The sequence below is a fragment of the Haemaphysalis longicornis genome, unplaced genomic scaffold (genome assembly GCF_048455015.1).
Source record: "Haemaphysalis longicornis isolate Haplotype H1 unplaced genomic scaffold, Haemaphysalis longicornis Haplotype H1 scaffold_7, whole genome shotgun sequence".
In the NCBI taxonomy this organism is placed as follows: domain Eukaryota; kingdom Metazoa; phylum Arthropoda; class Arachnida; order Ixodida; family Ixodidae; genus Haemaphysalis; species Haemaphysalis longicornis.
Genome location: NW_027526422.1, coordinates 39,756,148 through 39,828,236, shown reverse-complemented (window position 1 = coordinate 39,828,236; position 72,089 = coordinate 39,756,148).

Sequence of the window (72,089 nt, the reverse complement as noted above, 5' to 3'; positions counted from 1 at the left end):
CTCGCTTCGCAAAACATTCACAAATGGCCCAATAAGCGTTACCATATCGCGTCAGAAAAAATTTAGCGTTCTACGCTGTTACAAGTTGAAGTAACAGATGGTACCACGATGTTAAGCCAAGTGCATGGAAGCAAATAAACCCGACTATTCATAATGTGGTGTGGGTCATACTCCGACGATCCTGCGCACGCGGCTGCCGTGTAGACGGCGCGGGTGTGAGAGGCAGGCAAGAGACAAAGGCAACCGACGCCAACCTCGAAGGGGGGTTTATTCCCAAAACCTCCCTTAGCTGGCCCCGTCTTCTCGGTCATCGACGAGTCCCGCGTTGCTCGAGCGGCTGGAGTCGTTCGACTCCGCCGCTACCGGTGGACGATGGTCGGTCCAGGCTAGAAGGGGAAGGCGCGGGTCGCTCCACCGCCGCAGCACGCCGTCTCGTCCTCGCTCGGAGCGGCCGCCCGCCGCCGCCGGGCGCCACAGCCGAAGTCCTTCGCCCTCCGCAGCCGCCTCCCCGCCGAAGCGACTCCGAGCTCCCCGCTCCCACGCGCGCCGGTGGCGCCATCTCGCGACGCGCAAGCGAACCCCACTCTTCTTGCCGTCTTGTTGCGCAATCCCACGCAAGCCGCGCGGCCCCTTCGAGCACTGCCGCGTACAGGTCGAGAACGCGGAGAGCCACAATTCCCACAATAACGAGAATACAAATCAAAAGAGCGCCAATGTCGTCGTTCTTGACGGTTTGTACGTAAAGTAAAAGGCCGCGCGGCACATTCATATTACTTAACTGCCACCTCACGTCCCGCGCGGAACCACGGTTGACGCACGGAGGGTGTGAAGTAACGGAAATGTGAGGCGGGCAAATTGTTTTGTCGTATGCGCCGAGTGCGTGACCAGTGGCTCCTGCGGCCTCGATGGTTCGCGCGGTAAGTTTTAGGTTTCCTGCTAGACGACACCGCTGTCTCACTCGCTTCCGGCCACCGTTGACGTGACGCGAAACGTCATGAAACGGCGCGAGAAATGAAATGCGATTTTCAATTGCTCGTTCCTCGGAAATTAAAGCCACTTTCTTCACCGAATAAACGCTGAGAAGTCTTCGGGTCAGTTGAACTTTCGTTTAAGGCCAACTTGCTGTTTGGCTTCAGTGTCCCTTTAACTTTGTGGACGACGGGGCCCTTTCATCACTCGGTGGCCTACGTCAAACAGCAGGAGGAGACCCAGACGAGGAAGCCCTCTTCTCTGCTCGGAATCTCAAATAGGCCACGGAAGAGAGACGACGCCTAATCTAACTATAGACAACCAACAGTCTTATAGGGAAGATCCCGCTGCCCAATGCATGCTTCTGGGTTTCGTGGCACCCACCTATCTTTGTTTTGGCGGTTGTGACGAGAGCACTGAACGTTCATAAAAACTGACACTCGCGTAGACAGATGCAGACGTTTATCGTAAGCTCTATGGGAGAATACGGACTGAGGGAGAAGAATATGTTTAAGATTTTAACTTTTTCTGTGCACGAAGGGCAGAGGCGGATGAAACAGGTTTCATTGGGAATCACCGAAAGGCGAAAACCCAACTGAACTGTTACTCCGAGCAGTATGAAACCAGAATGCATACAGCCGTCTCCACAATATGGCAGTAACTCGGAACTCGGAATCGGCCCCCACACAGCCGGAGGAGTTGACCTACCGCACCATTAAAAAATTGTTAATTGTCACAGCTTAATTGATATGCCTGTCCCTCCACGGAAGTTGACTTGAGTAAGATACAGAAGGTTCTTGTCCAGTGTTCCTTGACGAAGTTCCTGCTTCCTGTTTTCCACTCAAAGCCAAAAGCAGCAGGTCTTTTCCCACAGTTGGTCGTTCTTGGTTTGATGACAAAAAAACGTAATATGCGCTCCTTCCACATTCGCTTCGTGTGTCGTCCCCGCCTTTCATCCGCTTCCACCAACGTTTTCCCCAAGTGCATGTTAAGATAATAATTCGTTTGCAGTGCGATTTGCACAAATGACAGAAAAGAGAAACAGCTCTCCCGTATTATCAGCAGCCTGTCTCGTGCTGTTGGGGTATTCTACAATAAGAATGAGAGAGCGTTCTCCGAAGAAACGCTCTTGCTCGTCTTTGTTGCACTCTTTCATCCTTTTTTGTTTTATTTTTTCGGCTCAAGCGGACCGCGTAGGAAGTGGTGCTTTAGGATCGGGAGGCCTGAAGCAGCCTTTCTTCCTTGCTTTGTGTGACTCTTTCCTACGCACCTATGACGCCCTTGATTAGCATTACGAGCTTATCGATCCCGAAATGGAATGGAATACGCATTAGGCTGGGGGAAGCATCAATGCGTGGTTTCTTCCCCGGTTATTAGTGAGTCCTGGAGGAGAACAGGACCACCGCGTGCGTCGTGGCATAGCATACCGTGGGTGAATCTTTTTGATTCGTTTGTTAGCGTAGGCCTACGTTTTTGTGCCGTTACCCCCTGAACAGTTTGGTAATTCTTCGTGTTCTAGTTTTGTCTCTAATCTGAAAAGCAAATTGCCGGTGTGTATTTGTACGCAGAAGCGTAGCTTGGCCACTTAAGAGAGAGGTCACCCTGTGAATCGTGGTTCAGCTAGTGAGTGAATCGACTGTTATTCAAGCATAACGAGAGGCATGTTGTGACATTCATTCGTTACTCTTTGATAGCAGAAATCCGCCGTTTTTCTTTTTGCTCTGGTATGACGATTTCGGAACGAAATCAGGCGAAAGAGCAACTACATGAGCAAAAAATGTGCGATAATGAAATAAACAAAGAGCTGGCGGCTGAAGCATACAGTTGTAACGAGAACCATAGCTTTTTGTAGTGCAATAGTCACTGGAGTAAGTCATGATAGCTTTGGTGAATACGAAGACCCAAATATATTTAGCTCTTTCACCTACTGCTAAAGCAAGAAGACAAAACCATGAAAGCAGAGTCATCCACTACTGTACACACGTAAAGGCTAAAAGCGGCGCTGAAACAAATTTCATTACGTACCCGGCAGTCCTCCTCCCTTTGCGTTACAAAACTAAAAATGAACGAGCAGCGGATGTTTTGTTTACGGCAGCAGTATAGTAAGGGCAGCAGCGCACGTGCTCCCCTCCTGAACTCATCATGTGCGCGAAGCGGCTCGCATAATGTGTGCAGTATACTGGTGAAAAGCAGGTACTCCGTGCGACGCCTTTCCTTCTTCCATTTCTTCTGCAAGCAGCCTACCCGGGGGATTTCATCGGAGGCTGTGGACGGATCGCCCATCCTGTAATTCCGAATAGACGCGGCACTGAAAGGAAGCTACAGCAGGCCGGGAAAGGCAGCCCATGTTTGTTTTGCTCGTACTACCTCGGCTATCACCATCGAAACTTCGAGCTCACCTTATTAGAGTCAGACTCTCGTGCGCCGTACAGTCGGCACTTTCCTTTTTTGTGATGTTCCCCGTGCACTTTTTTCCAGTTCCTTTTTCGCCCTAGCTTGCATTATGCGCAAAAGATCTTTTCGCGTCGGTGCTCGTCGTTGCACCTGCATTACTGAAACAAGCTTAAAGCAACGAGATTAGAAGAAGAAAGGAATAAAAAAACAAGTAATAACAGATTTGTTTGCCGTGTGCCTAATGGGATTCAGGATTTCCTTTGTGCTAGCGATGCATTTTTGTATGTTTGTTTATTATTTATCAGACAGATTTTCGATCGTAGCTTCGGTAATGTCTGCGTGCCTTTCGTCTATCAGTGCCTTCATGCACATATTCTTTTAGTCGATTGCGACTGCAGTTCTCTTTTGAAAATGTAAGGCATAAGGTAAAGTCGACTGCTCGTTTCACCCTGCTGAGCTGATAACACCAGGATTTCCTCTTGGTCTGTTATAAACACGTCTCTGCGTTTCCGAATTAAACTTAAAAAAAAACATCAATGAAACAATTCCGAATTTAATATGACCCTACTCCTTACCCCAAAACGAAATAAAATCAGCCTTTTCAACTTCCACAAGCCAGGAAAGAAAAAGAGGGGGTGCAGGGGGGTCAACACTAAGCAATTATATAGGCTTATTGTCCACATTCTCTCCAAAGTTGTTCCCAGGTTTTGTTTTTACGCAGTGAAATATTTTTATGTTCTACGAGACTGCTGGCCATTATTGTTCCGTTTGCGTTGAGGTCTTATCTCTTCTCTCTGTGGTGGGCTGTGGGGTGGTTTTCAAGTTCTGGAGTTTGAATGCGCTATTTTTACTGGCTTAGCACAAACTGTACACTGCAACCTTTAATGTGTTTCAATAGCATATTACAAGCTTTCCTCTAGTCAGGGAGAATGGGCACGGAACTAGTTAAGGGGATGTCTTGAATCCTCTGTGCCGAAGGCAGTTGTGAGTGGAGGGGGAAATTTAGAGTTGTTTTCCGCGGTTAATTCTATAGCGCGAGATCAAGGTTGCGTTGAATCTCGTTTTTATAAAGACGGCTGTACATATACCAATTAGGTGGGACATTTACGAAGTGCACAATATTGTCTGTGTTCAGATACACAGTTTTATTACTACAAATTCCCCAAAGACAAAATTAGGAGATGTATATTTTCTCTGCCTCTCTCCCTAAGGGTATACTGTTAGAAGTTAAAAGATGCTATAAAGACTCGTAATTAAATGAAACGAAATTTTAGTTACAAATTATGGGGTATAGATTAAATGGCGTGAGATTAAGGTGAAGTTTTATGCTTGGTTTTTATTTCGCACCGAATTTCGCTGCACGGTCGACTGATGGTCCTACTTCTTCATGCCAATCGTCACACCATTACATGCATGCATGCAATACACATACATTAGCGAGAAGGCAGAACCAGCGTGGAGACGCAGGGCAGCTCTGGAATATTTCTGCCAGCAAGAAAAGCGAAAGGCGATCCCTCCTCAGTCTTGCTGTCTCAGCATTCTTTCGCGCAGGTTTTCTACCCGCCTAGGACGGTTTCTTTGCGAGTGGTACAGACAGCCCTCTCGCGCTTCGGAATACACGCTTCCCATGTAAAACTTGGGCCAAATTGCGCTATGTACAATAACACGTTTGTTTGTGCCTCTGTTAATGACTGCTTAAAGGAAAAAATAAACCCGTTCCACTCAATGTGAAAGCTGTCGGAAGTGCAGAGCAGTGATTCGCCATAATGGGCTGTAGCGCCGTTATCCGCTCACTGTTACCACCCAAGCAATTCAAATTTACCGCCTTGGCACTGCTCGCGCGCCCCCTGCCTGAAACTGCGCCCACGGGAGTTCTTTCTTTTTGTGCTTCTTTTCCTCCCGCACGTGCGGGTGCTGCACTGCCACTTTTTTCACTTACTTTCGTAAAAACCAACCCAACGAGCGTTCCTAACTAAATGAACGCGGGCGCTGCCTGTTAATTATGTATATTTTGACTGAAATGTACCTGCAGTTTTTTTTCCCTGAACTACGGGGAGACATATTACAAGCGCCAGCGGTTCATGAGTTTCGAACGCTTATGACTATATAAAGCGCTTGGCATTCGAAGCCTCTGGGTTACGCCGCGACGACCGCCTCTACAACGGAACGCCGCGGAGCTCTACTTGGGTACAGCGAGCGGCCTACGACAACAAGGCGAGCCCCTAAAGTGTTCGGCACTCAAAAGCTCTATTTAAAAGAACCCAGCTTACCAACAGTGATGTAAGGCGTCTAGCGTTCGAGAAATGTGTAGAAAGGAGTAGTTTGTTTCTCCCCCATTGCAGCGCAGTCTTGCAGGCAAAGCACGCTTTACAGAACGCCGCACAGGTCATTTGGAATATAGCCTGTCGCGCTCAACGGCGGACATCAGAAAGAACAAATTTGCTTTTGCGCACTTAGGAACTGCCTGACAGGGAGCAATTTATGGGCTGTGAAGTTCAACGCAAAACAAATGCGTTTTTACCGTGTTGCATAGCCGGATAAAATGAGTAGCATGATTTACTGGTTACAGTTTCCCGCATCCGACTAACAGATAAAGCACGCTTTTCAAAGCGCAGGACACGACTCCAAAGTGCTTGCAGGATTAGCCTCTGCTCATTAAAAAAAATTAAATTTGACATGGAAACAGCTGTCTTAAGGCCACCTCTCAATAGTGTTGAGAATATTGAGAAATAGCCCATCCTGGAGATATCAAGAAGTGCCTCATGTATCTAACGAACTAAGCCATTAAATACAGCCTGCATTTGTTTACCTTTCTTGTCCCTCTCTCCATCTCTTTTTTCCTAGCGCGGGCAGTGGTCTTTTCCAGGAAAAGACCACTGGGGCAAAGACATATGGGGCAAAGAAATGTTACTGCTGCCCCATGATAGAAATACTTTTTTATATTGATTTTCTTTTTGAATCTTTAAAGGATTCTTTAAACGGACTTTAATGTTCAGAAATGGATAAATTTGCTTTTTACTCCTTTACTAATATCTACGAAACAGTTTTTGGTACCATATAATGCTTTGCAATTTACTCGGGACTTCTCACGAGGTGCGCAACGAGCTGAGATTTGAACATTTGAACATTTATTTATTATTTATCTTTTTCCTTTCGCGATCTAAACAATACTGTCTTTGGTTTCTTAGCACCTATTTTTAAACCGTTGTTAACGGTTAAATTATACTGTACGTTTTTGGAGTGTTATTCCTAAAAAGCAAGTACCAAAACTGCCTGTACTTGAGGTAGCAGCCACAAAAGGAATAGTAACTACACAGACTAGGCACCTTCGGGATGGTACGGACAGTTGAAAGTTTTGATCAAACACTGTGAAAGATACTCGGACGTTTCAGCATGTAATAACCCTATGCAATCAAATGGCGGAGCAATACACTCAGTTCTTTTGGGTCGATAGAAGAAAGTAGAATTGAATGACGAGTTCACATGAACCCTTCCTGTCAAGTGAGAAAAGGACGGGCGTAATTTGTAGATAACTATTCCCACTTGCACTGCTATCACATTGCTGCGACAGCAACTCAAAAGATGGCGCACTATTACTCCAGATTGCAAAGCTACCCTTATCTTTTGCATCCAAGTTACGTTGATTTTCTTGATGTTATTTTACGACAGGCGTCATCGATGCCTGGCCGTTCACAAAAAAACACCCTATTTTTATTTGTCTTTTATTTTGGTATTGCGTTTTATTGCTCGTGCTTCTGAATGTATCGAAACTTGTGGTTACTGGCCGTAAGCTTCTGCTCTAATTTCACCAAACTTTCAATTGTCACGTGTTTTGGTCTCCTTGCATTAGACAATCGTTGAAGTTGTATGTATAGCGTCCCCGTTAGTCCACCAGGCGAGGCACCACTTATTTTTTCCATTTTCCTCTGTTCATGAATTGTTATATTGATTCTGGAGTTGAATTTGGAATGAGTGCTATTCCGACTGAATATTTTTTATGCGGAGGAAAGGTTGTGTTGCATCATCGGCTCCTCTTTTTGCCCCCAGCTATTTATTTTTAAGGTGAATTCTACGGACCAGTTTCATTCCACCTAAGACGCAGATTTGGTTTCACGGCTGAGTACTAGAGATTAGCGGTAATTGTACTGTTTTCTTATCAGTGAGAAAAGGAGGATAGTCTTTATCATTTGATAGCTCCTAAAATTATCGCAGTCCTTTTTCGATTCCTTACGTGGTTTACATCAGAGGGTTTAGTACTGGGCGAAATTAGTCAGCTGTTAGTAGCTCTGTCCCTCCAATTGGGTCAGACGTTTGACCGAAAACGAGTTTGACCAGGAATTTGTATAGATGCTGCATTGCGTGCGCTAAAAATATTGCTCGCTTGCTCTTCTGTCGCCTGCTTTTACCAAAAGTAGGACGTTACATTAACTTGTGCACAATGGCATTGCCGGTGCCCCTATAAGTTCGTACCCGAGATTTCTAATCTACATTAAGTTCCTCTTGATTGTTGCTTCTATTAAAAAGCGGTTTCATTTTATGCCTGTTTGGCACGACTGAATTGTTTCTCATTATTATTTCGTTTCCCCATGCAAGGCCACCTGGCACAGATAATAAGTTGCTTCTTGTATACTGATAGGCACTTTCTCGTTTTCTTCTCCATGCATGATTGTTGTCCACGTGCTGTCTTCGCATGTTTCTCCCTTGGAGTCCTGTGTCACATCCTCCAGCTCTAGTTTCCCAAGCCACCGCCATTTGTATTAAGTTGAAGGCTTCTTATCGGTTTACCGACCCGTTTAGCATCATTATTACCATTTGTGTAAACCTGTGACATCGCTTCATTCATGAAAGCGTGGGGTGTGTGTACGATGTGTAGTGAATAGCATGTTAGCGGATAAGAACTGGCCTCGGTGCCACGGTGTAATACAATTGCAGCTGGCGGCTTGTACACCTTTTTCCGCGATTGAAGTTTCTGTTCTTGCATTTTTTCTTGATCTTGCGCTGCATGCACCAAAAATTGCTACTGAGGAAAAGGTTTGGGAGCTGCTGATAGAAAACTCATGGGCGCTAAAGAAACGAACATCCACGGAACGCACGTTACGCGCTCACAGATTACTGCGCTCACGGGTTATGCGTTCATGGTTCGACCTGAGCGAACCAAACCTGGGGGTTCTTACGCTAGAAAGTGGGGAGGTGGAGCTGTACGACGGCGACGTCCTGAAAGCGCGAGATAACATCAGCCGGAAGAGGGCCTGGAGGCGCAAGGTTGCTGGGGTCTACTTTTTCTTGTCCGGAGTCCCCACTCTAAAGAACCGCGGGGTCGTACCGCAGCGCCAGAGAGAGAATAGCAGCGTGGGCAGGCTTCCAGTCCTGAATTGCCTGTGCTGTGCTGACGTACCAAGTCCCCACAGCTCGTTTCTTTATTAAATACGATAGTCTTTCTTGGGCTACTTAAACCCAGAAATTTTGGTCTGTCTGTCTGTCTGTCTGTCTGTCTGTCTGTCTGTCTGTCTGTCTGTCTGTCTGTCTGTCTGTCTGTCTGTCTGTCTGTCTGTCTGTCTGTCTGTCTGTCTGTCTGTCTGTCTGTCTGTCTGTCTGTCTGTCTGTCTGTCTGTCTGTCTGTCTGTCTGTCTGTCTGTCTGTCTGTCTGTCTGTCTGTCTGTCTGTCTGTCTGTCTGTCTGTCTGTCTGTCTGTCTGTCTGTCTGTCTGTCTGTCTGTCTGTCTGTCTGTCTGTCTGTCTGTCTGTCTGTCTGTGACTCGATTCAGCAACCCGGGCAAAGTAAAACAAGGCCTGCGCAATAGTCTTATATATACACAGCTAAATCTAGCCGTCTACGTCCGGTGTAATGTTTATACTTGTGAACATTGTTGACGAAGAACAAGACATTACGCAAATATAAGACAACAAATAGTACAGAAGTGATATTTGCAGTGTTCCTTTATAAAAAATCATACATGCTTGATTTTTGCGGAAAAAATACTTCATCAACTGCAGAAAAAAAATTCCCTCCGCCGTCGCCTTCAGTAGCCCACGCCACCATAGCTTCTGGCGCCATTTTAAGAAATCAACCGGCAACAGTTACGAAAGGTTTCACTAGGGAGGTTTCCCGTTCCGCTTGGAACGCACATGGAGTAAGGCAAGGAGGTTCTATAAACCTTGAAGTAGGGCGCATCGATTCACGCGCGTCTCGGCCGTACGGCTGCGTTGGCATCGATAAACCCGGCCTGGAGTAGTGGAACGCGTAAATTTAAAATGATTTAAGCAAACCTTTGGCGTCTTTACCTAGGGAGAGGCGCGACGCAATAGGAACAACATGAGAGGTGAGCGGGAAAACGAAGGGAGGCATTTACTTGGCAAATGTCGACAAAGACTATCGTCTTTTGTCGACATTTGCAAAGAAAGTAGCAGATACGCGGCGACTTTTTTCTGCTCTTTCGTAGCCACCGCCAAGGCGCCAGATGAAAGCGCCGACGAATGAGCGCTAGAGCATGCAAATGTGTTTGCTTTAGACCAGCGCCATAAAATTCGGCTAAGACTATTCAGCAAATTTCTACTTGCGAACAATGGGCCGAAACTTTTAACAACGCAACAGGTGATAGGCGTATTCGTGTAAATGTAATCGCGTACCCGCGTGATCCCAGAAGCCAATGTTCCGGTTGGCTTACGGGGTCACTGGCCAACTTGCTGTTTTAGTTAGTGGGGAGGCTATTTTCACCCTTTTGAGGGGAGGAGGAATTCTATTATGTCGATCACTTTTCTTGTGGTGATGTGTCATTGAGCTAAACGAGGACCAAGGTGATCGGCTGCCACTGCCTCTTATGAGGGCAGGGTCATGATACCACTCACCTATCAACTCCTGACGTCATTAAGAGCCCGGTCATAATGACGGCGATTACAACGCGTCGTAACCTACCCGTGTACAGACAATTTTTTGTTAGATCCGACCATGTCTGTTACTTTAAAGAATGGGAAACATGTTATCTACTCGAAATCTTTTTCAGAGAAGGTTTAAAACTTGGCCTCTGAAAGCGCTCTTAACAAGCAACAACGGTAAGTGCGTTAAAGCGTTATCATTCATAAAGAATGTTTTCAAAAAGTTCTTTACTTAGGCAGAATGTTAAAAGATGAGAGGTGATTGGTGGACATTGTGTTTATTGACATGCTTTTATTGTGTAGTTTATTACGTTTCTTGCAGAAACACGGTGCCACAGAAGGAGTTCCAACGGGAAAGTCTGACAGGGGGACCTCCTGTTCACCAATTCATACAAATATTTCAGTTTCAATAAGAGCACGTACTTAGTATAACGAGTGAAGATAGAACACGGAGGAACACTTTTACTTTAAACGCAAACATTGAAATAAATTACGAAAGAAACGGGAGCATGTACGGAAACGGCAGGCCTTGCGCTCGGGTCGTCAAACGGGTTTCCTGTCTTCTTCGCGCAATGTTTTTCCTCGCGTTCACGAAGTTCTGTTTGAAGCCAAGCTGTGTGGGTTCAGTGCGAGAACCTTCTCTGCGCAAGAGGTGACGTCAATGCCCAAAACAGTGCCGCCACTCCCCAAGCACATTGCGGAACCTTATTGCACTCACAGAAGTGCCGCACGAAAGAGAAGACTAGGTAATATCAATGCTTAGTGGAGCTCGAAAGACAGCGAGGGAGAAAAAAAGCAAGAAAGTTTAAGAGCGAGAGAGAGACAGAAAGGAGGTGGCGGAGTAAGCAAACAAAAAACAGAGATAGGCGGACTGAACACAAAGGCAGCATTCATAAGAAAAAGACAGACAGCACCCTATAGACAATTTTTTAAGCTTTTCCGACTCTCAAGTCACTACAACAGCATCGACAAGCCTTTCACTTCGAAGATCCCCACTGAGGCACGGAGCAACTAGAGTAGTGCTGAGCCCCTGATAATTGTTAAGGCGCTCAAACGAATTCAGTTCTACTTCAAAACTGTTAATGTCACGTGATTGGAGCCCCACAAATAGAAAGCACAGTGCGGCAGGAACATAGACGTCACCTTCATTTACGCACTAAACAAAAACCATCGTTGTTTTTAACATCTTTACAAGCGCGTAGTTTTGCGGTGCTGAGCCAACTTTCACAGAAAAAAAGAAACAGAGCTTCTGACAGAGAGTGCGGGGGAAAAATGGGGTCGTCCTTCAAAGGCTGCCGACACTCGACCGGCACAACTGCGCGCGCGACAGTGGTAGACCGATGAATCGATGCACGCAAAGCTGTGTGACCTGTATCGGGAATCGGGCGGGGAGTGATCTAGTGCAAGACAGTGTTTGTCATTGCAACAAACGGTAGGAGGTCGACAGCACTGCGCAAGACAGACGCTGTAATGCGCTCCATCGATTGGGACGCGCGCGTTCAGGCAGCACGGTGCCCCCTCCGAGCTCTCGGATGCTTTGAGCCCTGCCAACTCTCTCCTCACACCAGGTCCCTGTCCCTGGGGTAGCGCAGTTCAGCCCTGGGGACCGGTCAACCTCGCTCCGGCACTTCCGAGCAACGAGCTGTCACTGCTCGACGCGACAGTTTGCCTCTTGCACTGCCCTGATAAGCGAGCAGAATGACCCCACCGCAGCCGTGTGCAAAAGGAATAGAAAAAAAAAATGCCTGCGAACATTTCTCAAGCTCGATCGCTGTGACATACTGTAAGCTATTCACAAGAGTCCGTTAGCATTGCGCAGACAAATTATGACCGTATACCGCCAAGGAAAGAAAGCACCGCTCGGCTGGTGGGATTATCATAGGTAATCTGTCTTGTCGCAGGGCTAAGAAGCCGAAGTAAGCTGTCTTTATGTGGGTAACCCATCCTCGCGTTTTCCTATAATAATCTACGAAGAGCTTGCGTGCTGCGGCACTGCTGCATTTACGAACTGTAACCTTTTTTTGTTTTGCCTAGGCAAAAACAAAGGTTTCTGCGGAAACCCAGGGAGTGAGACTTGTTCATTACGACCTGCTGCCGTATAACAAGCTCTAGATGGCTGGCTGCCATAACCTTCTTGTTGGGGAATCCGCATTATAAGGAGGATTGCGTTGGGGAACACTGCGTTTCGGTACAGGGGTTCGATACTCGGCGAACGGATGTAATGTACCATAAATTGTTTGGCCTCCCCTTTGAGTGTTTGTAAATATTGAAGTTCATTCACCACGAGAAGTAACGAATATATATATATATATATATATATATATATATATATATATATGGAGAGAGAGGAGAGAAAGAGAGAACTATATGGGACGAGAGATTCCGTAACAACACATATCAAAGATGCAGTCCTTATTACCGGTGCTTTTCGGCTATTTGAATGTGCTTTATAGCGCCAAATAAGGTAATAGTTTAACTTTTTGATACAGGAATAAAAAAAATCGAAGTAAAAAATTCCTCTGTCATCTGAAGCGGGAATCGAAACCCATGACCTCCACGTTACGGCCAGAATACATGGAGCGAACTTCCACGACGAAGTTCGCGCGGCGGAAAATCCACCGTGGCATGACGTCGTATGCTCGTCGGGCTGAACTACAGGGAGCAAAGACACGACGTCCGCCTCTGCACCGCCGCTGGGTTGCTCTCAGTGTGGTTAACTGACTCTGCATTCCCAGAACCAATGGCAGTGTTCAGTAAACAGACCCAGTGGAGAAGCTTCCCGCTTGGGTTGTACGTCGTTTGATGATTCTGCGTGATTCGGGGGCGTTTATTCTGCTGAAATATGCGTTTTAAGTTCTCAAAGCATTAAAGGCAGTTAAAAATGGCAGCATCTCCACTCCGTGGATGATTGCGAGGGTGCGGAGTACGGGTACTCGAAATGACATCGAAGTTGCACGCCGACTGACATCCGGAGTGACATTGGGAGGTCCTAATGTAGTCCGCACCGTTCCAGGCGAGGGAGTAAGCCGTTTGACTCCTGGGTATTACCTCACGGTCGTAGCCCAGTGGGTACGGCGACTGACACTAACTTTGGTTGGTCTACGAGACACAGGCTCGTATCCTGCCGGTGCCTGTGTAATTTTTTGCTATTGTAAATGCTATGCGCATGGACGCGGACGAACATTGTGAGGTCCTAGGGTGCTCCGCACCTTTAAAAAAAAAAAAAAAAAGAACGTCCCCGGAAAGATTCAAACCAGCCACTCCCAGAACGCCGAACCAGCGTCTACCTCCACTCTATCTCAACAGATGGCTCTATGGGGCGACATATATCTAGGCAAGCCCAGCTAGCCCGGTTTTGAATACGTACGGCTGGATGCTTCTAGTATTTTGCTGTATTTGAGAGGCCCTCGCAATGACATCGCCTGTTCCTCACACGCCGATTTTACAGATGGGCAGTTATGTAGTCGGATCGCCTTTATTTAACCTAATAAAAGCTGTCGTACAAGCCTATCTTGGCGACACAAGCCACGGTAGTTGGGTCGGGACCGTGTTGCGTTTCCGGCTTGAGCTATCAGAAAAGCTGGAGTAGGCGCGGGACAAGCGTACGTCTCTCAAACTCTTCCAAAGCGGCCGTCTGCAGCTGCCTGTACACGCCATGTGCCATGGAGGGGAAATCAGAAGACCTGATTGGTCCCTTCGGTTTGCCGCTCAACGCCGCTGCGCCGTCAACGAACTTTTTTGACCCTGTTAGATGGGCGGCAGACGACGTTTTTCTTGCCGCCGAGAGTCGCGCGCGTGCCGCCGGGCGTTCTTCATCGTCTTTTCGTCGCATAATCACTTCATATATTCTGGCCTAAAGGCGTGCGGTGCGCTCCCAACTCCGCTATCCCGGCGACGGATTCCCTTACAACTTCAGTGGGGGTTTATATTTAGAGAGGTTCAGAGACCGGTCAACTAGCGCCGCCCTTGTACCACCGCGGGAGTGCCCACCGTCTTTCATGTTCGCAGCGGCCGCCACGCGAAACCTGGTCGCAAGTCGGGATAGCGCAATGGCATTTCCGGACTGCTGAAACCAGAACCCTCATAATGCATTTCTTGCAGAAGAGAAATATATGGGACGAGGTATTTTGAAAGAACACACATCGAAGATGCAGCTCTTGTTCCCAAGGCTCGTCGGCTATTTGAATGTGCTTCGTAGCGCCTAATAAGGTAATCGTCATATTTTTGTGATACAGGAATAAAACAAATCAAAGTCGCGAAAAACTACAGAGTGAAAATTTGCTTTCGTGCCTACGTCTCCCGAATACTACTATCGCACGTCGCTTTTACGAGATACGAAGTATGAATTCCTTTCCGAAATCATTTCGTGTCTCACCTCTAACTTTGTCCGTTGTTGCGCTTTTTGTTCAATCTTATCTTCCACTTCCAAAGATAATGCCGGAAAAATGTATTCTATATGTTGCCTTGGGAAACATGACCCCTCTTTTTTGAGAATGCAAGACGCTCTAAATGCATGCTGCACCAAGGCGCGCCTCCTGCGTTAAACATCCATGCGACTCTACTGCGTGAGCGGAATGTCATTGCTTTACCTTACTTCCTGTATCGCAAACGGAAATCATTTTCTGCACCAGCGCACTCTTGTGCCACATAAAAAGCCCGAGTCGAGGTGAAACCTCGCGAAGGAGTGCAAACCAAGTTTGTTCCACTGCAAGGCTGTGTTTTTTTTTTTGTTTTTTTTTGCAATGATCTATCTCCCCCGTCACGCCAGTCCACACGCCATTTATACGCCTATTATCCCCTCTCCTTAACGCCCCGACTGCGCAGCCCCTAAAACAGTCACTCATATGATCTGGCAATTCCCCCATAATTCATTCTCTCATATTTTTGAGAAACTCTGAGAGACGGTGCAGGGCGGTGTTAGGCAGCTCGGTTCCTCAAGTGCACCGAGGAGTTGCTGAACGAGCACCTGCGGTCACCCGCAACCTCCAGGTACTGGTCACCACTCGTCGTTAGCCCAACAGTACTTCGATGACGTTTATCGTTTGTCTGTCTGTCTGTCTGTCTGTCTGTCTGTCTGTCTGTCTGTCTGTCTGTCTGTCTGTCTGTCTGTCTCCATCGTTTCCACGCGTGGGTAAAAACTGCAAGCAATGATTTGCGCCACAACGGACTTCATCTTTCTTGAAAGTGTCGAAATTGTGTACGATCTTGGCTGTATTAGCGGTCAGTGGTGTAGCCAAGGGGGGGTTCAACCCCCCCCCCCCCCCCAAATTTTCACGGCACCCCCCGCCCTCCTCACTCCGTAGTTTTTAAGAACCATATTTTGCCCACAGCGCCGCGCATAGTGCCTCCTTTTCACCAAATTGGCGAACTTCCCAGGCTCGTAGCAAGAGAAAATTATGAATGACGGCGATTTTATTGCAACTTTCGGTAAGATCTCGATCAAGGTTTGGGTTTTAGTCGCGGTTGTGATCTCGCGGTTCGTCTAGTTTATATCCTTCGGACGTGCCAATGCCTATCCTGACGCTTACACAAAATTGGTGCTTACACAAAACGAAGCGCTCGGGTCCGGATAATTGGGTTGGAGGGGTGCAGCTCCAAAAGCGATGGCAGCCCTCAGCGCTCAGCGCACGTGACGCCAAAGGCATGCGTTGTGTCCCTTTGTGTGTGGCATGTCGCCACACAGAGAATAATTGGCCGGCTGAGTCGTTCTCAGCAGAGGAGATTGACTCGTCACGGTATGGCCGAGGAAGCAACGAGTGGTCCGCGTTAACGTGCGGTGGGAAAAAAAGGGGGAACACCGGAAGACGGTACGATGAAGGGCCGAAACGGAAAAGACGATCTTTGTATGTGTAAGCAGAACCCCGTGCAAGCAGAATATTCCTGCAAGTTAACTGAAGAAAGCGATGGGTCTGCGTATTGGGAGAAATGTGTGCTTTAGCTGGATGAATGTCGTGGTTGGGCAGAGCAACGTTTCTAGAAACGTTGGGGCAGAGGGCCTTTGTCGATGAGGCGCATAGCAAGGTATGCCCCTCTTCTGCGCGTCACTCCTTCATTCTTTTTCACGTTTCTGTGGAGCCCGGGAGGGTGTTGGCGTGGGATAACTGAATGGGCTCAGCTTGCGCGCACTGCGTGTTCCCTTCAGAAAGCGGTGTTGCAGACAGTCATTTTCTCCTCCGCGATTAGGCAGATTCGTTCGGCGGTATTTTTCGCTAACCTAGGAAACTGGGGAACAGTGAGTTGACGAAAAGGTAAAAGGGCACGCTGCGGCTTGCCGAGGGAGTTCCAGACTTTATCCTACACGTGAAGGCATGATGGTCACCAGCCCTGCCATAGGCAGACGGCGCTCGCGACAGTAACAAATACCCGATGGCCATCTTCGACCTCGGTCACAACTAAAGCCCCTCCATTGCATCCACGGCCGCTTTTTCCCTGGGCGGCGGCTTCCCAGCGCAGTGTATATACAGGGGGCTGAGTCACAACAACGCCGACATGACAGAATGGTGCAAGGGCCGAAGCGCCTTGGCTTTGGGAAGCATACACTTGAAGTGCCATGCAACACACAAAAGAGTCCGCAATTGTAAGTCATTTTCTTCCCATGACCCCTGATTTATCCTTGCGTGATCACTGTGTCTTTTAATTATTAAAAAATCGCTTCTACTATTTACACGATGTCACAGTATATATAGCTTTATGTCTGCGGGTAAAAAAAAAATGTATATCTCGTTTTATTTCTTATGCAATATTTGCGTATGAATTGGTTGTTGAAAGGAGCGCCAGCTATGAAGCGGGCAGGTAACTTTGAAAGAGGGAAAACGTAAATTCTACTCATATAAACGCCTAAATATCCTATGACGCACAAAGTTGACTAGGGTTACTCAAAGCGTATCGGGACAGCGTTCAGTACGTCAAGAGTTACCGCTGTCCGTGAATTACATGAACAGTTTAAGCACATGAAAAGTTAATATATTTGTTCTCGCTGCAGTTTTAGTAGTTTGCTTCATCTACAGGCGCGCAACTCCAAGTGAGGTAGCCGCCGTCGTATGGTGCGCCCGTTATCGTGACTTTTGTTACCCCATTTCATAGCGACGCCTGCATCCACTGCTACACCCGATTTTAAAATCATCATAGCAGTGTGCGCAAGTGAAGGACCTTCGTACTGGTGGCGAATAAACGAACATGCCTTTCTAGTAAAATTTTCGTTTATCTCTTTCTGGTCTTTCTTTTTTTTTTGAAGTTTTGTGGGCGCGAGAGTACCGTTCCTTCAATGCTCAATTGATTTGGCATGATGAACGAATCTCGTATCGTAATTAAAAAAAAAAAAACAGGCTACAGACCACAGGCCCTCTCAAGAATGCTTATCAGCAAAAAAAATTTCTTCTGAATTTTGGACAACAGCAACTAAATAAAAAATCTTATTCCTACAGCCTACGCCAATTTATTGCGGATGTCAGGCTCTTCATACCACACACGTTGAAATAAAGCAAGTAATCACATGAAACTATGCTCATTTAATGCAATGCTTGCACAAGGTGGCGCAGATTTGAACCACGCGATCTGTGGATTTTTTCCCAGTTTACAACTTAATCTGGCACTAAATACCATCATAGTCAACACCAATATCATGAGAGTCCTTACGCCCATTTGAAGACAAAATACAACCTTGTTGAATTTGAAAGAACTAGCATTTGGTAACACTGACTGAGCTACATTCCAAACCACAGAAGACGTTTTTCAACCGGAGTAATGCAACAAACAAAAAAAATTCAAATTTCGCGCTGAAGTGACGTAATTGGGCCGGAGTGATTTAGCACAGGCCACCACTAAAACGTAGTTATGAGTGTGTTAACTGCTCAATCGCAATGATAGCATCAATGGAACTAGATGCTCTCTACAATCGCGCAGCCATGTTCCTTGGCTGTGTCTTAGGTCGTTTGACACCAATCGTAAAAAGATCCTGTGATGTCATAGAGAGAAATCGCCTGAAAGTGGGTGGGGAGTGGCCGCTGCTTCATATGTTTTATTTCATATCTCGATTATTCTTTTGAAGTTTGCGATAAGATCGGTATCATTGTTATTGGGGAAATGCAGTCTGTTTAATGAAGCAAACATGTATTTTGTCTTCATAGCCTTTAAGGGCCCCTGTCACCTCGCTTTTTCTCTGTCGCGAAGGGGGGGGGGGGAATTGAAAACAACTTTAACCCCCCCCCCCCCCCCCTTCCCCAGAAAAAAAATCCTGGCTACGTGCCTGTTAGAGGCAGCTTCTGTTTCACTTCTTCATGCTGTGGCATAGCCCCCAGACGACAGCAACAGCCCCCCTACCCCGAGATTTTCTTGTCCTTGGGCCTAACGTTGCGCTTTGGTGTCTGATGGCGCTGACATGTGCCCGCAATACTTCTGTGTTACTTGGCTAGGCCCAACGTTAGGGCTACTTACAGCTGAGGTTAAGAAGGCCCAATGTAAATAAACGCCGAGGTTTTGCCCTCTGGTTGTCTAGTTTTGTGCGAGTGTTTATACTCCCACATGGCACATACGCTCGGATCAGCAAATACCCCCACTAAAGTGTTGGTCAATGTATTTCTCCTGATTTTCTGTTCGTGCAAGTTTTGATTTTGTTTAGGCTACAAAACGATCGCCATTACTGCTACTCTAAAGCAATACAGAATCGCATACTGCCTACAAAAGGTGTTGTGAGTTTGCAACTGTTCACCGGACATCCACACTCTCAAGGTCGGGGTGGCGGATAATTTGTTTTTTGACTCAGTATAGAGCTGCCGCTCCGCTTGCGACATGGCTGAGAAGGGTTTGCAAAGAGAATCAATATATACGAGCGCAACACAGACAGTAACACAGCGGTTGTTTCGGAAGCACTAGATCATCCTTCCCCCTGTCAGGCAGCTATTCAGATTCCGCCAGTGCGCATATCAGAGTCAATTGACGGTTCCCGCAATTTCTCATGATGTTCCCTTTAGTGCATTCCCAAATACGGGATTCCATTTCAGTTGCATTTCCTCCCTAGATACAATTATTCATTGGTCCGTAATGATACCCGGACTGTTGTTAAGTATAATTCGACAGCGTGCCGCATTTGTCAGCGCCCCGCACCGCAACTGAGGGGCAAACTAAGCCCCGCAGAGTACGTGGTGGCGCGCGAATCGCCAAGGCCGCAACGGGGTCCTTAATCATCGCGCAATCATATCGACGCCTTCCGAGGCGCGCTGCCCTCTTCTCCGGCGTCGCCCCTTCAGCGGCAATGCTGCAGGTTAATTGGAGACCGCATCCCCGGTGGCTCGAACATGCATGGCGGTGCCTGGAGGGCTTTCGCCTCTCCCGCTCCTCATTATGCGCGCGCGCCCGGCACGATTCGAATGACTTATTAAGGCGCCTTCTCAGCTTCTGTTGTCCCGCTGATGAATAATCAAGTGGGATAGAGATTACTGTCCTCACCTCTCAGGCCAACGAGCGCAAAACCCCGCAGAGAAAGCAGAAGCTGCGGTCCTACGGTTGCTTCGCGCTGCTTGTCTTCTTATGCTACTTACTTGGTTAGATGTCTTGGCTTGGTTTGCTGCGCTTTGTACCGCGCTTCAGCCAGTCGTAAGCACAGTTTGGGTGATCGAATTGCTGTCATGGCTTAGCGCACGGCACAGAACTTGCCGTCTAGTGGACTTGAGTGCAGATTAGGTCCGCATTTATGGACGCGGTAGCGGCAAGTATTGAAGTGAGCGTTGTACCATGCCAAGCAGAGCTCAGAAGGAAACCGGTAAGGGGATGCTAAGAAGGCTCCGTGAACAGTCCACCCGTTGGGGCTAAAAAGGGGTGTAACAAGGAGATGCCTTTGCAGTACGTGCGTGTGTGTGTTGGGGGGGGGGGGGGAGTGGAGGGGAGCCAGAAGGGGGGGAGAGTTAAAATTGAGAATCCCGAACAGTTGAAGCACCTTCAGATTGAAGTGGCGAAAGTTTTCAAATTAAACCACACTGGTTTCATGGCTAGGAGATTAATTCATTTATTATATTCCGGTCCGGCTTTCCCTTTCAACGGTTTCATGTAGTTTGTCTTGCAAGGTAGGAAATCTTGTATAGACTTAATCCTAAATTTCGCATCCGAACATGCGGGTCAGAGCGAACAACATGTGCAGCCATAACTAAATCATGTTACCAAAAAAAAAAGCAAGAATTAATGTAAAACCATTTTCCAGACTTTAGAAATACACAATCGGTACAACCATTGTCACCACTTTGTGTCTAAAACCCCCTGTCTCTAAGTGACCTAAACATCGCCAAGTTAACAAAGAAATTCACTTTTTTCATGCCCAGTTCCTGAGCAATTCTCCTTATTACTTCTACACGAACCCTATTGAGACCGGATTTATGTAGCTCCGGATAGCTCGGTAACCATCGCCTGTTCTTCCAGTGCGGTAATCATATGAGCGAGACATATTGACGCAAATTTCAAAGCGTACAACTGTACTACGGTCCCCTCGTTTGGATGTGAAGGGGTCTACCACGAAATTACCAACCTGTTGTGATGCCACTACTACGGTATACCTTCGCCATGTATAATTTATTTATTTATTTATTTTTACTTGCTGCAACCCAATAGGGCTATCGCAGGAGTGGGTATGTAGATAGAGTGAAATAACACTATTCTGCACAGATTAATTCAGGCAAAATTGACAACTCAATAGAACTCGCACATATTTCCTTCCCGAAGTTGAGACACAGCACGTAACAACAAGTACAGGAAGGATTGAATTATATCATTTTAAATTACACAAAAATTTTTGGCGGTTGCCCTGGGACTAAGAACACTCGAAGAAAACATCTGATCGTGGCAGGCCTAAATTTGTGGCAAGGCACTCATTACCGCCGGTGGATCCACGGTCCATCCTACCGCGCCTTGCTAGACTATATCAAGGATACCACCCTAGATTCCTGGATAGAGCCTGAACTCACTTCCTGTTCACTAAGCCTCGATTATGAAATAAACGAAAACACAACCTAATGCGTCAGCCACTTCTGAACTACCAGCTATTCGCAAAGGTTTTCGATGCATAAATCCAGTGTCACTGTGAATATGGGAGGCGTTCTGCGCATCGCTCTTCAGCGCCTTCAGTGCGCCCTTCGCAGCGGTCTATGTGAAAAAGCATTTTGTCACTCTTTCTGCGCCGTTCGGGAGTCGTTGTTTAATGTTCGCCCATACGAACAACTTGGAGCTGAAATCCAGCACGTTTACGGCCTCATAGTGCGATGTAAGCAGGACGACGGCAGCCTCCATTTGCGAGCTGTTACGTAACTTTTACGCAGGCAGAAGTTGCCACTGTGTGACGAAAAAGTTCCCGCCAACTGCTTATATGTCGACAATCACAGAGATGGCGCCGCCTACAAGCCATTAATGTTGAATAGCAATGACGGGCCTAAGTCGTCATGTCTGTTGCATTTCGTCTAGTTTTTCATTTCCGTCAAAGAATTAAGGCCTTTCAGTAGAGAGAAGTAAGGGTAACTTTAAAACTGTGGCTACTAAACGTCATGAAACGACAAAATGAAGAAAGCACACACAGCTGCACACACAAAGCACACACAAAGCACACACACAAAGCAACACGCGACCAATACTGAAAGCCAATCAGACTAGGCTTCCGACGATTTCACAGTTCACGGTGAATTCACGGAATCAAGAACGGGGCCCCAGGACGCCTTACCGCAGACTGCTTGCCAGAAAAGCGCCACTTCGCGCAGTAATGCCGTTCCTTTTCAATTCCCGGTGCCTTTTAGTGTTAAAGACTATCGTGCGCTGTCGAAAAGCACTCTTGCTCGCGGCCCGGCCTAATTGATTGCGTAAGCCAGGCATGAAGGAAAAAGGGAAGGCGGGATGGGAAGTTTAGAAAGGAATGAGAGAGGGGGGCTTCTGGGCTCTGATACGGAGACACAACTCCGAGGACCATCAGTGGCACGCAGCAGCGGAGTGCGTGATTCTCCCCGCGTGCATTACCAGCACGTAGGCGGCTTGAAAAGCAGAAAGACTGAAGCGGCAATGGGCTGAATATCTCAGCGCAACGGAGGCCGGCGAGCTTGCATGGACGCGTCCTGGGCCTCATCAACTTTCGCGGCGCCGCCGACCATGGTCGTAGCGCCATGTGGGCCACTAAGTTTCGAACACAAACGCACGACCACTTCCGTATACATGCGCAGACCGGCACGCAAGAGCGCGCGCATTTGCGTTGCAAATCAGTACGAACGCTGCTGCGAGTCCAGGCTGGAATCCGCTTTGAAGCGGGGGCAACACACTCAGCCACCACGTATACCTTGGTGTGTTAATAGTTCTTATGAAAAATGCGCACTCACCCGGGGGAGAAATGCGCGTTCAGCATTTTCACGAAAGGCGTCGGCGTTTCTGTTGTTCATTGCTAATGGGGAACGCACAGGAATATGATTTAGTTAACTATAGCCTAAATAAAGATAACCGTGATTAACACGCTAACTCGTGAGGACCTCGCTCTCATTAAAGCGTGGAACGCCAGAATTTGTATTTCTCAGGGCATGAGTGAGTGAGTGAGTGAGTGAGTGAGTGAGTGAGTGAGTGAGTGAGTGAGTGAGTGAGTGAGTGAGTGAGTGAGTGAGTGAGTGAGTGAAAGGGAGGGAGGGAGGGAGGGAGGGAGGAAGGGAGGGAGGGAGGGAGGGAAGGAGGGGGTGGATGGAAATGCTTGAAATTTAATGCGGTGATGAACCGTAATTCTGAAGATTGACCACTAGTCCTTTTTACATAACGAAACCCGGGTGTTTATGAAAAGCTTTATCCTAAGTTCAACGATGGTGGCAACGAGGTAAGCTGGGTTGATTAACAAGGCTATTCTAAGACATCCTGAGCGTATGTACGCAGGGGAGGGGGCGGGTATTGGCATGTTGAAAACTACTGTAAACTTGAGTGCACTGTCTTGAAACAATATGAGCAACTGACAGCGAGAAGTGGCTGTAACGCATGCAAATCACTTACTCTGTACCGTTATGATTAAAATCCTTCTTCCTCCACTTCTTTCTTGTTTTTTTTCTCTCCTACCACCCAGCAGTGCTCATAAGGCGAGTAACAGAGAGATACCATCTGCAATTCCAAACAGCAGTCCACTCATTACCGGAGAGCCGCTCGGACACCGCGCGGGCGAGAGTGGGGAGCCCCGAACACGGGGAAGCAGCAGCACACAAGTCGTGTGGTTTGACTCAAGGGGCTCCTCGATTACTGACCGTGTGCTGCATACCGAATGAGCTCTTAGCACCTACGGCGAGCACAGGAGTACGCGAGGAGACAATGCCGTCGCCAACCACCATGTCGATTGACCGCTACAAGGAGTTACTATGTGGCAAAACTTGAACGATATCAATATCTGGGAGGGGAACGCGAACTTCTGAGCGTAGTTAATGCCGGTTACGTATGACGGGCGATCCCGAACATTTTTCCAAATGGCTTTTTGCCTATCGCGTTCCCCGGTCGCGTTTTCTTCTCCAGCGACCGCTACGAACGTCGAGGCCGCGAAATTGGGCGGATCAGGACTGGTGTTCTTCGACTATTTTTGAACGGTCCACACTTGTCTTCTGGTCCGCGGCGACTACTAAATGTAAACGAACGCTAAAACAAAGAAGGCCACTGGGTAAGAAAACTATGTAAGGCACAATATGCGCTGACATCAGTGACCCCTTGCCTATATTTCTAATGATAGAGCGCAATAAATCTCTCAAGGCAACTTATAAGAAACATTGACCGCGGAATATCGCCGATTACTCTGCAAAATTTCCGTGACGCCCTTACTCAGGTCGACTGGCAAGACGTAGCAGCCGTAAGTGATGTAAACGAGGCGCACGAAAAAAATCGTTGAAATATTTAAAACCCGATATTTTGCTTCTTTTCCTAAAAAGCTCCAACCCAAGAGTTCTCGTAAACCCTGGGTACGCAGAAACACATCCGGTTAATAAGGGAGTAATTAGGATTTTATCGGTCTTTTTTCAATCACGTGATCTGTCATCATTGATAGTTTAAGACGTTTCGTATTAAGTTAACGAAAATTTCAAAACAAACTAAAACTGTGTATCCCAACCACTTTTTCGATAGCAAATTCTTACAGAATTCGGAAGTGGTATGAAATACACTAAGCGACATTATAAACCGAAACAAAGGCAATGATGCGATCGTTAGTCTTATTATTGGCGAAGAAGAGATATGCGGCAAAGCACTGGCCAACAGTTTAAATGACTTTTCGTCGAAATAAGAAAAGGCGTACACACTCCTGAAACTTCGGCTGCCAGCCGAGGCTTAAGCCGAATCCTGTTTTTTTTTTTTTTTGCCCAACCCACTTCGCTGAAATAATAACCTTGTTTGAAAAGTTTAAAAAGAGCCATTGTGGAGATGCTGATGACCTAGAAATGCTGTTGACTCAGAAATGCTGATGACTTAGATGCTGATGACTGATTAAGCATGCGTTGGCCGTGATCGCCCCCACACGAACGCACGTAATTAACGCGGCGCTTTTATCAGGGGTCTTTCCCAACAAAATGAACACGGCGAATGTAGTAATTTTCAACTAAGGTGAAATCAAAACCACCTTTAGTAGCAACCATCCGGCCAGAATTTTACCAGCCCACTCGAAGTGCCTGGAAAAGATCACTAATGTTCGGATCGACAGTTTCTTAACTAAGCATAAACTCATAACCGATTCTTAATTTGGCCTCAGAAAATGTGCTTCCACAGAAAGCGCTCTACTGGCCCAAAAAGAAATAGTATAAGAAAATTTCGAACATGAACTTCCGACATTAGGGGTGTTCCTTGACCTTGTTGTTGTTGTTGGTGGTGGTGGTGGTTGTGGTGCGGGGGACGACGACGATGACGAAGAAGAAGAAGAAGAAGAAGAAGAAGAAGAAGAAGAAGAAGACGAAGAAGACGAAGAAGACGAAGAAGAAGAAGAAGAAGAAGAAGAAGAAGAAGAAGAAGAAGAAGAAGAAGAAGAAGAAGAATGAGGTGACAATGATTATAATGATGCGGGTGGTTAATTTCGTACAAACAGCTAGAGAAGGCGACGTCTTATTTCAATGCCAAATACGGCATCGGCATGGTGCAGGCACCCAATCATTTAGGGGAGTACGGCTTATAGAAAAAGCGGTATAAGTTCCGACGTGAGAAAAAAAAAATCCATTTCAAAATGAAACTGGTTCGACAGTAAACAAAGCTCGTGTTTCCCTTCCGCCTCTAACACTTACCCTCATTCCGGGTACCACACCAAGGAGAATGGGGGCAGGGCGCGGCAGAAGGTGGATAGAGAATTAGGTCACGGAGGGAGAAGCAACGTCCGCAGTTGGCGATCTTGTGAAGCTGAGACTATTAGTAAGATGGCAGTCTGATACCTCTTTAAGCCTTTTTAGTGAGGCCTCCATCTAGACAGCGTGGTAATAGCTTGCCGTTCCACTTGGCTTCACTGCTGATTCTCTGCTGTTTGTTTTGCGACTGAGTATAATCTGAGAACGTCGTAGGCAGAGTATCAAAAAAAGAAGAAAACGGCCAAGAAAATGTGCCAGAAGAACCCCTAGGTGCCTTTCTTTGCCCTCTGTGCCTTTTTTTGCGATTTTGTCGCAGGGCCCGCTACATGAGTAGCAAAATCCAAAAAAGACACGAACACGACAGGGTTATTGACAACGCGCTCTAAGGATACCGGCCCGTAAGCTTGACATCGCTTTTACATTATATTGCCTCCTTATTTCCGCACGTGCGGCTTGCCGTAATGATTTCCCCTGTATGGGGCACCCTCCTTTCTCTGTGGCCGGCAAGCCGGACATCATTTGTAAGGCCGCTGCAAAACGCTTGGGGCCGCAGTCTCATGTACTGGCAGCTATTAGCGCGGCACAGCACTGGCAGGAACAGCAAAACTTAAGGAAGGCACCAAATTGCTCGCTATAGAAAACGCCCAAGACACAACATATAACAGTAAAAAGTATGCTGGTCTTGTTGCCTAAATAAGTCATGCGTGACCTTCGGGTTCCGTATTTTGGTGACTTCTGATATCGCGCTGGCTTTCTGGGCTTTCTGTGGGCTTCTGTCCCGATTACCGCCGAGGAGCTTTTCACTGGGTTTGCATTCTAAAACCCTGGAGTACATGCCCAAAATTAGCCGATAATATGGTTGACGCCGCTACAATGTTTGTACGCTCATCCGTTTACAATGATGGGCGTCAACATGAGTTTTTACTGCGAAGCACTATACCTCTATGAGCCAAGAAAATTTGCGTGTCCGCGTTAGCAGAAAACGCCGGACTCAATTAATAAAATTAATGGCACCGCCAGCAATCGAACCTGGCTCCAAATAGAGAAGCGGAGCGACAGCGCGTCGTCTTACCGACTATAGATACACCCACACGAGGAAACGGGGAGGCAGACGGTGTACTCAAGGAGCTCAGCGGCGGGTCTACCACCAGCGCTCATTCAAAGTCCTCGTGTGAAGTGCAAACCGGATAATGTATGATAACGGCGTTCTCGTGGTTGGGGCTAGCGGCGAACAGAACAGCATCTGGGGAGGGCGGCGGAGGCGCTTCTTCGCGGCAACGCATGAAACAAGAGTGAGGGAGACGCAGTGAGACAGAGAGAGAGAAAGAGGGAAAGTGTTTATTGAGCGTATATTTGTATGGCAAAGGTTTGCTTCTCATCAAGGGGCACAGGTCTCGCTGGGGATAGGAGAAAGTGAGGGGAGGGGCAATCAAATAACAGGCTATATACTCAAATTCGCCAATAAAGAAAAGCACAAGTTTTAAACAGACTATTTACAGTAGGCGATGTACATATCAGCAGAGTCCTTCAATGCTTTACTGGTCACGAAACTGCTCCGTAACCAGAAGAGCTGCATACGCTGCGTTTCTGTGCCCCGTGGTGGCGCCACGATCTGACTAAGGTCACTCCTCGTGCAGCGCTGCGGAGGCTTCAACGACGAAGATGCGACGAGTTCTGTTTTTTTTTTTTTTTGTGCGGGAAAGAAATGTAACACGCATCTCGCGCTATTGTGATGCGACTTAAGTAGTGCAACGACGATGCCGAACACGTGTTGCGTGCCGGGATGTCGTACAAGGGTAGAACAGAAAAAGTTTCTTTGTTTTGTTTACCGAGTGACAGGGAGCTGCGTGAGAAATGGAAGCGCGCCATTACAAGGCAGGAGATTTCAGCTTCGCATCTAAGTATGCGAGACTGTGTGAGAAGTGTTTCGACGACAGTGACATCATCCGTGCAAAATGAACTTGTTGTGAATGGCGAAAGGGTGTCAGTTCAGCGCGACAAGCTGTTTCTGAAGCCTGGTGCGATCCCGAGGGAGACTGACGGCTTGCCAGTCTATTTAAACCAATCCGAATCAGCGATCGCGGACGCTGACAAGGAGGTCTGGTGTTTCAACCGAAGCGCCCGTTCGCACTTTTAAAGACGATAGTCTATCTTGGGCTACTTAAACCCAGAAATTTTGGTCTGTCTGTATGTCTGTCTGTCTGTGACTCGATTCAGCCACCCGGCCAAAGTAAAACAATGCCAGCGCAATAGTCTTATATAGTCGCAGCTAAATGCGCCCGTCTAAGTCCGGTGTAATGTTCATACTTGTGAATATTGTTGAAGAACAACAAGACATTACGCATATATCAGACAAAAAGTTAATACAGAAGTGATATTTGCAGCGTTCCTTTAAAAAATCGCACATGTTTGGTTTTGGCGAGATTAAATACTTCATCAACTGAAGAAAAAAATATCACTCCGCCGTCGCCTGCTGTCGCCCGCGCCATATAGCTTCTGGCAGCATTTGAAGAAATCAAGTGGCAAGAGTTACAAAAGGTTCCACTAGATAGGTTCCGCGTTCTGCTGGGAACGCACGTGGACTAAGGAAACGCGGTTCTATAAACTTTGAAGTAGGGCGCCTCGATTCACAAGCGTCTTCGCCGTACGGCAGCATTGGCATCGAGGCACCCGGTTTGGAGCAGTGGAACGCGGGAAATTTAAAACGATTTAAGCAAACCTTTGGCGTCTTTACATTGGGAGGAGCGGGACGGAAGAGGAACAACATGAGAGGTGAGCGGGAAAGTGAAGGGAGGCATTTACTTGGCAAAAGTCGATAAAGACTATCGTCTTTAGACGACATTTGCAACGAAAGGAGCAGATACGCGGCCAATTTTTTGTCGTACGTCGCGTCGGGCAATATTGTTTGACATGGAAAGGGTGTCACCATGTCACCAGCTTGATTTCTTGTTTGTTCGACAATGTTCTCGGTCCTATTTCCATGCATCTGAAATTAATAACGTTCCGAGAATGATGCATACATAGGAAACGCCGCGCAACTCCCTTTATCGTCATTCCTCTGTGCCCGTCATGCTGAGGACTGCTTCTTCGACGTTTGTGTTTCATTCTAGTCTTTTGTAAAGCAGGAGTTCGCTTCAATAAACTTTATTCAGTAGACATTTGCGTCTTTTTGGCTACGTGGCAATATTCTGTTTCCTCCGTGAGCTGCACATAACAGCGCACCCTTTATGTGCTTCCTTTTTTTGCAAGGATTTAAAAGCGTTGTAGCAGAAAGACACACGGTGAAACATATATATTTTAGTGTTTTGATCATTTTGCCTTTCTGCAGCGCTTTTAAATGATTGCAAGTATGTACCAACTCATCCAAACGATAATATTATTGGCATTCCAGAGGGATCTACAGATTAATTAATAGCGTATTCTGAACGACGCGTACTTGGTTCATTTCAGTTTTTTTTTATTGTATTACCGATAGGCCCGCAAAAATCCCTGACTTTCGAACTATCATATGCATGATGTTTACCCCTTTTGCTTTAAGAAAAGAAAAAATAGAAATTTAGACATCCGTAAACACGACGCCGCAACGCTTGTGCCCGAGGACGCGGAACCTATTGCCGTTCGCGGCCGAAGTCTACGGCAATTCATTTGACAAAAAAATAAAACCCCATTTAAGGCAGGTGGTAAACACTAATGATGGAACGATTCATCGCTAACTACCCCCCCCCCCCAAAAAAAAAAAAAAAAAAGCGCGGAGAGGCCAAAAGCAGCGAGCGCTTGCACGCTAAGAGCTGGCAAATATGCCGCACGCGCTGCGGCTGCATGCCCTTCGTGCGGCGGTGGCGCCAGTAGTGGCGCCACGCCCACAGTCCCGATATGAAATGATCGCGGAAGTTTTGTGACACGTAAAAGCATTAAAGAGCTCTGATATTTTGAAATATAGGCAGTATGTACAGCCAGCTATGCCCAAATACAGCACGCACGCGGTTATTCGGCCTTTCACAGTTCACAGGCGGGTGTTGAGGCCCGCTTCCTCGAGGTACGTAATAAGCAGATTACAGCATAGCCGTGCGTGCCGCTCTCCTTTTAGATGCGACACATCTCTTTCACTCGCCTTGTCCCTCCGGCGTCGTCCGGCGTAGTCCGGATCCGTCCCCATTCTCCTCGCCGCGCCAGCTGCGCGCTAGCGCCGCTCTCACCGCAGCGCCATCTGCGTGTTAGCGCTCGCCGGCGCTCGCTCCGTCGCCGTGCCAGCTGTGCGTGGGTGCGGGTTAGCGCGCAGCTTGCGCTCGGTTAACACATGCGCATGCGCTGCTATGCGCTGCTCTCTCATTCCGCTGCATATCAACGCGGTAACTGCGCCGCTCCGCTCAGTCGCTCCGCCGCCGCTCCGCCGCCGCTCCGCCGCCGCTCCGCCGATGACATCCTCCGATGACCACCGATGATTTGAATGGAGACTAACAGGCCTGCTATCGCGATGGTCGGCGCAACCGTAACAAGCACCGGCCACCCCGATAAAAATTTACACGATCTTCCCGCGAGGGCAACCATGGGGTAGATGCCACGCATCGGGAGTGAACATGCTGCGTAAAATATGGACACACAACAACAATGGACACGCTAACGTAACGGAAACGCAACGGAAACCCCCGATGCGTCGCATCTACCCCATGGTTCCCCTCGCGGGAAGATGGTGGAAATTTTCTCCCTTCGCCAGGCGCTCGCTCTGCCATCTTTGCTGCGTTCGGTCACTTGGTTACGCATACGCCGCCCTGCGAAACCCAGGTAACTGCTGCCAGAGTGTCAGATTTCACTCGTTGGAGAGCCACGTGTGTGAATTCAAGTGACGTTTACAGCTTCGCAGTCCAACCACCTTCACAGTTTGGATTGGAGCCAATTTTTTTTGTTTTCTATAAAATATTCTGTGGCCACCTAAACGCGAAAATTTTGATCCGTCCGCTCGTGCATCCGTCCGCTCGTCCATCCGTCCGTCTGTTTGTCTGTCTGTCTGTCTGTCTGTCTGTCTGTCTGTCTGTCTGTCTGTCTGTCTGTCTGTCTGTCTGTCTGTCTGTCTGTCTGTCACTCGATTCAGCCTACCGGCCAAAAGTTGAAACAACGGTTTGACAAGAAGTATACATTTGCAATACCACCACAGACTACAAAAACTGGTTGCATGCCTTAGTCATGTAAACATTGTCAAAAAAATTAGCAGCGTTATGCGTGTTTGGCGCAGAGTAAAACATAACTCACAGTATCGGAGTTCTTTTATGTAAACAATGCCCTAAAACAGTTTTTGGGGAGTCAAAGTCAAACCTTTTTCAGAAAATAAAACAAAAATAAAATCAGCCTGAAAGGTTACAGTATAACGGTATGTGTCGTTAAGACCACAAGGTTTTGAATGAACTACTACGACCCTCTGTGTATCTATGGACCACATTGCTTTCACGGTAAGCCCTAATATTTTTACATCAACAAAATGCGGCTTTATTTAGAAAAAAGTGCCACAGGAGTCTTGGGAAAGCTGCTACAAAACATACAACAAACGACTGTAACCTTTGTAATTTTGAAAAGCGAGTGGGATTTTACCCAGTCGTCATTATTTTCCGGCAAAGGCCTCATTCGAGAGACAGAGCATGAATCCTTGCACTGGGAAAGTATACGCCCCCGTGTGTGCTTGTAACTGGGCAGACCATTATGAGTCAAGCATAAAGATTTCGGTTAACATCAGGAGTGCTTCGAAACAAAAGGAGAAAGCATCGACATATTTTTAATGAAAACTGCACGACTTAATGGTCGTTTAAACAAGGCATCTGTGCGAGACCTGCAGCAGAACCCCCTCCACTTGTATTTACGATTCATGCTGCCACTAACACACGATTGTTGAGGTATTCTTATGGCTGATTTTAATAACCGTCTCGCCTTGCAAAGTGCCTGTACCATTCAGCTTTTTTGTGAGAGAGAGAGAGAATAAACTTTATTTAATGAGAGGAGTCAAGCGGGCGGTTTCCTCAGTTCAGGACCCCGTTGGAGCGTCCAGCCGCCTCAGCTCGGTGGATCAGCCGAAGCTGCTCTTCGAGGCTAGAGCTGGCCAGCACTTCCTCCAACTGCTCAATCGAGGGATTAGATATCGGGGAAAGTGAGGGGTTAAGCTGGAACTCCCACACCATGTGATACAGGGTGCAGGGCGCGTTGCAGAATTGGCACTGTGAGTAGTATATTGTTGGCCAGAATAAGTGGAGTTTGGTCGGGTGGGGGAACATGTTGGTTTGGAGGAGACGCCAGGAGCGCTCCTCTGCCTTGCTGAGGGAGGGGTGGCCAGCGGGTAGCATAAGCCTGGTGAGCCTGTAGAATTGGGTGACCTCCTGGTATGACGTTACAGGGATCGCTGTCTCAAGCCAACTTTCTCGCGGCGCTCGGTTGGTCAGACCTCGATCAGTCTCATGAGCAAAGACATTACCCCAGAGGGAAGCATGAGCTGGTGTCCAGACAATCGACACCCTTTTCCTCGGAGGGTTCTGGCCGAGGATCTTCATGGCGATGCACGAGATGCGGCCTTGGAGGTAGCTCCTACACGCTGACTGTGAATCTGTGATTATCACTTCCGCTGGGGTCTGCGTTATTGACAGCGCAATAGCTACCTCTTCGGCCTGTAGCGTCGAAACGTTGTTGAGAGTGAGGCTCGAGGCGTGGCTATCTTTCTTCGTCACAGTCGCTACCATGGCTCCTCGTCTGGCATAATCGGCGGCGTCCGTATAATAAACCATATCGTTTGAAGGCCACGAAGGGCTTTCAAAACAATGATGGCTATATGTTCAAAGCAAATGCCAATTTGTTGTTTTAACACGTAAAAGAAGAGAAAAGTATGGCAAACTTGCGCTTATAGAGGTGTTAAACGTGCCGAAAAGCGGAACTCAAGGTGGAAGAAAACGTTTGATTGGCATTGCGTCCAGCTTCGGAACAGCAACCTGCCTGATTCCATGCACGAGCTCTCGTTTTTCACTACTGCCTTGTCGTATTCGTGGTCGGAGGACTGTACTGGGACTGGAAAAACGTTTATTTGTCTCCTTTTGGTGGTTGGGCACCACTCCACCGTGGTCTTGTGCCATGTGCTACAGTTCCCGACGGGGACAGCAGGGGTGGTACCCTTGGTCAGAGTCTCCAACGGCCTCTGCTGCTTTGCGTTCCCGCTGAATCAGACCGATCTTGTCTTCACAGCAGTCGCCGGCCCTAGCTCCGCATTAGGGTTTTTGATTTTAAGGACAGGCGTTGTGTTTCGGCATTCCTACGTGTTGTTGAAGGGGATGGGTTATTGATGGCACGATGGGCGCGCGCCTACATATCAAGTCGGGTACATTTTGATGAGCATGTTTAAGTTTGGAAAGTGCTTGTCTGGAGCTGTTTCTAGTCGGTGGCTATTTTGTTTGCTACGTTTCTTGCTAAAAATGTCTCTAAATACCACTATTTGATGTATTACTTCTGTTGGCATTGCTACAAATATCCCGCGCACGTGCAGCTGTGTTGCATGTGCAACACAATTTTTGTAGAAACAGGTTGAGGAGCACCCTGTCGCTCCTTGAAAAAATATGAATCTGCGCACTAAATTAGTGTGAGACAAGGGTTACCTGTACGGCTCGAACCTTGTTGGCACCCCGCTCGAGCTAACAGCATGGAGGCAACCTAGTCTTTATCCCTGTTTTTTTTTTCTTGCTGTTTTTAGAGTCATTCGCGGCAGCGCACGGCATCTTTCTTTTTTATTTTTTTTTTATCTACGCTATCATAAACGCAACACCACTTTTGAAACCTGCGTTTTGTATTTATTTCACAGAAACCATCCCGATGTTAATTTTAATTAGCAATAACGCCGTAATTATTGTTTATATGCCTTGTTGTGTTGCCTTGGGCCTGGCCAACGGGGGTTTCTGGGCGCTAGAAATGTCGACATGTATGAGCCGTGCTACCAGAGGTAGCAGTTTAAGAAGGCTTTGTGTTATATATTCTTCGTGTTCTGACTAAGGCACACAGAGTAGGTTATGGGTTTTTCACAACATAAAAAAAACTTGGCAAGAAAAGCGCGGAGGAGAATTTGAAAAATACTATGCATTAATGAAGCTCACCAGCTCGAGCGGTATCCATTACAATAGCCCGACAATTGTGTGTGAAATCTCATCGCCAGAACTGGGACCTCAGTACTGCGCTTGAGAATAGTACCTGAAATGAACACGAAGCTTCTTCGTGTCCAGCAACAGGTCCAGCAGTCCATGCAACCAAGAAAAATATATCATTCCTTCTCACAAGAAGTTGAGAGAAGTGCGAAAGCTAAAAGTGCGCCCAACCTTCGCTTAACGGGTGTCCAATCGATCCCCAAACCTTCAAAGTACCAAATCACACACAAATAACGAACCCATGTGACGATTTCTCGCGCACTAAGTAAAGGAATCTGCGAACAATTTAAATGTATACCGATACGTGGTTTTGAGATAAATTTGTACTATTATACGCCTCATTCATGATAGAATCGTATTTTAGGGGCGAAGCTCCCCTTGCTCTGGCCCTGTCCCGGCCATACACGGCACATTGATGATGATTGTGGCAGGATCCCCTTAGGGATTGGCCAACCAAAGATCGGCCGAAGAGGTCAAAACGTTCAGCGCGTTCGTTGCTACCCAACAAGGAGGAGAGGAAGAAGAAGAGGTTGTCGTTCGTCGCCTGCGAGCTCGAGACTATTGCTCGGGCCCTGTCCCGTCCCTCGTTGCTGCCATACACGGCGGAATGATCATGATTGTGGCAAGATCCCCCTAGGGATTGGCCAACCAAAGATTGGCCGAAGAGGACAAAACGTTCAACGCGTTCGTTGCTACCCAACAAGGAGAAAACGAAGAAGAGGTTGTCATTCGTCGCCTGCGAGCTCAAGACTCTTGCTCGGGCCCTGTCCCGTCCCTCGTTGCTGCCATACACGGCGGAATGATGATGATTGTGGCAAGATCCCCCTAGGGATTGGCCAACCAAAGATTGGCCGAAGAGGACAAAACGTTCAACGCGTTCGTTGCTACCCAACAAGGAGAAAACGAAGAAGAAGAGGTTGTCGTTCGTCGCCTGCGAGCTCAAGACACGTACCGGGGGTACACGACACAAGACGCTCTGCAGAAGGCGACGCCCAGGTGGCGAAAATGTCACGCACCGAATTCGCCAACTTACCCATGGAGATTCTCATCGTCCCAAACAAGCCCTACATAATCACCCCAAACATCGACGTCGTCGACGGGCTTGTCAACGGAGCGGTGGTAAGCTTGACGTGTCGAGTCTTTACATGATGTTTGGGCGAATGTTTCACGGTTTTAGCGATAAGCATTTTAGCTTCGCCACTCTCATCATCATTCACTTCGTGGAGATGGCGGGCTTTTTGGTCTTTTGTACAACCGTTCCTTTTTCGTGACTTGTAAGTTATAGTTTTGACAGAATGGAAGAACGGTTTCACACACGCGCCGTGAGTCTAGGCATCTTTCAGAGCTTTCGGTCGACCAACTGGTCTATAGGGAAATGCATTAGCTTTTTGGCAGAACGCTTTCGGCCCCACTAAGAAAGGTTTCGCCTTAATAACGCAACCTGTAGCCTCTCTTCGGGGTTCTATTTCGCTTCGCACGCCACCTGATTACTAACAGCGCCAATGAAAGGAGAATTGTGGAAATGGGAGGCCTTCCGAGAGACAACGGTTGGTAATTTCACGCGGGAAGGGGGCATACCGTCCGGGTTGAGCACTCCGTAGATAAAGAACCGGCAGTGAATCGTGGCCTCGCGCAGTTTGCATTCCAAATCTGCGTACAATTCCTGCCATCGCCTGCCGCGAACCTCGCTTTGTGCGCCAGAGAACGCCGGATGTGCAGCCCCGCCGTTCGAAAACCGCTGCGTTGAAAGCGAATAACTGGACTCCGGATTTATTCCAAAGGCTGTGGCGGCGCACTCCACCTATGCTATTTATATTCCTATAAACGCGAAGCATGTTCAGCGCCTACGGTTGTCCTCCACGAAAGAATTCAAAGCACATGAGCAGGCGTGATACTCGTTCATAGAAAGCACTTTAATGTCATGGTCGGACAACTTGCGTTTTCTGAGGTAATTAATGTTACTACCGACTTAGTTTTCTGCGGTACACCAGCTGTCGGGATGCCATAAATCTGCGACCACCTACGCGCGTTCCTGCAAGTTCGCTGCTTTTAAACGATTTATTGACCGAAAACGCGCCTTTATCGATATTTTTGGTTTACCCTGGCGGGGCTGCAAATGCGACACTTATTTGTTCATGACCGCCGGTGGTATAAACTACACTCGATTTATTTTATATATATTTGATTTATGTTTTTACAGTTACGATCGTTTGTACTTTACTTCTTTCCGATTGATTTTTTTTAAAATAATTGCTTCTTTTAAGTTTCTGACCTTCCACTGTGCATTTGCCAAGACGGAGGCCTTTCTAAGAAGTCCTGTTTTTCGTGACAGCTGTGTCTTATGTACAGAAACGTCATTATTAATTACCTAATATATCAAACAACATTATGGACACATCTTTAATAAAGTCATGTCCTAAATTTTAAAAAAATTATTTCTAGTTGTCTCTATGGCGACAACCACAAACGCAAGGGGGGCTACTGTTTTCACGAACGTGACCGCTTACCAACGTGCCCACTAAACAGAGTATTTGCCTCCATGCGTACCGGCGTGTAGGGTGCTTATAGTCGGTCTCAAGAATCGGCAACTCTCAAGTAAGGCCCGAAATTATTTGCGACAAAGCGCTGAGAATTGGCGATGAGCTGCGGTGCACTGTAAGGAACCTCACAGGCTTCGAAGTAAGCTCAGCGGTTCACCCTAACAAGGCGACACAGTGGTGAAACGCAACTGGTCCTCCAAAATGTCCAAGAGGTTCGAATAGATTGCCAAGGAGAGGGGTGGTGCGGCAGTTGCAACCGTGCCTCAATTATTACATCAGTTGCTTTAATCGTGCGAAACGTTTAAATGGCGGTAGACATTCGTATGCACGCTTCGTGACCATGAAAGTCCATCATCATTGTCGGCCGGCTCACTCACGAGTACACTCACACACTCCGCACTCACCACTGATGAGTCAGTCGTGAGTGAGCCTCGCCATCGTTTTGGACTGGTGAATGTGAGTGCGAGTGAGTGTGAGCCCCACGCGCAGTGATCCCCACTCACCACTCGCGAGTGCGAGCGCCACTCGCGGCGAGCCCCGCTGACCACTCGCGAGTGCGACAGCAACTCGCAGGGAGCCCCGCTCACCACTCACGAGTGCGAGTGCCACACGCACTGAGCCCGCTCACCATTCGCGAATGCACTCGCACTACTCGCGCCATTTGCGGGGCTTACCGTGGTTGGCGCCACTATTGCGCTTGTACTCGCTGTTGGCTATTCGTCGCAGGAGCCGCTCGCTGTGATGGTTGCTAATGGTGGAACTGATATTAGCTTCGGAAATATGTCGTCACTGAGCTCCTGCCATGGGGCACCATGGAATTAACTCTCTGGTGGCATGTTGATTTAGGAATATGATTTAGATGGCGTTCTGACGCTGTAATGCACTGGTGCGGTTCCGTTTCATGACTCATGGAGCATCTGCTGCACACCCTCGCGTGCGAGAGGTGACAGCGAGTGGTGACAGCGAGCGTTGAGCGTGAGCGCAAGTGAGTGCGAGTGATCACAGCGAAGGGTTAGCGTGAGCGCGAGTGGGTGCGAGTGGTCAGGGTGCGTGGTGAGCGTGAGTGCCCGTGAATGCGAGTGATAAGGGCGACTGGTGAGTATGAGTGTGAGTGAGTCCGTGAGGAAAAACATATTTTTCTGTGTGAGTGTGAGTGAATGGCGACCACTTTTGCCGAGGTATGCCCACTATACTGCACTTGTCGCTATCGAGAAAGATTACAGGACAGGACGTGCTCGCATAAGCTCTCCAAGGCGTAGGCCTCGTTGGAACTTGGAGCAGAGGAGGAGGGCAGTGACGCGTCGTTCGTGCACGCGCATCATAGGCAACCCAGATGATCTTAAAAGTGGAAACCAATGGCGGCTTCATGATGGCCAGATACAGTCAAATTTCGATATAACGAATCACGTGGGACCGCGCGAGGTTGTTTCTTATTTGGAAATATCGCTTTAATAAAAAACGTTCGGTTATAAGGCAGTGCTCATACCTAGGAGTGCGAATGACGTACCTTGTCTGCACACATACGTGTGTGCAGACAACAAACTCTTAAATCAAAACGTTGCCCTCACTTCAGAGGAGCTTTCTTTGAAGAAAACAGTTATTTTTTTCTGGTGAGCGCAGAAATTTTCATGACGGATTCCACTCTGTGCAATACCTCATCGTGCACATTATCGCAACGAGCGAAGAAAGTGCGGACTTCGTTCATGAGCAGTAAAACACCAATTTTCCGCACTATCTCATCTTCTTGTTTTCAGTGACCCACAGACGTCTTCCTTCCCGCCGGGACGATGACTGCTGTAGCGTCTTCTTGGCAGTGTCGCTAGCTGCATTCATCATTGGATCTCGCACAAACGTCGCTGCAAGTTCACTCACAACAAAGAAATACCGTCCTGCACACGGGAATAGCGCGCAAGCCACTGACTGACACCCAAAGCAGCAAGAGAGAAAAGGGCAAAGGTGGGCCGGCTACGCTATTGCAAATTAAACTACAGCTTTGTGGTGGCGCTAGCAATCGGCACTCAACATGGTGATGATGGTAACACACAGAAACGGCGATTTCTGTTTCATGCGAGAGTTGCGGCGCTGTTGCTTTACCCGAATCCGTAATACTGAAGTTTCTCAACCGCATAGACAAAAATAAATTACGTGCGTTATTCTGAAATACGCCAGTAAATATCGTTTCCCCGAAGTCCGGTGTCGATCAGGAACCCAATCGCCCGGGCTCTGGTTGATTTGGCAGGAGGCTGGCTGGGTGATGGTGTTGAAGGTCTTGGAGGCGGCGGTCGAATTGACGAACTCGAGGCTTTAGGGTTGATTAAGTGAAACGAAGAGTTTATATATAGCTATTTACAGTACGAAAACTTGGTACATGAGTAATAAAAAGAAAAACTTCAAACTGCAGCTAGACGCTAGCTCCGAGTGCGCACAAATCCTCATCCTCCGTCCTCTCGCGTTCTCTTTCACTTCCTCTTTCATTTTCTACATGTTCAACCCAGTCTACCTTCTCAGCTCCCTTATCCGCCTTTAGCTCCTGCTTTTCTTCAGCCTGATCGTCAACTCCATCTCTTTTTCGCTCCGTCTCGTCACATGATTTCTTGCCCTCTATCTCCTTTCTCTTCTGGGCGACCTCCTGAACGCCCGACCCGGAGTTCGCTTTCTCATGCAACTTTCGAGCGTAATTGGGAGCGCGGCGGGCCCCAAGACTTTCCTGCGCGACTCCAGTCTCCTCCGGTCTACCGATTAGAACTTGGGTACCGCCCGTGCCAGCAAGTTCAGCATGCATTAGCGCAGTGTCCGGTGCAAAAGCCGCTGGCGACTCTACACCCGCGACAACGGTGCTACCCCTTGACTCTGCTCCCACACCGGACTCGCTCGCTGGGATGCTCCGCGTGCTCGCTTCGCTTTCCATGCAGCTGTTCCCGGCTGAGCCGCTCGCCAACTGTACGCAGCCACGGCTGCTTATCTCGTTCTCGCGCGGCTTCGAGTTGAAAAACGAGCTGGGCCGATTCAACTCTGCTGTCAGTGCATAACTGGGCCTGTTCGACGGGTTCTGCCTTATGCGCTGCAGCTCCATCCCCAGCACTCCGCACTCAGCACTCCGAGCGTGGAGCGAGCGAACATGTATGTTCAAATTCAACCTATCAACATCCAAGGCAAAACACACGAAGTGAGTGCTTATGGAACGATCACCCACGACACAGTCGAGGACATAATCAGGGGCATACCGCTCGAGGACAGCGAAGCGGAAATAAGGCAGCAGATCATTACCAAATACGATTCCTTTGTCGAGGGGGGCGAAGTGCATCAGGAACATGACGACAGTAATCATAGTGTTCAACGGTATCGAGGTTCGCAGGTATGTGCGTTGCGGATGCATGCTCTCCCCGTGCAGTCTCTACAGGAAGCAAAAAGCAGTTTGCAAAGTAACAGGCAAGGCCGGCAACAGGCGCGACGTGTGCTCCACACCTAACCTATGTGCTTGCCTTTCATGCGGTATTTCTAATCCAAGAAAGGGTCACAAGTGCGTCCCCAAACGCAAGCTCTGAGGCGGAGAACACCCCACCGGGTACCGATTCTGGAGAGCCAAATACAAGGTTTCATAAGTCCTGTGGCGACGGCGATGGCAACGCCGTAACGCCAAAGAAGAGCAAAAGCAAGTTCTCGAATCAAGCTCGTTTCCACGCCTTTGACGCACCCGCTCGCGCAGTGGTCCCCGTAGCGGATCCCGCAGTGCGTCGTGGAGTGCATGGAGGAATGGTGGAGTGCATCGCGCCATGCCTCACGCGGCGCTTCCCGTCATGCATCGCGCAGCGCATCCTGTGGCCCTGACTCATCTGACAGGAACCGCTGTGGCGCTAACCCATCGCGCTCTTGTGACTGAGTCAGCTGGGCCGACACAGCCAAGGGCAAAATTGAAAGCAGCAGCGCTGGCTCCCACAGCCCCAATGGTGGCCGCAGCACTCCGAGCAGGTGGCAGGCGTAGATTACCAGTTCAAACTACAAAGAACTCCAACAACTGTGCACAACCAACGCGGCGCTGGTAGTAAACATACACTGGCTTACCCAAGAGCTAGCCGAGGTCAAGAAACAACAGCGAGCCCAGCTAACCACTGGCCCAGCTCAGTCACCCGAGACACGTACGCCAGTCGTTACGCTCGAGCAGAACACCGGCACGCCATCATCACATCAAGGCACACAATCAATGGACACAACCCAAGACGCGCAACAGGAGGAGAAGACCACTGACCCAACCCTCAAGAAACGAGCACGCAACTCATCACGAAACCACACGGAACTGACCCAATTGGAAACTCAGCCCGAAGCCGAAATTGAAGCGTTCACCAACACAACGCCATCACGGCTCCGTCAACGACCAACGACTGGCCCGATTGAAGGAACTGATGACCACGTCCTTCCAAATCATACAAAAGCGGTTCGACTCCATTGCTCCATTGAATTGACCCTCAAGCGCATAGTTCACAGCCCCATGTTTGAGGTGCAATTCACCAATAACCGCACCTCCAAGAACAGACGCAAGCCCCAACTCCGCTACCACCATGTGCCAGCCCCAAGCCACAAAGGGATCGCTGCCGGGACTTATGGTCTGGCAGTGGACCTGCGACAGTTACAACGACAAGAGAGCACTGATGCAACAGCACATCACCACAATTCGCAAGAAACCCGGCATCGACTGCTGCAGGAAACGGTGACTACGGCCCCCGCCCTCTTTGGGTATCGTTAGTCCTGCGGAGGGATGAGGCGTCTGAACGTTCGTCCGGAAGGTGCAAACGTTCATCGAGCATTAACTCACGCATGGTCGCAGCAGGGTGGAATACACCTTCCCCGACATCATCCCACGCAAATAACGGAAAGGCAGCCTGCTCATCGCCAACATCTACATGAACCCTGAGCACCAAACACAGAAATTCAAGACCCTACCACATACAGATAGCACCAAAGCCAAAGGTAACACATTGCTGATCGGAGGGGACTTCAACGCCGCCCATCTAGCCTGTAGCTCATCCCACCCACTCATCCCAATCGCGCATCCCACCGCTAATCCCACCCGCACCGGCAAGGCCGTAGCACGAGACACCACATCAGACGCTACATTTATCAAGAACGCCCACACGGGAAAAGTAACGCGGCACAACGCCGGCGTCGACCTGGGCAGCGACCACTACATCCTCAAAATTATGATACCCAACCAGTTCTGGGGTAACACCATTACACACAAGTGGAGGGACTGGAATGGTTTCAGTAAGAGACGGCACACCACAGCATAAGGTATCATGGACATCGAAACCTCGACGCCAGACCCCGCTGTGTAGTGTGGTCGGCCACCAAGATCATCGAAACGGACGAGGACGTCGTTTCCATGGGCAACCACCTGGCCCATGTGATCGAGACCAACCGTTCGATACAGGCGCGTTGGAAGTGGCAACGGCCTAGTCGCAAATTGAGAAAGAAGGTGGCCGGCTTAAACAAGGCCACTGAACACCACTACAAGGTCTTGTGCCGTGAGCAGTGTAGCGAAATACGTAACTGAGACGACGGCCAACCTCCTAGATGATACCAAGACCAAGTCATACCAGCGCGACCACCTGGTCCCACTCATGCATTCCACGACACAACATCACGAAACACCAGAGAACATTGCTATCAAGAGCCTGTAAGCCAAGTATCGGGCAGCCCCCACCCTCCGTATGGGGGCTGCCCGACGCGTGGCTCGACCGAGACACTACCATGTCAGAGGTACGGGCAGCGCTGCACGAGCTCAACACTCGTTCACAGCCGGCCCTTATGCGTTACCAACAAGATGCTACGCAACCTCGACGAGGCATCGATCGAGTCCCTAACCCGTTACTTCAACGAATGCTGGCGTTTGGTGACCTCTCCAGACAGTTCAAAACGGCAAGAACAATCCTTATCCCGAAATCGGGCAAAACACCGGACATTGGCAACCGGCGTCCCATCTCGCTTACGCCCTGCGTAGGCAACGTGCTGCATCGCGTGGTAGCCAACCGGTGGTAAGAATACCTAGAGAAGGAAGGCATCTATCCAGACACGATGATCGGCTTCAGGCACAGACTCAAGACACCATGTTATAACTCAAACAAGAAATCATCGACAACAAGACACAAGACAGTAAAGTAATTGTGGGGCTCGATTTACAAAGCGCATTCGACAAAGTTAAACACTGAGCCATATTAACACAAGTAGCAAGACTCAGCAAGGGGATAACGAGCTACGACTACATTCAAGACTTCTCAACCAACCTCACGGTGGAACTGTACGCCGGTGACCTCCACCTTCCCGAACGCAAGCTTCGCAGCATGGGTACCCCGCACGGTTCGGTCATCTCGTCGTTGGTCTTCAACCTCGTCATGATCGGGGTAGCGAGGGCAGTGGCGGCGACCGGCGTCCGGCGCAGGATCTACGCCGACGACATAACATTGTAGGCGGCCTGCAGCACCGACGCCAGCCTCGTATAAAAGCTGCAAGCGGCGGTTGTCGGCGTCGAGAAGCAACTTGACGGCCCCGGCCTAGTATGCTCGCCAGCCCCATCCGGTATGTTCTTCCGTACACCGCTACGACCAAAATAACTTAGGAAAGTATATAAATAACAAGATTACCTACCTTTCAAACAAGTGTCAGTTTGAATAATCAGGACGGAAACGCGCTCCCCCGCGAGAGTGCGATCACATCAAGATCGTAACTGCATCGGGGCAACGCATCCCCAAAGTTCCCAAGGTCAGGGTCTTGGGCCTGATGCTAAACAAGAGCGGCCGAAACGACGAGACCATCAACACGCTTACCACCAAGGCAAAGGACGCCATCTGGCTCATACACCGGTCTCGACACGACGGGTGGGCATGCGTGAAGGCAGGCTCATGCGCCTCGCCTAGTCATTCGTGATCAGTCACATCGCCTACGTTGCGGCCTACCTCAACCGTCAGGACACCGACAGGACCAAGATCAACACCCTGATCTGACGGCTTTACACGACGGCGCTGGGCGTTACGGAGACCACGGGAGACTGCAGGAGCTCGGCTCCTGCAGCATGGCGCCCCTAACAGCCTAGAACAAACAGTCGAGGCGCAGCTTAGCGCGCAAATGGAGACCTTTATACCACCAAGACGGACCGCCCTTTCCTGACAACCCTGTGTTACAGACCCTGAGCGCCCGGCCAGAAATCGCGCGAGTTCAGCGAGGAGGCCAAGGCACACATCCGCGTGGACCCCATCCCGAAAAACATGCACCCTGACTACAAACAAGAACGGCGGCAACCGTGGGACAAGGCCCTCACCGAGCACCACGCCCCAGAACCGCACGCCTAGTACGTAGACGCATCGAAATACAAGCGAGAAGGCTTCGCGGCAGTGCGTTGCGGCGGCTACCGGCACCAAGACAACTGCAGCGAGCGTGACGTGCAAGGACGCCACAGACGACGGGGAAGTTGCCATCGCTCTGGCGATCTAAGCTACTCAAGGAGCTGAGGTACTCAAAGAGCGCCGTGCGCAACTTCACCAAGGGGCGAGTGCGCGAGCCTGCGGTCGCCATCATCCGCTAGCTCAGGCTCCACGACCGTGGTAGCACCATCCGTATCCACTGGTTCCCGGCGCACGCGGGCGAGTGTGCATCCTCAGCGAACCACAACGACACGGCCCATTCGGCGGCGCGGGCGGTTAACCTCTGCGCCCCCGAGAGTCCAAGCCGTGTGGCGGTTCGAAACAAAGGCTCGAGTGGCCAGTTATGGCGAAGTTACCAAGTGTTACTGCTTAGCTCGAAGGATAATGCCGCCTCACCATTTAGCACTCAGTGGGGAGGAGGCCGTCATGCAGATACAGACGGGGCAACTCCCCGCTTTGGCAGTGCTACACGTGGTTCACCCCAAAATATTTTCGAGTGGTGTGTGCAGTATTTGTGTACAAGGTCCGAAGGACCAATGGCACATCACGTGGGATTGTGCCATGCTCCTGACCGGAGCTACCTGCAGGACATACCAGCCCGAACTTCAAAGTCTGGTGCAGTCTACAGACAAGGGCACTCAACTATGGGCCGCACAGCAGGCCTGGGATGTGCTCCAAAAGCACAAGCCTCACGGCCCGCCACAAACGGTCCAAAATGGGGTAGTGCAGAGTACGGCATAACCCCGGTTCGACACTTGGCCAACGTCACGACGCGTTAAACCATCGGTCACCGGCATTTTAATAAAGTTATTCATATCATAACCTGTCCTTAAAAGATCAAAGAGGCTGTGTGCGCGTGGGCGTTTGTGTCTGTGTGTGAGTGCGTAAGTCTATGTGTACGTGCGTGCGTGTGTGCGCAGGTGTGTGTGCTCGCGTGCGTACATGTGTGCGCGTATGCGTGCGCTTGTCTGCATATCTGCGCCTGTGCGTGCGTGCGCGTGTGTGCTTGCACGTGTGTGTGCGTGTGCTTGGGCATGCTTGGGTGCGTGCGTTGTGTATTTGTGCGTGTGCGTGAGTGCATGCGGGTGTGCGTGTGTGTGCGTGCGTGCGTGCGCGTGCACGCGTGTGTGTGCACCTGTGTGCGCATGTGCATGCGTGTGTATGTATGCGTACGCGTGGGCGTCTCCGTATGTGTGCGCGTACGCTGGCACGAACCCACATATGCGCACACACACACGCGCGCACATGCGCGTGCACGCGTACGCATGCACGTGTCTTTGCACGTGTGTGCGTGCGTTTGCGTGTGGGCATGCTTGCGTGCATGAGTGCGTGTGTTTGTGTTATTCTACTTTTATGGTACGTCTTTGAGGCGTGATGACTTTCCTAACAGAAGGCGTTCGTGTGTGATCACTTATTTTTTATTGAAGCCCTCGTCGTTCTGAAGAGGAAGGTGTTAGTGCGTGTTTGTTTAGTTCAATTATTTATGCGCCGTTACGCATTTTTATTTTTCTCCTGCGTTTCAGTGCAAGCTCAATAACGCACCACAATAAGCAGTCGGACAACTGCAAAATATCACAAATCTTAGTGATTTTACTTTCTCTCTCTGTCCTTTCTACAATTCATGCTAATATCCTCTTTTTGTATACTCCTTGCACTGTTTCCAGCCAAATGGCTCACTGCAAAGCCAGAACTTTACTGCAACAATTTCCTAACTGCTATCGATACACTAAAGCCAGAAAAGTGCGGGCATCCCGAAAAACATGCGAGAGAAGCCGGGTTCCCGGTTGCGATGCGATGGTTTAAATTTTCTCAAGACATTGGGGAGCACTCTGGCTGAGTTAAACTGCTCGTACCATGCCCTCGTCTCAGCGGCTGCATAAGATCAGCATAGTAAACGTGACTGGCGCCCGACAGTTAGACCAGTGTTGGGACCACAGTCCCTAGTGGCCCGTTGAGATGAATAATACCCCTGGACTTCCTGGGTCACCGCCTGCTTGCGCCGAGAAAATGGCGATGCAGGGAATTTTGTGTGCCGTAGCGCCCGGAGAACAAACGCGCAAGCATTGTTTTCGGTGCGCTTCCGATGAATGCTGCCATCAACCCCTTTGTGCAGCGTTCATATTTCGTCGGACATCGCAACGTCGCTTCGTATTGGTTCCCCCATTTGTCTCACACTCTCTCGTTTCCGACTTCTGTACAAGAATTTCAGCCGCCGCGAAGTTTTGCGAAAGGTTTCATGGCTACTGAAAGCAAGATCTTCATTCGGTGCACGCTTACAAGGATGTACTTTCTTGAACAACGGCAACAATTTATTTGAACCAGTGAGTACTGAACCAAGAGGTGGGCAGACTTTATTCTTTGGTTCATGGGCGACAGAATTGTCCCAGGAGGTGGTGACAGGGCCAGACATCTTCAGCCAACGTTCTCCGATCAAGTATCTCGCAGGCATTGTACGTATAAAAATTCATAATTTATATCATCTCATCTGTCAGGTTGACCTGTTCCTACCTCATCAAATATGAGGTCATAGAGTTCGTTAGATTTCTTCGGTTTTTTAATGCCGGAAAGTTATGGGCTTTTGCAAAACTCTGAAGAGGCGCAAGGACTTTCCCACAGAAAAAAACAAATTGAAAAAATAATTTTCTCTGAAGAAGCCCACTCGTTTCCATTAACAGAAATTGCGCTGAAGGCAGCGGGCGCTCGAAATAACGTTGGAAATTTAATGACAGTCATAGCAAGCTGCACATCGATTAAAGAAAACTGGGATTGGTCATTTCAACCCCAGGCCAGAAGGCACTTCGAAAACAGGTTTAAAGATTGCCTATTTGCTATTGTATATTGTATTGCACACTACGGGATTACCCAGAAGTAACTCGTTGCCTGTAACACCGTTCTTTGTAGCGCGTTACTGAGAGAAAGGCTTCGGACACACGTTGCAGTAAAACGGCCACCGACAATAATCCGGGACGAGCCGCGAAGACGACGCTAGATGAAAACAAAAGACCAGAATCGAGCCAAATGGGATTGCTCTCAAAGGTTTTCGAAATACAGCACATCCTGCTCTGTAAGATGTAAATCAAATAAACCAACGTGAAACCGAACGTTTATTTACTTAGTAAACAAGCACTGGCACTACACGCGTTTTAATAAGTCCGATCGACTGAAGGATAAAACAGCACATGACCAAGAAAGCGCCAGAGACGTGGATGACATTTTCGATGTAGAGAATATCGGTGGAAACACGGCTGTCGATCTAATCGATTCCGGAAGGGAAGGATTGGCCTGACGGTTTCGCAAAACCCATCACTGCTGTGCACAATGAGAATCCAGCTCTCCCCCCTTCCAGACAATGACGTCCTTTTCGATTGACTTTCCTAAAGCGTCGAAGACACCGCAGGATGGTAGCAGGTTGATGCTATAATGTAATAGTTTCTTCGGGGACGGGTTCGGCTTCCTTCGTTTCCTTAGTGGTGGCTCTCTGCTAGTAAATGCTGGTTACAGGAACCCACGTCCCTCATGTTTCCATAACTAGCCGCAATCCACGCGACCGTCCATCTAGTGTCGCTCGATAACATAAAGAGTACCGCCACTGATGCACGCAGTGAGAAACGGCGGCCATTTTGGTGTTTATCAGTGTTACCAGGTTGCCGCTTCCGTGGCCTCACCGCTTTGAAAGGGGTCATTTGTGAACAACACTGCCGAAGACGCAGCAACAGCAACATCTTCGGACACACTTCTTCAGAAGAAATGCTGTGAAGCGCGTTATCTTTGAATTGCGTTCGGAACGACGCTAGGCGCGCGCAGCCGCAGGCATGCAGGACAAGCTGAGACTACCACAGTTGACCGATAGAAAACGTATGAACAACAAAATGGCGGAGCCCATGAACCGTCGCAGTGTACAAAAATGTCACGTGATGCGAACTGACCAATGTTCCCGACGGCGGCACGGAACAATAGGAGAAAAGTGCCAATACTCTGTAAGCTTATATAGTGACACTACATCCATCGATTTATTTCCAGCCGCTCTTGGCGATCAAAATGCGACTGCTATTTCGGTCTTGTTTCTCTTGGAGAAGCTTCATTTGCCACCATATTGACTCTAGATTGTCTCGGGATGATACAGTTCTGTTTGTTTCGTATACAAAGGCGGACAGTTACCCGCTTACGCTCCCTTGAGCCGCCAATTCTCGCCGTGATAATTTATATCGAGCTTAGTGAGGGTGCACACACTAAGACGAGTACAGGCAATCAATTTCTCGGCTCGCTCGGAGCTGCGGAAAAGTGACACGTGATTCTGTGGGATGATTGTAGCCGTTAGAGTGATGTAAGTCGGTAGGTTGTATTGGCTTATTGGAAGGCTAGACTGAAAAGCAGGAAGGATTTGTGAGGAGGCGATCAGATACAGAAACACAAAGCCAACCGGAGATATGGGGCTTTGGCGATAAAGCACCAAGCTTATACAAGGCGTGTTATTGCGCGGATTACTAAACGGTATTACGAGGACGACGCGAAAAAGCGTAGACGCATCAATTATTAAATACTGATTCACCAGCCAAGCTGTGGAGTAAGTTTAGGTGGACAATAGAACCCAGATTATTTTCGGTGCATAGTGTTTTGTTCCGAGATATTTAGAATGCCTCTGGGTTCGCTATAGTAATAAGTGACAGTAACTTTAGATTGTTAAGTTTTGTTGGTGCCGGTTGTAAGGGTAGACTCAATGCACTTCGTATTTTTTTGTAGGTAATGCACTAAAGTGAGTTCAACTTGATGGTTGAAGCTGCAAAACTGCCCGAGATCAAATCCCTGGAAGCTACAGGTTTGACGACTGCGCTGTAAAAAGACTATACAAGAAAGTACACCGGAGAAACGAAACATTTCCGCTGTAGAGTTTTAAAACACCGCGAGAAAGGCTCTCTTGAGCACCCGCTCAGGCCGTTCGTATCTTTTAAAAAATTATTATGATATGCAGAGCGCGCTATTGATCATACACACAAAATATATCAAACAAAAGAGGGATCAAGACCCTATTTCATGCTTTATTTCATCTTGTTCTTGCGTAAACCGGAGCCTGCTTAGGGTCAAGTTAATGTTAGGACGCAGGTTGGTTACATAAAAGGAGTGCGCATAAAATGTTTCCTCGACAGGCATAATCCATGTAAACGTAGTCGGCAATTTTTTACAATCTTCTTGATTTTTATTGCGGCGTTCTGCGTCAGTCGCAAGACTGCGCACTGCAAAATTTTAAAACTGCCTATTACGCAAAATCATTTAGTCCTCGTGGTATGGAATAGCTTAAGGGGGTTATTTATGCAACGTTCAACTTAAAACAGCGCAGTTTTTCTTAATTTTCCATAATCTGCTATAGCTACCTAATTTCATGAGCATTGGTCAGAGACTAGAAACACCCCGCGGATGTTGGTACCAGGATCGCTTATTGAGAGAGTAAGACACCAGAATAGAACATACGAGCGCTAGACGACGTCCTTGCCTGCTACTTGCTAATCTAAGTCATACCAAACGTACAAAAAATGAGGGTGATTTGCAAGTACGTTCCCGAAATAAAAGTAAGGAGGTTTGGTCAACGCAATACACAGTCGCTTCAAAGCCATGGCAGAGAGCTTGATATCTGCGTCGTCACTGATCCTCCGTTCCGGTGAAAGGTGGTCGTAGCTGTAACAATTGTGCTTTAAAATCTGTAACATATGTAACATCCGTGCTATAACATCTGTAGCTTTTGTTCAGTAATATTTCCAATTTTCAGCGCCGTCTTCTGAACCAGACACCGTGATTTTATTTGAGTCTCGTCAAAGCAAATACAAACAAATGAAGCTGCACTTGATTGTGGCGTAGTAAATCTTGCTGCTGGGCCACATGATTTCTTGCATTCAAAATTTATGTTAGCGCTGTACAAACCGTTGAAACGATAAACAAACAGAACAAGCACTGTTTATATACTCCAACAATCTTTCGCGCGAACAATAACATGGGCACACTTGAAACAAACATAAATGCAGTTCTATATACAGATGTAACTGCGTTTATGTCTGCTTCAAGTTTTCCCAAGTATGTTTTGCGCTAAACATTGTTGGACTGAATAAACCGTGCCAGAAGTTCTAGTTATTAGGGAGTTGTTCGCCAATATGTACTTGCTGTTTACGAAACACGCTAGGCCTGAAGTGTTTCCACTGTTGTACTGCTCGCATGGTCACAAATGAACTTTAAGACGTGCCATAGAAATAGCCTACGTCACAAAATAAACTTCAAGAAACCTCGCAGAAATCGCTTAGATGTGCTTCGCACACAAAACCCAGGTGCCGTCAAAAGAAATTTTAGTAAAAAGAGTTACCTTGTGTGTCGGCGCCGTGCCCCCTCATCTTTCCCAGGTGGAGGAAGTTTCTCTCATGAGGTTTCGGGCTGAGGTGTCCCTCACACCTTCAGTCGCAGCAAGCAGCTCTACGCAACCTACTCAAGCAGCCGCATTCTGCGTCTCATTTTCATCGCTTGTGCCTGCTTATATCCACTGCAACACGACGGCCACTTCCGTAGGCTCCCGACCGGTCATACCCTGCGCTATATGTATGCATCAGAAAACAATAACTAGGACTATTCGGAAACGGGAACCAACATTGTTCTCATTACAAATCAGCCTTAGTTAACGCCCACATCACTTAACTATCTCACAGAATAACACACGGCGACTCGTTGCTCTTTGTCGCCTTCCCTTGGAGGCGGCTGTTCTCCACTGCGATGGGGTGTCCTTTCTGGGAGAACTGTGTAAATAAACTTCACAAAAATTCGCGCCTGACAAGTCTGTAATGCTTCTTTTAAGGGGAAAAAATGATCAAGTAAGTGATAAGATCTGGAAATGGATGTTTTACGAGTGTTTCTTAAGCAGTTTCATAAGTCATCTATCTGTCTGGTATGTGAATAAAATTTAGGCATGATAAAAGAAACGGCACGAAGAATAATTCGGGTTAATATTACCTTGCATCAAAGAAATTTGTGTTCTGATTCGAGCTGCTTCTTATTTTCGGTTTTCCAAAATAATATGAGGCGCTGCAAGGTGCTATCATTTTAAGAAACAACTTCCGTGCAAGCTGTATCTCGGTGTCCTAAACACGGTACCACGTACTCCTAAAAAACACCAACATGTGGTTCCCGTTTCTTTCTTTCTTTCTTTCTTTCTTTCTTTCTTTCTTTCTTTCTTTCTTTCTTTCTTTCTTTCTTTCTTTCTTTCTCTTATGCAGGGAGTTACGTAGTTAAAAATTACATCACAACAACACACACGCACACGCGCGCGCACGCACGCACGCACTACACGCACATACACACGTACATGCACACGCACGCACGCATACACACACACACGCACACACACGCGCGCACGCACACGCACGCGCGCACACACACACACGCACACACACACACACACACACACACGCGCGCGCGCACACGCGCACGTGCAAGCACACGCACACGCACACGCACATGGACGCACGCACGCGCGCATGCCCGCACGTACGCACACACATACACGTCAGTAAGGTACGTCCGTCCGTGTCATCGCAAAAATCATGGGGTCTTCGCAGTTGAACGGGAGGCGGCACCTTTATGGGCTTGCTACGTCTTCACGCTCGCATCGTGTAAAGAGGACTCGTAACATTTACAGTTAAGCTCGAACCAGCGACTGCTGGACGGATCGATAATTCCTTAGTCACACAAGAACCATACATGCCAGACGACTAGTAATGCTTGCGACAAATCGCAGGCGTTCACCACTTTCACAGGAGTTTAATACAGTGACCCCACCGCCACGTGTAACGAAGGGCGCCTGTAAGCGATAACTTGGGCAGTGGGACTTCTCGAAGCCAGGTGACACACGGTCAAGAAAGAGCGTTGCATTGCAATGAAGTTCCTGCCGATTATATGAACAATTATTGCTCGAATAAGACGAAGTACCATCGTGCAAAAATAGGGGTTGACTTTGTGAACGGCATAAAGAAGAATAGGGTGCGTAACGGACGAAGACGAATGCAAACAAGAAACATGTACAGGCGCCTGCTTATATAGCTTGTTTGTTTTCCTTTGTGTTTGTTTGCTTACCTCCTTATTCGTATTTCTAGTGCGCCAATGAGGCAACAAGCACAACATGTTTTGTTATTTTGAGAATTAGCCACTGTTTAATTTTAACCCGAAATTATTTCATTCTCTATTACGTGTAAATCCGGAGTCTGGCATAGGTTTCAGCAAGCAAAAGGTCCCGAGAATGGCTGATGGCGTAAAAAAATAAAACGAAAGGAAATAAGGTTAGGCGAGTTCTGGTCCTGGATTCACTTACGGGGCTTCCAGGATGTGACCTATAATCCCCTGCAACAACGCTTCTTATTGGATCTAAATGACTAACGGCGTGGATTCAATAATTACGCTGTAACCTCCAACTCGACAATGTGCGTTAAAGTCATGTACAGAGCCCTAAAGACGTAATTTAAGCCGGCTAAATTCAGAAGTAGCAAAGTACCTTTACGCTTATAATGTATACGCATAACTTACAATACCGAAGAAGTAAACAAGAGAGTTGAAAAGAAGGCAACAGAGAAATTATTACTACTAATGATAATAGGAAGCCACAATCGTTCCCCTGGTGCCTCAAAGAAGGGACGTGAGCACGCTAGTTACAAAAATAGCAAAGCACCTTTACGATACTAGCGTACATGTCGAGGAAAATAGTGCGTTTGACTGAGCCCCTCAGTCTTAGTACAGATAAGCAGAAAATTATGCAATGGGAAAATGATGATGATGATGATGATGATAAGACGGCACAATCGCACCACTGGGCACGTTCCTACGGTCGATGCAGTGTGCACTGCAATGGACTACCCCACAACTTGAAAAAGGTGGCCCGACGCAGAGATGCGAGAGTCGTGTTTTCTGCTCCGAACAAACTTTTAAAGCTGTCCAAATTGAGCGACCCAGATGTCATTCGGGGAAAAAGCTGCGGCACGAAGTACAGGACGGCCTATGCTGGATGCCTAGAAAGGGTTGTTTATAAAATTCAACTTCTCTGTAGAAAAGTTTACAGTTGGCAGAACGAAAGGTGTTAAAATGATAAGAAGAGAGAACATGCCTTAATTAAAAGCGTACCTAGTTAATTACGTACTGAAAAGAAACGTGCGTGGTGGGTCTCTAGCCCAGCACTGCTTCACGTGCGGATCTGTGCCTTTCTTCAACAAAACAGCTGTGGTTAAAAATGATCTGACCGTATCGTGTGAAATATTATAGAGGCTGAACTGATTAAGCGGTAAGGACTCGCATGTGTCAGCTCATTGTCGGTAGCCCTGTCTAAGAAGGAATTAAACTTTATACGCATGCGGCGCTGTATAGTATGGCTACTGTATTTCTTTCAATAAACTCTTTGTCCCAGCGCTCATGTGTGTCTACTTCTCTTCTTTTCTGTCCATGTGCCAGCTGCGCTGTCTTTCCCTATTCATGTTCAACCAACAAGTCGAAATAGTCACTTTGAGGCAATGCGCTCTCCCGCGTCTACATCAGCGGCATGTGGGAAACAAGTCGCTTATCGAAGTACGCCTCAGAAGATTATGCAAGAGAACACAAAAATACCGCATGGCTAGCAAAGAGTCGGGAACTCGCTGGGGCTGACATAATCACGGCGGGACAGCCCCACCACCGTTAAGACGCGAAGATAACATGCTTGATGTATTAAAGCGAAAGCTTTCTTAGTGAGACCAATGGCGTCCTGTCAGAAAACTAATGCTTTTTTCCCGTGGACCGGTTGGTCGACCGATAAGCTCAGATAAGATCTCTGGACACACGACGCGAACATGAAACCGGCTTGCACTGTGTCAAAACGGTTACATTAAGGTCGCAATGAAGGAACGGTTCAAGATAAGAGCCTAGAAGCATCGATCATGAAGAATGAGTGCAATAGTATACCTTTATCTCATGAACCACTTTTCGGTTCGTAGATGCATTTACTGATTGCGGTAAAAATTGCCGCATTGGTTCGTTCTTCGCTTGAAATTTCGGTCTTTGAAGGTATGATGATCGATTGGATGAACTTTTTAACCGAACTTCGGCGAACTTTTAGCGAAGGCATTGACTCCCTTTTGACGCAGTTTTGATGTTACAAAACTTTCGCGCTTCCCTCAACTTTCTTTACGAAGGAATGGTACAGTTTATATCCCTCTAATAACCAAGACAATGTCACAACAGTCGATGACACAACCTCGACAGACCTACATTAGACATAAGGGATCACATAGCGAGAAATGAAATGCAATGCTTCCGCATTGCCGTATGTAAGAAGTCCTAATATTTATCGAATTTGTTTCGTTATTTGAACACTTTATGCCGGATACGTAACCTTTCTTTCTTGCACATTTTAATCTGTTTATATTTTGCGCAAGATGAAGGATGATGATGAAACAGCACCCGAAAGTTCAGTTCTGTTCGCTTACGCAACACGTTTTAACTCCCATTTCCGCTTGCTGAAACTGCAAACCTAATGGAGTCTAAATCCCCTTTCCTGCTGTCAGGGGACTACAAATCCTCGACGCGACAGTTTTGAAACCGTTTTCCTTTTTCATTTTATGTCGGTGGGCGCGGGTACTCAGCGCTCTTCCCATCTGCGATAGCCCTCACTTTTGTTGAATCTTCTGCAAAGAGTCAGCAGAGTGCCACATTTTATTTTTTTTCTTTTCGCGCCAAACGAAATTTCGTGGACACGCAGGGGAAGCAGTGGAAGGATCTTTAAGTTTTTGTCGGTTGATAAAGCGAGGAGGGAGGAACAACTGCCACTTCTGTAATGGCCAGGCACTTGTTACCCGGCGCTGTTCGGATAAGAAACGAGTGCGGCCCATCGTAACCATTCGTCCCCGAGCATGGAAAGCCCCCGTCAAATGGCCTGAAGTGAAAGCAGCCTCTACGCGGCGTCAGGCGTGCGGCTATAGAATCAGACGGAGTGTCTATCAGAGATTCACGAGTTTTAATCCCGCGGCAGCGAATATATCTCCTGAGATAAGGACGACAAGACATTTCGCGATGCCAATCTTTATGTATGCCTGCTAGAGTGCTCATGTTTCTTTGTTTTCTGCTTTTTAGGAGCCAAGCTGTAGTCGGCGAAGACGTGTTTTCTAGAATCTGTCCTTTCGCTCCTAATAGCACTCGAATAACTAAGTTGTGAAGTCTGTCCAAGAATTGCGTCATCCCTTCCTTGTCTCAGTGCCTTCTCCGGTGCGAACGTTACCCGGCAGCACTCGACATTTCTGCTATGTGTCTGCAGTTGGGGAAATTTGGTGATGCGCTTACGTTTCTTGTCTCCTTCTGTGTGTCTGTGTGTGCAAATAATCAGAGGACAAAAATCTCTCCTCATCTTCATGAATGAGATTTTTTTCTTTCGCACAAATGGTTGAAAAAAGGTAGCGCCTATTATCATGGCAACCGTGAAAATTACCATCAGGAATTTCTCACGGCAGTCGGAAATGTAGTACTTGGTTCTAAAAAAGAAGGCTCAGGTTCGAGTCCGACAATGCGATGTTTTTTTTAGCTTTCGGAATTTTTTGTTCATCATCATTTTGTTAATACTTTTTCGTACTCTGGCTGTCACTATATCAAGAGATCGACGCACAGGACTTCTAGGATGGGGATTGCGTTCAATCAAAGTTTCTTTCTGTGTCACTGGGCTTGGTTAGATTCGGTTTGTTGCAGTTGGGCTGGATTTGGGTAGGTTATGATGCGTTCGGTTATGTTACGTTAGGTTCGGTGAGGTTATGATACGTTAGGTTGCGCTGGGATGTAATATTATTCAGCGAATGTTAGGCCAGCAAGCTTAAATGAAAACTGCCGTGAGAATTTCCAAGGGTTAATACTTAAAAAAATAATGACCGTTTGCCTGCGAATAATAAATTATGGCTCAGCAGGCTTCGCGCCCCTGATCTTAACGTACAGGTTACAGCATAGAACACGCAAGGGTTTGTAAACTCGGTGGCCATTTTTATGATGGAGGCGAGAAAGGAACACGCGTGGTGAAGATCCCCAGGTGGTCGAAATTATCCGGAGTCGTTCACTACGTCGCGCCTCATTGCCAGGTGTGGCCTCCTCGCCTAAGCCCTTCTAATTTGATTGTGAAGTATTAGTAGAAAGCTTGCGTGTTTTTTTTTTTGTGATCCTTGTTTTCTGCATGAACCGCAGTGAATTGCAAGACAAGCATGTCGAGTGTTTTAAAAGAACGATGCGCGCGCTTTCCCGTAAGAACTTACAAATAACGTCGCCGCGTTAGAGAAACCAAACGATCTGACACAAGATGGCTCGGGATGGGCTTCGCCCTGAAAGGTCGGGTAGAGGAGTGACTGCATATTTGGCGTCTCCCTTCCTCAGCCCAAAGGGGCAACATTTCAGCTCACCTGTACCTGCCGTTGCAAGAAAAACTCATATTGTTATATTTATTGCCTTGGCAAACAATGTACTATGGTTACACAACTCGTCAACTACAAAAACCGGTGGCGCGTTTCATACATGAAAACTTTATTTAGCGCAAGGGAAACATTGAGCCCATTTCAAGCAGACCATATGGTACGTAACCGGGGATAGCGCGTTTCGCAAAATTGAAATCGGCATTTCAATAAAAGTCCTAAAGCGAAACATTACTGCACATAGGTGGAAAAGAGCAATATTCAAAAATGCGAGAGAACTACACTGAAAAAATGACACCATCTTCCCGTAGGGGAACCCTGAGCTGTATGCAAAGCAGCCATGGGGTCGATTCAAGTGCCCATTAGTTTTCAGTTCGTCGTTTCCGTTAGGTTGAGGTACGTAGCTACCGTTATATTTACAGTTTGGTTTCCATAGTAACTACCACACTTTTCACTTACAGGAACTACGAAATGGAAAATTGCGTTGAGCCCATGGCTGTTTCGCATACTACTCAGGATTCGCCTACGGGACTGAGCACGAGGTCGCGGGTTCGATTCCCGGCCGCGGCGGCCGCTTTTCTGATGGAGGCGAAAAGCAAAAACGCCCGTGTGTACGAGATTTCGGCGCACGATAAAGATCCCCAGGTGGTCAAAATTAATCCGGAGCCCTCCACTACGGCGCGCCTCATCGCCTGCGTTGCGTCGGCGCGTTAAACCCTACAATCAAATCATTCGCCTACGGGAACATGGTGTAATTTTATTAGATGCGATGGAGCTATGTCCCTCCCTTGTCGTTGTTGCGCCGTCCACACCCCCACTGCGCATGCTCGGCTTGCTGAACGCCCGGTGGTGTCTTACTCTTTAATGGCTCCTGGAGCGACAGTGTTACCGGTGTCTTCCTGGGCCGGCCCGAGATGAGCCGAGCATGCGCAGTGGGGGTGTGGACTGCGCCACAACAAGGGAGGGACATAGCTCCGACCATTAGATGCTGGAGCGGCAGTGTTGCCGGTGTCTTGTCTTCCTGGGCTGGTGAGTGGACGGACGACGGACGACGGAGCCGAGACCAAGAGATGCTTTGAACCTAAAATAGAGGCGACCGTATGCAATTTATGGAATCGGCGACCACATAACCCTCCTCCTCTACCCCCGCTTTCCACCACCCAAAAAAATGCAAAGAAGGAACCGCGCAGCTGGCGTCTCTAGGACGTGGTCAACGGTGCACTGCTGCTACTACGAAATCCACATAGCTGTAAACCGCTCAATTTGGTTAACACTGATCGAAACATACTGCACTCTCCAATTTTTTTCCCAGAGCTGACCTAATTGTTTGATTTTTTAAAACAGCGAAGCCATTGTACTAACGGTAAGCTCTGTGTTGCAGGAAAAAAACAGGAAAAAGAAAAAAAACTTGCAAAAACCTCAAGGAGCGAGCAACTCTTTTGCACTCGTTTCCGCATGCCTCGCGGTGGCCTCCGAGTTTCCGTCTCGCGCAGTGGCTTTAGCAAACAAACAAACAAAAAAAGAACCTCTAGTGTCTAGTGCTGTCGTCAAGGGGTACCGCGCATCTAAACAGAAAACGCCAGCGCTAATGCTAAAGGTTAAAATACACCCTGCTTGGGAGAGGTCACTGCGGCCGCCGCATTCTCTCGAAGCCATTATGGTTAATTGGAGAGATGGCTGTGAGCGTGCCACTTCTTCCCGAGACGACTTGCAGATGCCGGCACTGCTACCTCCAGTCGATGACGAAGAACTGGTGGAAGTCTAGAATGCTGAGGATGGCTTTGCATGCACCACTCGCCGTGAAGTAGACGACGACCTCTTTGATGCATATGACGACGATTACTAGCACCGCGACTATGCAAATAAACAATGATACTTAAACCTAACAATGCGTCCGGCAATGCTCACCTACAACAGCTGCGCCATTCAAGTATCGCGCGGGAGTGCAAGCGTCCCTCAATCTTTTACCCACCCAGCTAAGCTGCTAAAGCGCCGACGACGGCCAGTGTTTGGATGCCCGCCTCCCTGCCGTAATTTCATGAACGGATATCATACACTTTCGTGCATGCAAAGTACATTGCCTGGGTTTAAACTTTGTCGATTGAACTGATAGAACCTTTTTTCGGGGGGTTCTAGATGGCTGATGCCAATTTATGTCGATCTGGAGTCACAGACTTTTGTATGGCAAGTTTCACGAACTGACCGAAGTGTAGCGTAAGCTACATTTTGGAAACCTGCAGCCTCATCTCACGTGTAAAGGTCACCGCTTGCGAACCCTAGTTCATATCACGGGTCAATGACAGACCGAAGACTTTTTATGAAAAGGTATTTTCAACGGATAAAGCACGTAAACATACCGCAACATTTTAACACGAAAGTGTTTTATTCCTGGATGCACCAAGATTTGACCCATGGCATATCCGTCACTGAAATGACGCCAGTACATTGGAGCAAGCAGCCTGTAAGGGGTGCACCCCTTTACACAGCGTCTTCTTGCGAGGAAGCAACCTTTAGTACTAAAGAGTACGTTATACTTAGGGTTTTTCGTTTTCTGGTTTTATATTTTATCACGAAAGTGTTTTATACCGGTATACACCAACATTTCGCTGTCGTCATATCCGTTACGGAAATGGCGCCAGTACACCTTTGCCGAATCGATTCACCAGCAGGACGTCGCTCGCCAAGCACACCGACAAGACAGCCGCCGACCCGCATACCATGTCAACTGCAGATTTCGCTGCACATTTCACTTTCGTGTTTTACTGATTTCTAGGACAGAGGAATCAGCCACAGGTTTTTGGTCTCGTCTGTGTCTGATCCTCTTCCTAGTTCGCTGCATCCTCTCGGAAACAACTCTTGCATGCTTACTGTGCTACGAAAACAGTAGCTTCAAGGATGACAGTGGCCCTAGGAATAGCCAAGAGGGAACCCGATAAGGCTTGGCAATTTCGTCAGCGCGTCTGCAAGGTGCCATTTACGACATAGAAGCGGGAAAATCCGAAAAGCTGAGGTAGGAACAGTGAAAGACAGAGCCCGGCTCCCCTACGTAGGCGGACGTAGCTCCTAGGGAAACCCATGCGCGACGAATCCCTGTACACGGCGATGGTGCTCCGTGTGTGGACCCGCTTCCGTGGAGAATTCGGTTGCTACCGACGACGACGACCAGGGCAGTGATGACGACAGGGCTCTCTCTTCTGTTCTTTACACTACGCGGGGAATATTAGCACGGCGTGAAGGTAACCATCTTGGCGGTTCATTATATCCCAGCACGCCGAGCACGCGGCCACTGTTTCGGTACAAAATATGAGTGCATTTTCTTTGAGCAACTGGTGTGGGAAGAAGTAACTGAGTTAGGGTCTGCAAAGCATGCCGTGTCTGTAGCCGTTTTATAAAACATATAAATGAAGATGATGGCAATGAGAGCACAAACGGCAGACAATGAGAGCAAGAGATGAAGAGGCCCGCATGGCTTCATAGTATTTTCCAACAGCGTGTATCTATTTCTATACACACAGGAGGCATGTTTCTACAAAAAAACCTTCCGGTGTATATTTTCATATTTACTGCCCTCACAGAAGGTTATTTCAAAAATCCCGGAAGGACCGATAGATCATTTGAAACCATTCTAGGAAGAGGGGAGAGGATGGACATAGGCTTTGACCTGCACTAATTAGTGATGATACAAGATTATAAGGATGAGAATAAGATTGAAACAAAAATGATCGAAAAAATTCTGGACGCCGCTTTTCTTGTGTATTTACTCCTAGTCTAGAGGCATCCTCGCTTGATCCATCACTTCCGTAAGCTTGAATCAGGAGGGAATGATGCTAAAAAGAGCAAGAAGAGGGAAACGAATTAAAAAAAATTACGGGAAGAAGGAGAACAATAGAACAATTTCATCAATATGGTGTTTAGGGAGACGTACCGCGACTTGATATCATTTCAGTTACCGCCCTTGTTGGACAACGGTAGTAAGCGACGCTTCTAAGTACCAAGAAATCCTTCCTACATCAAGACAATGATAACGGAGCTCCCTGGCGAATCACTGAAGTCAATGCATCTGCGAACGCTTCTTTGTTTGGATCATTCACCTTGCAACTTACATTAAAAACTTCGTGATAGTCGTGGACCTCGAGCTGCAAAACAACCGTTGTATTCTTGCTCCGAAGGCCCGTAGCATGAACTCCTACACTTTGTTCTCATTTTTGGCCATAACGGCGCAGTTGTATTTCCTGCATGAAATTGATCTCTGCTAATCGGGCTTTTAAGCATAGCTATTTTATTTCATTCGTTTGTACTTTCGTAAGCGAAGACGACAGTACCATGGCCGGGAATGTGGCTCGGGTAGGCCGGGGAAGGGAGGGGGAGGTCTGACGTCAGAGCACTTGTGTTTATTTATATAATGAAAGACGACGCTTGGCCAACCTATCATTCGCACGCTCGAGCGATCGAGCACCACACAAGCGCGGTGATGATGCTTATGCCCCAGGGATGATAATGCCGAAGATATACGGTATAACACTGACAGTGTGCTTATTATAGATAAGTGCCTTTAATATCATCCCGAGTACAGGAAGCGTTGTCGAACGGGCTCAAAGTATATTCACTTGCAAATATTCTTCTTCCACCTACGCGAAAAGGTAGGGTCGGTTTTGCAATCTTCCTCCCGGAAATGTGGGGGTTATATTTTTGGTATGGGGAGTCGATGAGGGGAACAGGCTGGGGTCCTACAAGCCCCCCTCCCCCCTCCCCAACTTCCCTCTCGTGCGTACGCCCCTCTTAGCAGACGCGCTTATTAGAATTCTGCCAAAAAGACAATCTTTTCGTGCATTCTACCCTGCGATACTTCCGAAGGATCGTTTGTCGCCAATTCGAGGCGATGACACACTTTAATCTGGGCAACGCTGAAAAACTGGGTATCAAAGACCATATTCTTTTCTCAAGGGTTATTGGTGGTGGAAAAAGAAAACAAGGAGGAGAAGGAGGAGGAGAAGCAGGAGGAACAGGAAAGGGAGGTGAGGGTAATAAAAGTAAAGGGCATCTAAACTTCTCAAGCTAAATGATATTAAACTATCGAATTAGCTGTAATCTCCTGAACCCATTTTGCCGAGTTGTATACCGTCTACAAAGGCAGTCAGCGAAAATATAAGCCGTGTCTCTCTCTCTCTCTCTCTCTCTCTCTCTCTCTCTCTCTCTCTCTCTCTCTCTCTCTCTCTCTCTCTCTCTCTCTCTCTCTCTCTCTCTCTCTCTCAATCTCAATCTCTCCCCAGCTTTTATTCCGAAAATTTATCATCAGCTACACAGAAGTGAAGCTACGGCCCCTTTCCGCTGTATAGCAATGCTGACGTTGCCCCATGCAAGCACATCGGACACTGCCTCCTGGAGCTAACCGGGAGTCAGGGAGTGACTCGTGGGTGGAAGCCTCCAGTTGCAACGGAAGACCTATGGGGTCGTAATCTAGGACGCACGATGAGCTGGCTACTAATTGATTCGGGATAATGTTTCCTCTCGAAGCGCCTGCATCGGCATGGGCACTCTGGCTCTCGGTTTAGCTTACCCGGCCACTACCACGGACACAGCCGCTAGATAAAAACATTGCCTTCATGAGACGTCGTTATTCGGAGGGGACTTCGCTAACTACATCCGTTGAGTTTATAGAATAAATAATACAACAGCATGCCTCAATAGAAAATTCCGCTTCCGGCCAACCGATTGGCGCGTTAACGGTTGCAAGAGTAAGTTATGCGGGCTGTTTATTAAGTAGATGTCAGCAGGGTCCCTTTTCGTCATCGGCGTTGCTCCCTAGTGTCGGCAGACTGGTCCGAGCGCAAGATCTCCGAAGGCCGTACGAAGACCGTGGCACCCTCGCTTAGTTGGCTTTTTTTCGGTGAGAGGTCTTGTCGAGGCGTGTATTGTTTGGGCAGCTGTGGTGATTTATCTCTCTCTATCTTTTTCTCTCTCTCTCTTAAGCTGACTTCCACAGATTACTAAGCTGCGCTCTCCGTTTTTTGCTAATCTAGAAACTACAATGCTATCCTTGCAAAACTTCACCCCTGCATTACACACGCACGCACGCAAACACGCATGCACACACACGCACGCACGCACGCACGCACGTACACAAACACGCACGCACGCACATGCACTAGACGTCTGACGAGAAAGTTTTCGGCATTTTTCCGGTTTTGACCTTAGGCAGGGGAGTCTCTCGTCGCACCCAGCCAAATAAAACAAAACTTCCGGCAGTGCCCCCCAAAAAGGAACAAGATGCACACGACACACACCACAAAACTATTTGCCATGCGTACCGTATCGAGATGGATGCGTTGACGTTGCCTGCCCACTCAGTCTTTCAAGATACCGATCAAGACCGCACTTGACAGCATCATCACTCACTCGATGACACACCACCATACCACCGCATTTTTTTAATATGATCATGTCAACGCGTCTGGGTTACCTAAATAGCGTTTATTTTGAAATATTTACAGATGTACGAGGATTGTTGACGTGTGACAAGCTCTAAATAATCAGAATTTCTAACGAAGTATGGTCCTGGCAAGTTCCACCAAGTGATGGGCGATTTGAAGAACCGATGAAGTACTTCTAAAAGGAAGTGATTCTACTATCGCTAGTCTGTATGCTTATACGAAAGACGTTAGAGCAAGAGCAAGCAAACGCCGAACTAAGACTCGGAACTGTCGCGAAAGATACATGTGTCTCAGTTCGAGTTCATTTCTCAAATAAATTGTGGCGCACGGCAAAAGACGCTGCACTAAAGACAATCTAACATAAGTGAAGGCTCTTTGACAATAATACCAAGATTGCTGAGCAATTTAAGTGTGAAATGCACTAGCAAAACTGTAAATAGATTCATTCTATGATTTCTCCCCTAATATTACCTTAAGATAAACCTTTTTTTGAATTTTGACCCACCGTTCACACATTCGTACTGAACTGCGGTTGTCAGTGTGAACACAGATATCAAACTATTAAGCATGCTTCAAACAAAGCGGCTTCCTTTCTGGCACATAGAAGTGGTCTGTGTAAGAAGGCCATGTGCTCGGAAACCCCGTTTGGCCTATTCCTCAGAAAGATGCAGTAATAATAATGACACCCCCCCCTTTACCCCTCTCCGCTCACCAGACCACTCTTAAAATGTAAGCACTTTTTTATTCTGTTTCTTTTTAGGAATTCAAGAAAAACAAAAGAAATTGCCCGTTTAAAAATTCTGGTATGTCTCCCGCGGTACATTGTGCTGCATATTGTTTTTTATTGAGAACTTGCCGGATTTCTCTGGAACTTCTTAACCCGCCGCGGTGGCTCAGTGGGGCTAAGGCGTTGTGGTGCTGAGCACCAGGACGCGGGTTCGATTCCCGGCCCCGCCGGCCGCTTTTCTGGTGGAGACGAAAAGCGAGAACGCCCGTGTGTACGGCATTTCGGAGCACGTTAAAGATCCCTAGGCGGTCAAAATTAATCCGGAGCCCTACACTACTCTGCGCCTCATCGCCTGCGTTACGTCGGTGCGTTGAATACTACAGTCAATCAATCAATCAATTAATCTGGAACTTACGACAAATATTGACAATGCAGTAAAGATGAGGACGAATGTAACAATAATCCACCACGAGTGCTGATTTTGAACAACTTTTAGTTGAGTAAATCTATCCAGCTTAGGTACTTCAAGAGCCACAGAGAAAATTACCCAGAAAGCAAACACGCAGAAGTTTTAATATTGGCGAAACACTGCTGAGATCATCTAAGAGGTCTCTCGCCGATGTTGAAAGTTGCGGCTGTCGGTTTGCTTGGTGCTTCAGGGGTACCTTCGACAATATAAAAAAAACCACCTGTTGGTAGCCGTGGTGTTTTTTTTTTTTTGTCATTCTTGACGTATGCCAGCTACATGCGCTTCATTTAAGCCTGGCTCGGCAACTTCGAAAGTATCGTGCAGGGGTGTTCATCTTGTTTGTGTTTGTCTGGTCATCCTTGACGCATGTGCACTTGATGCGATTCCTCAAAACTAGAAGAAAACAATTGTTCAAAGTCCACCATTGTTGTGTTTCCTTCACTCTACGGCGCTGTAAATATCTGCATATTGTTATTTTGTGTTTGAGCACATTCATAGCTGTATTATTTCCGGCGAAAAGTACGATAAGGACGATGAACGACGTGTCGTTGAACTCTAAAAGCAAAAAAATTTAAGTCGTTCCACTTAATATAAAAGCTATCCGAAGTGCAGAGCAGTGATTCGTCATAATGGGCTGTACCGCCGTTATCCGCTAACTGCTACCACCCCATGAAATTCAAATTTCCCGCCTTCACAGTGTTCGCGCGCCCCTTGCCTGAAACTTCGCCAGCGGGAGTTCTGTTCTTTTTGTGCTTGCTTTAATTTCGTATGGTGGAGCTGATTCGAGTCATTTCGAATGCGTAATTTTTTTCTTACGTGGCTGGAGCCCTTCTGCGGCACTTCGAACGCGTCATTTCCTACTTGCGCGTGGAGCCTTTGTGCGTCATTCTAAACGCGCCATTTTTTTTCTTGCGCGACCGCTTTTTTCGCTTACTATCGTAAAAAGCAACCCAACGAGCGTTCCTAACTAAATGAACGCGGGCGCTGCCGGTTAATTACGTATATTTTGCCTCAAATGCACCTATAGTTTTCTTTGCGCCAAACAATGGGGAGATGTATGACAAGCGCCAGCGATTCACAAGTTTCGAACGGTTATGACTATATAAACCGCTTGGCTTTCGAAGCCTCTGGAGTACGCCGCAACGACAGCGCTTCAACGGAACGCCGTGTTGCTCTACTTGGGTCGAGCGAGCTACGTAGACAAAGCGAGCGCCTAATGGGCTCTGCACTTAAAATGCGAGGCGCGAACGAATCAGACGGCCGCCACGGTGTGGGTCGCATTATACTACCGGCTTTTAAGAAAACTGCAGCATATAGGCTCTGCAAGATTTCCCCAGATCAATTCTTAATGGTTCCTTTGTTCAACTGCGCACGCGCAGAGGTACCCCACGGAGGGCGTGTTTTCATCGGAAGAAAGAGCGTAAATAAGCACTATGACATCAGCAAAGCTCGACCAAACGTAATCAAATGATTGTGTAGCAGAAGGACCGATGGGCGGAGATGCGGGTTCGGGAAGGAAGTACGTAATGCTAACGACAGCCCAACTGTAAAGATCATTAGCAAGGTAGCCGATAGTTCATGGTCCCCAATTATCATTTCATTTATTCAAAATCCTGGTCTTGATAAGCATCGATAAGCAGGAGAAAACCATTCGTCTCAAAGGGAATGGAAATAGGTACTGCACTTGCGAACACCTTTCCCTCCGAGGAGCCGGGAGCTCCATGACTTCAGCTCGATACTGTCTTATCTGTATGCCTAAAAATTATTTGGACCTGCTTTGAACATTGCAGTGCGGTCGTTGTAGTGCGGAAAAGAAAACTAGCCATATTCACTGTTTTGATGTGCAGTATATTTATCTTGACTAGCGTCTGATTATTTGAGTATTTCATTTTTATTTCTTGGCAAATGAATGACAACTTCTTCGTTTGTGTGTTTTCTTCAGCCAGGATAGGCTCTGTATGAACGTTTCTTTATTCCTGCGTTTCATACGTTTTTTGCGGGTGCATTTAAATGTTGCCCGGATTTTCAGCGTTAATGGTTTCGGGGGACAGCCACTTTTATAAAGTTTTATGGTCGATGCCAAGAAAGTGTGTCTACAAAGGCGAACTTCCCTTCAAGAATGGCGCCTAGTAGCTATTCAGATACGCATTTTATGTCTTTCTTCACGACTTTGATGATTGGTGGCATTGCTATATTTTTTGGCCAAATAAAGAAAGCGATAGTTTTCAGGTTGTTGTTCTCATTTCTTCAAGAATGCTAGCTAAAAACGGCTGACGATTACTACAATCCGTAATGCGAAATTGGTGGGCAGCGCCTGCAGTCTTCTCGGTCACGGCTTATAGCTGCTGCATCTCAGGAATTGACCGTGGGATCAGCAAACCCACGGCGGTGCGTGGCGCTCTGCCGTTATCTGTAAATCGTGTTTTAACCTCCCGGGCAAATGTCAGCAATGGTAAGCCTTTTCGTCGGTAGCGCGAACTGCGTCTCAGAAAGTGAACGCGTCATCCTCGAGTTCGCAACGGTAGGCACTGCTATGGCGTCATCTCGAAGCTCGTCCCCACCGCCCAGCATGTCTCGCTGCCTGCTCCTCACACTTTCGCCATGCGTCACCGCTGAGGAGCGTCTCGTACGAGCTCAGCATATTGCCCTCCTCCTCCCACTTTCACCAGGCTTTCCTCCGCTATTTTATTTTTGTCTTCGTTTGCAAGGTTTCGACGCAGACGCCGTTGTCAAACCACATTAGTGGCCGCCAACTAAAACATTTCGTGCTTAAGATTACGTTGACGAAATATTGGCGAAACCACAATGTGGAGGACCGGCCTACCTGGCCTGTGTATACCGTGACCTGCTGTCTCTGCGGACCTCGGCACGTTGAGCAAGTTTTATCTGCTGTGTGGTTTTGTTTTTGTGGAACTTTTTCTCTTATTTACACTTTACACCAATAGCGCCTTCTCCCAGGCCTCTAAGGTGCAGTGTATTCTATGTCATATCCCTCTTCATTACATAGTTTTCATTCCTTCCCATTTGCTCATTGCCAGCCGTCTTTCTCTCATCGCTCGTGGGAGCCATGAATAGCAACTAATGCACCGACGCACTCTAGTGGCAACTGGCGGCGCGCACGTACCCTCTGTTTGCCGACATCTCCAGTGAGAAATCGCAGCGCGGGCTTAAATTACCTTTCCCGGGGGCCAGGGTGAACCTTTCTCTAAACAGCTCTGCATCCACCCTGCCAAAAGTACACATTTCCCTTTGGGCAAAGGCGTGCCGAGCTCGCGCTGACTCGCATTTCTCACCCCCTCCATTATTCCCCGTGAAGGAGGGGCCGTCCATCAAGTCAGTCGATTTAAGGGGAACTCTCGCTTGCTGCCACAACTCCATTGTGAGGGCGTACGCAGTTCGGCTCTTTGACGTGGTGTTATACATTACTCGAAGAGAAAATGAAACAAGAAAACAGAGTAAATGTGGAACTCCTTGCGAGATAACTGTCGATTACTGGCATTTTTTTTGCGCTTTGGTATTCGTTTATATTCATGTTTATGCTCTCCTGTTTCTTTAAGCTTTAAAGGATGAACTTTGATGCTCTCACGGACCCTGTTATGGCAAGGAAAGCCTTTTTTTGTCACGCACCTTTCTTTTTGAGTTTTTTGTTTCGGTTTTAAGGGCCGGACAACGCTAACGATGAAAAAAGTGAGAAGAAGTCGTTCGGGCCGCAATCTCCCGAGAGCGCGTTAAACAACTATTTGCATTTGCCACATTTCGGGAGACAGGTCTCACAGAGTATGTGGTTTAAATGTTCGCTTGGGTAAAGTGCAGAACTATAGGCCCATATAAAGATGATCCGCATGTATCTTCATGAAGATAATGGTATTTTATTCTCATCCCACGTGCAGCGGGAAAAATGAGGCTGCAATTCGCAGTTCAGATATCAAGATTTATTTCTCCGTTGCCTGATGACTCAGCACATTTCGCTCGTAAGTGGTGAGTGGGATCGCGAAGCATGAGTCACCTATGTGAGGCCGCCATGCAGCGGAGGAACTAACTTGTACATCGCAAACCACGTTCTGCAGATTTTTGGTCGCGGCTGTATTCAAATCCTATGAAATATATGGGCTACACCTTTCCAACGAAGACTTTTGGTGAACCTTTTTAGCACGAAGATAAATAACTCACGGCACTTACGCAGCTCGTACACTGAAATAAACGATAGCTGCGGTGTGACGTGTGCGCACAAAACCACGCGCCTCCATACCTGTCTGCGTTGAAAGAAGTGTGTTGTGGTATGGTCCTTAACCACCAATAGTCTCATGTTTCGAACAAGAACCATTGGATTAATTGGGATGGTGTAGTTTGCCGTGAACAGTGCCTTATCCTAGTGTGTTTATCTTATATTCTGGCTACGGCCCCTTGTTTACCTCGGCAACTCGCGTTAACTTCGCCCGGCGCACAAAACTCTCCTTTCGCCGAATGAAAAAATTGGCGCAGCTTGCACAAGTGGTGCAAGGCTGAAAAAAAGCAGAGATGGGAGCCGACCTAGCTTCTTCCAGTCTAGCTAAGTTTTGCTACATTTAATTAGGCTATGCCAACTTCTGTTAGGTTTTTTCGATGTTCTTGCTGGGCTAGTCTAAATGTCGAGGAGTAAGGCCAAGTTTAGCCGGTATTACATGGCCGTTGCGGCCGCTCTCCCACACTGACAGCGGATCCCAGGGGAGAACAGGCTAGATAGACACCACTCCCGCTATTTCTCCACCCTTGCACCACTAATTGCAAGCTGCGCCATTTTTTCTACGTTTTAGTAGCCGAAGAAATACTATCACCTTTAAAATGGCACAGTAAGGGTGCTCATACGAATATTAGGCGTTTTTTGTTCTACAAATGTGCCAAATACAAAGCAGAAACTAAATTAGATTTCGCCTTCTTTAAGCTGCACAAGCATAACTGGATGAGAATATCTATCGGGACAACGTTACTTGTTTGCACTCTTTCTGTTGCTGTATTGTTCTACTGGCATGTATTATGTACCCACTCCCCTCTTTAATTCTCCGGGGCCTCGAGGGCAATTGAATAAATAAAAAAATTAAAAATTAAGAGCTATAGGCCGAATGTGAACTGAAAATTTGAAGGGCCGGTAACGGTTTTCTACTTATCTAGGATTATTCGAATGTTTCCGCCCACATTAGCAGCATTTATTACGGTTAAGGGACACGCGATGAAACGCTCTCGTTGATGATGATGGTAAGATCAAAATATTGAAGTGTTGTTTACATAATGCATCACGAGCATTCGCAATACTTCTCTCTGCAAGTCGGCTGTGAACGTAGAGATGTAATATAAAAATGTTTTGCCCATCAGTTTCACTTTAAGCATTGTTTTCACCCCATTCCCGAAAGGGGGCAAGAAAGGGTACCTTCAAGTTAAAGTAAACGCCGTTTCCTAAAAACGCAAGCATGCCCACATCTATGGCGTTTTACAAGGTGGTATCATTAAGCAGCTGAATTCGACGCGATAAGTACTGAGGGGTCTTTATGGGAATGCAGATAAATAGGTGTGCTGCCGCTGATGGCCCACGCATCGCAAAGACACAGGATACAACTCTGGCTATTTACACTTAGCTTGTTTACCCTATATTTGTACATCGTCGAGAACGACACTGACCTTCATAAAGGTTTGAAGACGATCTGTCGTCAAGCTCTTCGCTCCATGAATATCACGACGTAGACAACTGCAAATACGGCTATCGTTTCGTGCATGCAATTTTTCCGTCTTCACGTCAGTATGGGACACCGCTTAATCTATTAACCGCAAAAACAAATAATCATGCAACTCTTCTTCTACTTATTTAAGGCTATGCAAAGACAATTATGCACTTGGTAGAACCGAAATTTTGGGGACATTGTTCTTGTTAGGTTCCCTAGTACTCTAGAAATAAAAAACGTTACAAAAGAGAGGAGATGTAGCGAGTTTGAATCGCAACTTGCAGAAATGTCTTTTTTTCTTGCATATCCACCCGCTCCATAAGGTTTAGGCTAAAAGTGGCCGCCTGTCTAAATTTCTAAATTTGCTGTAGGCCCGGGACTATTACCTGCGAGTACAGTCTCCCTTGGAGGCTGAGACGAATGCCCCAAGTATGGTACAGTACTAAGAACAAGCCGCCGCTGTTTTTCATTTCTATCTTTACGTGCGTTAATGAAGCCGCTCCCTTCTTGCCAAATTGCTACCTGCAATCCTAAGCCAAGCGCTCAACGTTTAAAGCGACGCGCGAAACTACAGCTTCAAGTTGACGCCGTGATCACAATCTTGAAATACGCTTTTAAGCAATCCCCCGAGACTATAGTTCAATCTGTGTAGCGCGGAAGAGCACCATTGGAAGAACTATGATACCTTAAAAGCGTGACGCCTGCTCAACTTCCTAACGCGTCGCCGTTATAGGAACTCAGACTTGCTGGGCAAAAGTAAAAGGTGGGTTCGTTGGTACAGCATATCTTACGAAAACAAAAAAGCGCGCAAACGGACGAGGCAACAGAAAGGAAGGTGCGCGAGACAAGCGCTGTGACTCGGGATTTTGTTGTGTTCTTCCCCAGCCTAGTTTTTAAATCTTTCCTTCAATTTTGCTAGCTGGGCGCAAAACAAAAATATATTTGGTTAAGTACTCGAAGCTCTCGCCCAGGATTTCGCAGTGGATGCACCTTATCCGATCCTTTCTAGGGCTCTACAAGAAAAAATGGGTAGCCCATTCCTTCGTGGTTGCAACAGCTGTGCCCAGCAGCGGGCTACCGGCTTCTTGTAAGAACTGCGAAGAAACGGATGTCACGCACACAGTTGGGGACCTGTTGTGCGCACGGGACAAAAGTGGAGGCTCTCAACGTGTTTTCTAAACTGAAAAATAAAACGAGGGTGAAAAAACAGCATTCGCTAGATTATTTTGCTATATGCCGCACTTCACGACAGGAACTTCGACGCAGTGCGTACTTGGTCCGTGGCCTGCGAACAGGGAAGCGGCAAAAATAACGTTAGGTTTTGCAGGGATGAACGAAGCCTCTCTCTAAGGTCTGCATCAAGTACGTCAAACACTCAAGTGCGTCCTTTTGTATCTCTAGGTATTGGCTTGACCTGGCTAACGCGCAGATTAGAGCAATATGGGGCAAATATAAGCCGTGTTTGTACACACACTTTGCCTCACGCACAATACGCGTGCAGCAAGAACAAATTGGCACACGACAGGACGCAGTTTTCTGCCCCCTTGTTAAGAGTGACATATTGGCGAAACCTCGTTTGGGGGCAGAATACACTTTTTCGTGACACCAAAGTGAGCAAATTCGCGGTAAATACGGCCAATATTTCTGCTTGAATATATCTACTGGAAGAACGTAGGAGATGTTTTATTCTTGATTTTTTTTAGTCCCGGTAAACCTAAAACAATATAACTTTTTTAAGTCATGGGAATGTCGGCTGTTTTCTTTTTCAGACGTCAACTAACATTTAACTGTTATTTCTAGCGCCAGTTCCCGTAATAGCAGAAGCCACACAGGCTTGGTTTCTTGTCCCTGAGAGCCCCACTCTGCTTGATTGGTCTCTTAGGACTTAAAAAGGGCCGCAAAACAATTATGTAGGCACCATCCCAGTTTTCAGAACCAATTCCTCAAAGTTTAGAAGTGTAACTCTTCCCGCTGTCTCCAGGAGACTTCGCTTATTTGTTTCGAAGGCCTCATCCTATTTCTCTGTAGTGTACCTTGAAAGTTTCATTTGAAAGGAGATGCGAGGAAGGCCCCAAGCAAAGCGATATTTCAGAAACTGGCGCGATAGCAAAGTGATTGTTCCTTTTTGAACTGGCGTGAAACAGAAAGGGACAAAAAACCATGTTGGTAAATGGCAGCACTACCTTTTCAGCTTTTCAATAAATTGAACTGACCGCAAAACAAAAGAGGGGGGGGGGGGGGTGGCTACACAGCTTACTTATCAGACATGCTAAAGTTTCCCATTATTGCGTTTGTACTAAAAATGTGTGTACGGAGAACAGCTAGAAACAAATAATGAACACAAAGTGACGGGAAGATATTGCAGCATATCCCCTGCTAATAAAAATAACAATAATGGAGCAAGAAAGGCCTACCTATATGTGTTTGTTTCGGTGGAAAGATAAAGGATTAGAAGGGAGACGGTCTCATGCGGGACAACCACTGCACACACCACCGCTCACCCCCGCCCCCCCCCCCCCCCTCCCCTACCACCACCTCACCCTCCTCCGGCCGAAAAAGAAAAGCCTTGCTTGAATACGACATCATACATAAAACCAGGGAATTCAATAAAAGTCTCCACTCCTACTGGCTCACAAAGCGACCAGGACACTTGAAGCAAACGCAGACTTCACCACAAAAATCTATGTTCTAGCATCTGGTAG